We start from the raw sequence: 72,089 nt of genomic DNA, 5'->3' as shown, positions 1-72,089 counted from the left end.
GCCTGTCCTTAACTTGTTCGGTGCCTCAAAAATATTTAAGAAGAAGGAAATAAAATAGTACATTTTAAGCACAATAAAATGGTCTCAAAATGAATTTTATAGTATTTTCTGAAAATAATAAATAAGAGTAAAAAAGTATATAACATTACAATTGAGAGTCTTCCTCAATCACATGCTAATTACTTTTCTTATAAATTAATATAAAAAGAAGACTTTATTTATAGAAAAAAGAATGCAGTCCTGAGTTACATAAGAAGTATGTGCATGCATACAAAAGTCAGTCAAGCATTGTTTTTATAATATATGTATTAAATAAATACATATAATATATAATAATACATGTAATGTATACTATATAATATATATTGCATAATATATGCTATATAATGTACAATTTATGATGTATGACATATGATGTATGATGGGTGATATATAATATATGATATATATATATATAACAATATTTATCATGGATAATATAGAATAATACATAACATATTACAATATATGTATGTATAATTTATATAATTATATTTATGCATATGTTTAGACATATATCTACAAATTATTAAGATATGCAAATTATAAGTTATTTTCACTTTATAACCTTAATGTTTTTTGAAGAAGATAAAATCAAGAGAGTTAGAAGAGGATAACCATTAATGTTATTAAGATACTAGTACACATTCCAAAAAGGTAAATAATTGCATCTTGTAGCAAATATCTATCAGTAATGGAATAATATTTAAAATCACAGATGTAAGACAGTATCACAAACATCAGGAATATTAGTTTACTTAAAACTGAAGTGTGTGTGAATGTATTTTTGTGTGTTTGTGTATGAAGCACAGGAATGTTTGATTCATCTTTGAGAGTCCTTATGCCTGTGTTTGTGTGAAAGCCAGAGGAGAATATTAGATGTCCTTCTTTATCAGAGTCCAGAATATTCTCTTGCAACAAGGAATTTCATTGAACCTAGATCTCTTGTTTTTTTTCTGCTGTCCTGAATAACTATTATCCTTTGATCCACAGGTCTGAGCAACAAAGCACTGTGTTGACAGCTTCCTGGACCAATACCTAATTTTAGTTAGGGTGTTGGAAATACAACCTCACATTTGAATGCTTGTAGAAAAAACAGTCTTGCCTAGTGACCATTTCCTCAGTACCATGATAGAAGGAGGAAAGGAGGAGAAGGAGTCAACATAAAACAAAAGAAGTTACAGTAGTAAAATGTAAATCCTCTGTTCCACTTGAAACATAAAAGAAATGGAACAAAGGATGAGGTTTACTGCCATTAGTTATAGATGGAATATATATTTAAAGACTCATATTGCCAGGGACAAATCATATTTTAACCTTTCATTAAAATGATTTATAACCTTAAGTACTCCCATACTCCTGTTTAATGAAAATACCAATCAAATCTCAGCAAACTTTCTATAACTTAGCCTGATTTATTGAGGTTTTTTTTTAACATCATTATTTGTCATTATTATAATCTCAGACAAATGACAGTTCCTGTCTGCAAATTTTCTACAACCTCTATTTCCATTTAATTTTAGTTTTACAAGCTGCTTTCACATTACAGACAAAACATTTGTCTTTAAACAAAAATAATGAAAGTTTAAAAGTTTAAAAAAGAAAATATATTAACTTATTAACTTTATAACATATGATAAAGTTAAATATTTATGATATATACATATATCATATTAATTAAGTTATATATAAATTCTTGCTTTTTATAAATAACTATAATTTTAATACCTATGCCTAATTATAATTCTATTTTACTACCTTGGAACTTTAAGTTGACATATTATTAATTGAAAACTCTTCATAGAAGAAATGGCTTAAGCACAGGGCTTTCATGAGTCTCCATCGGGTACCCTGGGTATATGTTATGACTGTTAGCTTTGTGGTTTGTGGGATTTGTAACAGTGGGAGCAGGTATGTCTCTGACTCTTTTGTCTGCCTTTGGCAATCATTTTCTCCTGTTGGCCAGCCTCAAAATGAGAGCATGTGTCTTGTCTGGTTTTACCTTGCTTTGTCGTGGTTAGCTTTAGTAACATAGAGGCTAATTCATTTCTGAAATGGGAAGGGAAAGTGGGAGAGAGCTGGAAGGAATTGAGGATAGATTGATTGCATGAGAGAAAGCTCTATTTTCAATTTTAAGAAAGAAGTAATGACTTACCTGGTAAATTTCTTACTATGCAATCATGTATTGCTAAGCATGAATTCCCAGTGTCCATATAAAAAAGCTCAGAGTTATTCTTGCTGTAAATGTTATATGAAGAGTTGTTAAGGTCTGTTAAAAATTGCACAGTTTAAGAGGCTTAGAATAATTTGCTAATTTAGTGCATTACATATATTCCAGGGCAAGTTGAAACTACTTTTGATGTGACAAGTTCTTTGAGAATACTTTTGTTCTATTCAGTAGCTAATATCCACAATCTGATTCGTGAAGATAATAATCCCATTTATTTAAAAGATTTGTGGTTTAGTTTATTGAAATACTTTAAGTATTAGAGATAGTGTTTACAACTTAGTCAATTAAAGACGGTATTTAAACAAATTATAGAAATAGACATGTTCCTGGTTGTCTTGATGTCAACTTGATAGAACTTAAATTGAGAAAATGCCTCCACAAGACTACCTATAAGCAAGTTTGTAACATATTTTCTTAATTAATGATTGATATGGGCAAGGTTAGCATAAAGAGGGTAGTGCCATACTTTAGAAAGTGTTCAGAGCTTTATGAGAAAGCAGAATGAGCAAGCCATGAGGATTCAGTCAGTAAGCACCCTTCCTCTATGAATTCTGACTCAGTGCCTTGACTTCCTTCCCTGACCTCCCTCTCTGATGGAGAATGACTTGAATACTGTAAGATAAATAAACCCTTTACTCCTCAACTCTTTCTGGTCCTTATGTATTAACATCACATCAAAATAAACCTAACAAAATACAGACCTAACATTTAATATTACTTGCTTGTCCAACTGCAAACTTCGAGTGAACACGTGTATTGCAATAATCATGGTTTAAATGCCAAAGGAATATCTCTTTTTCAGACAGATATACTATTGAATAAAATAATCACAGATGAAGACTATTTGTGTGTTGTTTTTTTATTTAATGGCTACAGAAACACCTCCCTTTATGATAATAGTTATGAATTAAGCAGGCAAGCTGAGTTATCACTACCTAAGGAAAGTGATGAATGATATATGGAAGTTATATTATATCTATATATGGCTAACATCCAGGCAAAATCAAAACAACAGATCTAGAAAATAAACTGATGAGTCAAAAGAGTAAGTTTAGGATTCATTTAATGACCAAACAAAGGCCTAAGCATTGCCATTTGTAACTTATATTACTAATATGGGGTAGTTTCTATATTGTTATTTGAAGATACCATAAGTTTTGAATATAGGACTTGGATGATTTTAACTGAAATTCATATGAGAACTAGCTCTTACAGTACTGGAAGTTGTTATGCATAATATTGACCTAGAAAACAATCAATAGTCTTACCTAAGTGTGACATCCTTGAAATAGAATCACAAAATATTACAAATGGTTCAATAGTGGCCCTGATATTTTGTGGCTAAACAACAGCTGTCTAATTGTATTTAATCCATATGAAGGAATTCATAACTGGTACTGTAAACCACAACTACCCATGACAGGTAAGGCCATAGAAACTATAGAAAAATCTGTTTTTTACTTCCCTATACCAGTACAATTTTTAGCTTCATTTTAAGAATATATCTATAGGGCTTCCAAAGAGTGTAGCTCCCACCACTCATTAAAAAAGTTTCTTTTTTAAGCAGATGAAACCTTTATAGCAAAACACAATGGGTTAAAATGTAGAAAAAAAATCTGATGTTTTGTCTGCAGACCCAATTATTATGTCTTCAACATAAAACCTATACCTAAAACTCAGGAACATAAAAATAAAAAAAAGTGTAGACAGACTCGAAGAGCTAGAGGGCAGCATCTCAACAAGATGGTACCATAAAGAAGATAGGAAACATTACAACATCAGTTTTTATGCTAGTAAGGAAGGAGGAAACCTCAAAAGGCACAAACTTTAGATAAAGAACTACAGAAAACGAATGACTACTGAGACAGAGAAAATCCGTTTTCTTAAGGAATGACCTACCTAATTAGTAAACCATTCAAAAGTGGTCAACCCCAAAAACATATACATCCTATTATCCTAATGACACTGAATAATCTTAGCATATTGTATTATTGTTTATATGAATGTATGAATGTAATGAAAAGAATAAAATAAAACCATTACAAACAATAGAGATAATCATGGACATTGTAGGTAAAGGAAGAAAAGTGATATAGATAGGTAGATAGATAGATAGATAGATAGATAGATAGATAGATAGATAGATAGATATTGATATATATGCATACATGAAAATTTATTAGTTTTTATATGCTAAAAATAATAAAAAAAATACTTTCCAATGGGATATTCTATAACTTTCAAAATAATTGTCAGAGTAAAACACATGTACGTATATTTGGAAAATACAATAATAAAAGTGTAAGAATGTACTTTACTGTAGAATACTTTTAAATTTAATACTTTTAAGGGTGTATAATACTTTGAAATGAGTAATGTTAAAAAGGTAGAACTTGACTAATTTCTATTTCATGTGTTTCTCTCATTCAGAAAACCTGTGTAAAAGAAGACGTTTCAGTTCCAAATTTAAGCAAGAATGTTCTGAAATCTATTTTATATTAGCATAACATTTTTACCCTCCTTTCTTTTTCCTTCCTGATAGACAATATCTTTGACTATAATAAATATTGTATTTTAAAAGTAAGAACATAATTGGAACTTGTAAGATTATCCATTGCAATGCTTTCTATGGTTTAATGGTTTAAATAATTTATAGTTGAGGTAATTCCCCATAGTTGAATTTGTCTATTGCATGTTAATATATTTATGCATTTATTTATTCTTTGAGACTCACATACAATATAATCTTTGCCCTCTAAAAATTCTTTGATTTCTATACCCACTTTTCTAGCTAAAAATTAGAATCCAATTTGAGCCAATTTATTTCACTTTGATAATTTAAAACCCTGTATTACTTTGTTACTGTTTTTTATTTTCCTTGAAATTAAGTGGCGTGTTTTACATCTGGTGCTGAGATATTTTCTTTCAACCATAAGTTTAAAATATTTTACAATGTATATCATAAAGTATATTGTGCAAATCTATATTCTCATTGAGTTCAGTATACAGTTGATGAGAACTTCAGAATGATAGGTAGATTTTATATGCATATACATATATATATACATATATGTATAAGACTTTATATAATTTATATATAATGATTTAACAAAGCATATCTATAATGTATAATTTATATTTGTTATTATTTATTATCACACAAAATATATAATATATGTAATTTATATATATGCTTTGTTAGAACATAATCCACTGGTTGAAAACAAATTGTAAAGCACCATGTAATCATGTACACAGAGAGACATGCACACGGAGATAGACATCGACACAAACAAAAACACACATTCACACAGATTATTCTTTTTTAATTAATTACTTTATTTATTTATGTTACATCTTAACACCAGTTTCCTTTCCCTAGCTCTCATTCCATGCCCCTTACCCCACCTCTCATTGCTGCAATTCACTCCACCTCTGTTTCTCTTTAGAAAAGGGTAACAGATACAGATATCAATGGATATCAATCAGCCCTGGCTTATCAAGTATTAAGAATAAGAGTATCTTATTTTACTAAGGTTAGTGGAGGCAGCTTATTTAGGAAAAAAGGTCATCACAAAGCTAAGCAACAGTCAGAGAACTGCTGCATCAGCTGTTAGAAATCCCACATGAAGACCAAACTACACAACTGTTACATATGAGAAGAGGGCTTAGGACAGCCCCATGCGTGCTTCTAGGTTGGTGGTTCAGTCTTTGTGAGCACTTATGGGGGATTGGGTTAACTGATTTTGTAGATTTTTTTTTTGTGGTGTCCTTGATCTCTCTGCTTCCTAAAATACTGCATCACCATCTTTGGTATCAATTCTGCAAATTTTGCCTAATGTTTGGCTTTAGGCCTAGAGAGACACTATTCACAGTGTGGCTATTTTATTGTTTTTATTTAGCTTTCTTTTATTTTTTCTGACCTTATAATCTTTACAGTTCAATTTATCCTGGAACTAACATGTATCCAAGCCACTCTTGCTAACATTTATGGGGTATAATCCAGGGAGTATACTAATGGGTGTTTAGCTGAAGGATTGATGACCATTTGATTTTCTAGTTTATGTTTCTTTGCGGACTCTTACTGCCATATTTTCTACCCCAAATGTAACAGCTGTATTGTCCCATGTGAACATCAGATTTGCTTCTCAGCTCAGGAAAACTTATAGAACTCTATTAGATTTTCACTTTTTCCATTAGTAAATGTTCCCCTAGGCATAAGACAAGGTTTCACAAGCTTATTCCTATTCCTATTCCTTCACCAGGAATCCTAGTACTGTGCTGCCTGCTATTTGATGGTAGTTGTTGTTCTCCACGTTTTCAATGCCCACAGAAGAATGGGAAAAAAGAACCTTTCTAAAAACCTGTAAAATTATGTTCCATAATTACAGAAATCCACATTTTTTGAAAGAAGTTGAATTCTGAACTAAAATACATTATATATTCATTAAGTATTGAACTTAGTGAATAAATAATTATTTTCACTACATCATTAGTTTATATTCATATTGTAAATCATATATTTTAACAAACAAACCTATCAATAAATTATTAAAAGTTAAATTAATAAAATTAAATCAAATTTAAGTAAATCTCTATATGTTTAACTGACTTTATTCACTTACTCAAAGTTGACTATTATTATATGTCTTATGTTTGTTGCTTGAGTCTGAAGTTTTTCAAACATAAATAATTCTTCTGTACTCTGACATAGAGAAATGTTTTTCCAACACAAGAGAACTTCACCACTTTTACTTTTAGGTAAACCAAAGTATAGGAAGCTGAGTTTTTTAGTGAAACAGCTATCTGTGGGCATACACTTTTGTTCAGTTATTACAAGTTTGACAGTTGCTTCTGGAGTGAAGGATTGTGTTTGACATGTTGTCTAGGTGCTCCCAAGACCCACAGATATTAATGGTGGTTTTGGAGAACGGAGAATCTTGTACTGAGCTCATCTAACTTAAGGGTTTCTTTTGTTCTCTAAGGTTGGGAATCATGTTTGGGCAGAGTATTTTTAAGTGAGGCCTAAAGTTTCAGATTCCAGAAACAAAGAAAAAAAAAATGACAGCAGAGTTTCCATTCTTTTGAAAACATAGGGAAACCACAAGAGAAGACGAGAGCTCAGGGTATAGAAGCAACAATAGAAAAATAAACAGCTCTAAGGACTTTTGCTATCCATAGAGCTCGGTTAGTTTTAACTCAAGGTTCTTCATCATGTATAAGAATTCGCTGACAAAATGTACTGTACTTCTCATTTTTTTCTATAACCGCTCTGATGACATGTGGACAGAGCCGGGAAAGTTTTAAAATAGTTTGCTATAGAAATTTAAATACAATATGCTCAGAATCCATGAAAACTGATTTAACCTCATTGAACTCAGTTTTATGTTCTTGATCTCAGCAACTTTCAGGTTTTTTTTTTTTTCTTGTTCTAATTACAATATAGACAAGAATCATAAGTTCGTTGTGAAATGATAATTAAAATGTTCCAACTTTATCAAAGTAAAAAACACCACATTTCCTCCAAAAGCAGTTTGTCATGAAAATGATGTGGCCTGTTCCATAGACAAAGGCAATACTTAAGTGCAGAGAAGCACATGTTTCCCATTTGGGACAATACTATGTTATTTATTATTTTTCTCTGGATTTTGAAAAAAGGATGGTAGTCACATAAGCCAAATGGACAAATTCAGAAATCAAAAAATTCACAGATGCCACATTGATCCTTATAGCCCAGTTTCACATTGTGTAAATGATAATTAGAATACTATAAACACAGCCAAGACAAACCTTGTTTTCAAGAAATATGTTGTAGGTTTAGGGGGAAAACCGCAACTCATCATTAGCTGAAAAAAATGTGATTTTTTTCAATATTTCTTAATATTTTTACTTTTTGAATGCTTTATCACCATAAGTAACAGAACCATCAAAGTAATATTATTTGTTGGAAATCTACTTATGAATCAATTAAGGGAACTCTGCCTGTATTTAATTGTATCTTCTCGTATGATAACACTGTGCTCAGAGTTTTCTTGTATGTCATGACAGAGGTGAGTTTCTAGGTACAGTGGCATGTGGCTATACTCCCTGTGCTCTTCACAGTGAAACAAAAGGATTATGACTTTGATAGTGTCATGAGCCAAATAATAATATATTATCAGAAGAGAGAGAGAAAGGAGAAAGAGAAGAAAGAGGAGGAGGAAGAGAAAAGAAGAAAAATATCAGGATGAAAGGGAGGATAGAAAAGATGAATTTAAGCTAAAAACAAATGAACAAAGAACAAATAATATACATACATAAGTATATATTTGTAGTATATATTCATATAGATATGTACACATGTATATTTATACTAACACATATGTAGGTTTTCTTAAATACACACACACACACACACACACACATTGCTTTGGCATTTTTTTTCTGAAAGCCATCGGACTAACTGTTTTGCTGATCATATTTCCTCCAATATTAGTACTTCATGGGCTTTGTTTGTGTAGCAGAGAGGAATTCTTCAAGCATAGTCTTACGATGTGATAATTTCTGATAATCCAAAAGCAAAAATAATCTTCATTGTGGTATAACATAATATGATGAAGTCTGGCCCGTAGGGTGTTTTCTTCTATGATATCTACATACTATAAAAGATGTGGGTTTCTAGACATGGGTTCTATGTAACAATACATATATCTATTATAGAAATGATTACTTGTGGAACATGATAGACCTTATTCTGATTGCATCATAATAGTGACTCATAATTAACATGCATGAAAACCTATTGAGATAAGTATTGTCACCACCTCACCTTCCCTCATATGACAGGCATGAGTAGAGGGGAGACTGTGCAGAGTCTAAAACTCTTACCTAATATGTCTTTTATTCCTTTACAATGTAATACAACTTGTTGCATAAATATTACAAGCTCCAAAAATATTAGTGAATATATATATATATATATATATATATATATATATATCCTTAAATGTAGTATTATAAATATTTTCATGGAGGTGCCACATTTTAGAATGTAAAAATGCTTTTATTCCATCAACAAAGATAAAAGAAACCTAGCCATTCTCTTGGGGAACACATATTTTCATTTAAATATGGTTTAATTTCATTTTAATATCCACCTAAAAAATGAATGAATGTATGTGTTGGACCAGTAATTTGCTTTCTAAATGGCTGCTTAGCATTTCCAACAACTTTAGCATTGAACAGAGTACTCCAAATGCTTCACAGAATTCTATTACTGAAAGGCTTTTAGAGTGCAGTGAGGTTACTTGTGCTTCTTTCATTTTGCACTTCTGAGAAAGAAAGATAAATAATTCTTAGCTATGTTCTGCAGGCAGCTCACAAGAAGTAAATAAAAGATTCTGCACATTCACAGAATTTTTGAGTTTTTCTGACCCCCAGAGCTCCTTTATGCTCTTGGGATTTCCACATCTTGTAGATACATATTTATTCTGTGTTTTTCTCTGTGGATTCCAATGGTACCAACAAATCTTTCAGGCCTTAGACAAAGAATTGTATAGATCCTAAAAACATTTATACATCTTTTATAGATCCTTTTAAAAACTGCTACTTCTGATTTGATATTTATGTGACTTATATTGATTTTTTTAATTGTATCATCCCATATATTTGTGTGGGTGTGTACACAGTGTGTGTGTGTGTGTGTGTGTGTGTGTGTGTGTGCGTGCATGAAGTGTTTCTGCATGCCATGCCACAGTGCATGTGTGGAGTTCAGCCAGCAATTTTGTGAAATCAGGTGTCTCCTTTTACCTTTGTATAGTTTGAGAAAAGGAATCAAATCACAGATTTTTTGCATTGTCCCACTGAGACATCTTGTCAGTTTCAATATGTATTGAGTTTTGACCTAATATTGTATGTTTATATTTACCATTTCTTTGGCAAACTCTTTCTTTTCTCCTTTACTGAGAAAATCTCTGACAAAATCTGTATCATAATGAATCATGAATCTGAGACACTGTTACATATAGTTACTTTTTGCTTTATTTTCTTGGTCCTGTATTTGTTTTGTGTCATTCAAATGAAGTTTCCAGTGAAGGAATATTTAGTTCTTATTCACTTACTTTTCAGAGAATTGTGCTATGCTTATAATGCCTTGGGAAGACACCCCATACAGTATGACCACATACGATGATGAGCATATGGTTTGTTAATTATATCCTGTATGTGATGATATTTTACTCAGAGAATTCACAGAATGATTACTTATTGTAATCATTTTCTGGATTCACGAATCCAGATTAGTGAAGTATGGAATGTAGTTTTCTGTAGGAATATAGTTTTTTATATGGCTATGGACTAGGAACTTGCAGAAATATAATCATGGTTGGCAAAGAAATTAAGAATTCAGAAAACTAGGTACTTGGTTGTGTGTTCATTAGAAATTTTTATTTCCAATAAAACACATTTAGCAAAAGAATCTGGCTATGTCAAGTAAGATCCTTAAACACACACACACACACACACACACAATTTGTAACTCATTAGAAATTTATTAATAGATTCTAGAGATTGATATCAAAGTTGAAAATACAGACTTATGTATTTCAGATTTGATGTCACAGAAATAGAATCTCCAAAGAGAAGAGTTATTCTCCTAAAAAATAAACCAGTGGGCCAACGTGGTTATATTGAGGAATACTAATATTTTTGATACTATGAAGAAAAAGAGTAAACTGTCAAGATAAGAAGAGAAGAAACATGGGTAAGAGAATATAAAAGAGTAAGGAAACAAATTTCATAAAAGCAAATGAAATCTCACTCTGAAGCATGAGTGTAAAGAGTAAGTCGGGCATGTCTAGTGGTAGATTTATCCATCTTAGGAAAGGCCAAAGCAGTCTTCAAATAATATTTCAACTTTTTACCTAATTTTAGTGCTGCTAAATTTGTCATGAAATGAGCATCTTGTCTTTAAATCAGCTACATTGGAAGTTGATGGTTTTGAAAAGCCTTATAAATTCTAATATGCTAGTCTCACTTACTAACAATATTGCAAGTCATCACGATGCACAGTGCCTCTTTCTTTAACATAGGTAGATTGTAGTGACTTGGTATTCATGATTCTTAAAGCCAGGTCATTTTGAGACTAGTAGAATATAGATCCCTTTTTCCAAGGCCCACATAGCAAGAGCTCAATTACATTCCAAACTGAGCCACAAGAATGAACTTAACATATTCCATATAATATGTACTAGAGTTAATCTAGAGTTAACACAATAATAGAGTTAACACAAGAAATCCCCCAAATTATCTAATTATCTATCTATCTATCTATCTATCTACCTGTCTTCTATTTATCATTCTATTCATTTATTCCACTCTTTCCTTCTATGTTTCTTTCAATCTCCATTTTATCAATGAATTACTCCAGTTCAAGTTGAGCACTGTTTGCTTGCTCTCTAAAAATAACTAAATATTACACTTTTAAATTCTGAAATAGAAATGTCAGAATGACATTGTAGAAAGAAATAGTATGGTTTCCTATGTGTTAGCTTTCTCTATAAAATCTTGCAATGTCTATGCTTCTCCAGATCTCAGCTCAGTGAGCCATGACCCTGCAGCACATAAGAACAAGCAGAAACTGTGTATTAAAGACTATTCTCATTCCTCCATGGGCAGTTTTGACTGGAGCAAACATCAGAAAAGTTTTCACATCATCAGTAAACATCTCTATGAAGAGCTTTTCCAGGGTTTGAAGCACAGGTTCCAATACTTTCTGTCAGGATCTGTAACCCATATTGTTACTTAAGCTGATTAAGCCTTACATATCCAGGTCTGCATCTCTGTTCTAGCTAACGGAGTGCAGCATTTACTTGACTTACCAAGTGAGTTCTTCGTTAGAACTTTTATTTATACTTTTTTCTACACTGTAACAAAAATAATCTATATATTCACAGTGGGTGTGTCTGGGGAATACTCATCATCTGCTTATTACTCAGTTAATAAAAGGCCATGCCTGACCACATGCTGAAATTCATAGTGGCAACCTCTGATGTTTTAATGCTTCTCTGAATCTTTGTCATAATGGGATAAAAACATATTTTAAATGATACAAATAAGTCAGTGATGACACAGCATGGAAGATATTTCTCATGTACAATATGTGATATAACTATGCCTAAGTCTTTAAAACAATAAAAATACCTGGAGCATAATAGATATTCTCATAGATATAGAGGATAAATAACATATAAAAGATATTACACATAAGAATTTCTAGGATTCTTGTAAAAAGCTCCCAGAAAGGGATCATATGTAATAAATTTAAGTGCAATGCCAAACTTTTCTTTATACATTTATGACTCACATTAAGATTTTAAAGGCAAGCAAATAAATTTAAAATAGAAATAATGAAAGATTTGAATCTTATAATCCTGTATATTTCATTAGGCATATAAAAAATTAAAATTTCAGTCATTGAAAGCTTTGAACTCTGTAATAATGTTCATCTCATTGCATTTGTTTCAGACTTTGGAAGTGAGAATTTTACACTCAGGCTCCACAATGATGCGTGTTTTATGATGGAAAAATATTTGATGCACAGTTGGTGGATCAAATCCTGTGATGGTCAACATGTTTAAAGAGAGGCTCAGTGCTACTATTCATGGATCATATAATGGGTAGACAGAGGAAGGAGGAAGGTAGTAAACTTGCAAATTAAAATTTATGCAAATAATAGCTTCTCATAGGAGAAATTCTAGGGTCTCAAGTAGCTGTCTCTTATATTCTTCTTATATTCTTATATTCTTCTTATATTCTTATATTCTTCTCTATTTTTTTCTGCTCTGACTTTTTCCCTTCCATGTTTGCTCTGAAAGATAAAATGTATTTTTCTGTGCGATATTTGTGGTTTTGCCTCATTATATTCTTTATATATTTGTTGATGTGTTTATAAAAAGACAAAGAGAAGAGGGGAATATGTTCTATGCATGTGTGGTGAGGAATCAGAGAAAGGGGTGCCTCTGCAGGCCCATGTTGAGGCATCCCATCCCCCTGAAGGACTAGCCACATGACAGTATAGTGTAGAATAGAGTTTATTCAGGGCACGGGGAAAAGTATTGAAAGGCTAGCGGAGGCAGAGTAGGAAAGAGAGCATGTGCGTGAGCGCAAGAGAGACAGAGACAGAGACAGAGAGAGACAGAGACAGAGAAGAGTAGCAGAGGAATAGAGAAACAGAGGCCAGCCATGAGCATATGGAGAGAGGTGGAGGAAGAGACCAGAGGACAGAGCAGGGGCAAGAAGTCAAGAGAGAGCAAGAGAGAGAAGAAGGGGCAAGCTGCCCCTTTTAGAGTAAGTCAGGAATAGCTGTCTGTTGTCAGATAACTGTGGGGTACAGCTTAGACAGAATGGTAACATTTATGAATTATTGTTATTTTCTTTTCATTTTTGTCTGTATCACCCCTGTTACAATTATCATAGGTAGAATACTCTTTAATTAAATATTTATGCTATATTTTTTAGAAAATAATGTTGGTCAGAACAAAACAGCCTACAGTAGAAAGTCAATAAACTTAAAAAAATTAAATATGCTGATAATATATATTGTTTTCATAAATTGTTCTGACATGTTTTATCCCCATCTTACTAGTCCCGTTAATAACAAATTAAAAAAAAAACAGATTTACAAATTAGATCTGTGATATTTACATGTGTCAATTTTACTTCTCTCCAAATAAAATATTAGTGGTTATGTCTTTGTGAAGACATGGAGATAGATTAGAAAATCATACAACTCTCTATATTTCATTGGTGTTGCTATATCATCAATATATTGTTACGAAGGAAAATAAAAATTAGCAAACTATCATCTTGAATAATTGTTAATGTTACACCTACAATGTTTATTCTTTGTTTCAAAGAGGGTATTCCCCTGTTGGGCCTTGGACAAGGTAACTCCATGTAACCTGTTACCTTCAGGACACAGGTAGAGGGCATGATTAACAAGCCTCTACCTCCAGAGATTTAAATATTAATGAATTATCAAAAGGCCAGGGGCGTTGCTAATTAAGTTATTCCCTTCCCTTTTTCCTTCCCTATAAAATGAGACTCCCCTGGCCTTTGGCGGGGGAAGCGTGTACCACCTACGTCCATTAATCATGTCATGAACAATAAAGCTTTGGAAAACGGGACTCCACATGTCGCATGGTCTCTCTGCCTGATTCCCAGCTTTTGGAACCCTGGAACCTTGCCAATGCAGCCACCGGCCGCCCACAGACAGCTGCGTGAATGTGGGACCCTCCACTGGTGATGTGGGAAGCCCGCCCAGGACCCTGATGCCAGACCGCCTTGGGACCCTGCCGCCGGACTCCCTCCCCCCCCCCTGCCCGCGAGATTTCTTCCCAACATTCCCCCATTCACTTAACCACGCCCTCCTCACCCCTCTAGGATCCCCTACATTGGGGCAACAAGCCTCCACAGAGTAGGGAATTGTGGGAACCACTAGAAAGATGAATCCTGTTATAACTCTTTATAACTCTGAACTTACATTCTCTTTTTATTTTCTTTCCCCACTCTCTTTTTTTTGTGTGAATTTAAGCATTTCATTATTTAATTTAATTAATTAAGTACTTGATTATTTAACATTCATTATATAATTTGTTTTATAGCATACTAAAACTTATTACTTATTATTTTAATAGAATAAAGACAATGAAATTTGCTATTTATTGGACCAGAAACATGACTTTATTTAGGCCTTCAAGGAGCTCAAACTTAAACACTAATTCTATAAGTGGAATTGTAATTTGGTTCTCTCTCTTCATGAATATGACTGCAATTTATATATTTATTTTTTGATGGTTCCTAGATTATTGTCCTAAAATTTTCTTTATATATTACTGCTATATTAAATAAAAGTCTGATGTTTGAAAAGTTAGTAGAAATTATTTTACTAAAGATTTTACTATTGTAATAGGATAACCAGTTATGAAATCGTATATATATATATGATTTATATATATATATATGTGTGTGTGTGTATATATATACACATATATATGATTTCATAACTATATATGTGTATATATATACATATATACATGTATATATATGTATATATATTTGTATATATACATATATATGTATATACACACACACACACACATATATATATATATATATATATATATATATATATATATATACACATTAGGATACTTTTTGTTTGTTTTAAGTTTTGAGACATGGTTTCTCTGAAACTTGCTCTGTAGACCGTTTTGGTCTCAAATTCAGAGAGCCACGGGGCTCTGATTCATGAATGCTGAGATAAATGTGTATGCCACCATGTGTTTTTAAACTGAGATTTTCTTTTTGCCTCTTAAATCTCATCTAATCCAAGAAAGTTTCTACAACTCTACTTTCCAAATTAGCATTAGTCCAGGCCATTTTCAGTATACATTCTATTTTCATATATGGCTAAACTGATATTAACTATTTGGCTATATATAATATGAGTCTACATATGTGAAATCATGAAAAATATTACACAAAATTTAAATTTAATTTTAATTTAAAATATTAAAACAAAAACAGATTTGAAGCTCTATCAGATATTTTTCCATTGATCTCTGCAAACACCTAAGAAGACAGCTTAAAGAAGGAACTGATTTTCTCATAGTTTAGGAGACATTAGTCCTTGTGAATGTGATACACCATGAAAGCCAGGAGAGAAGAGGAAAGGAAGGAAGGGAGAAACGATAAACACAGAAAAGATCTAAGACAACTCAAAGCTCCAAATGTATGTCCCCAGTTACCCTGCTTCTCTAATGAGATCCCACTTCCCACCTATCCCTATACCCCAGTACTTCTGTCTTATGGTGAACCCATCAAAGGGCTAATCCATTCATCAGAGCTGGACTCATGATCTGAAATTCTCTTGAAATTCCACCAGAAACATTCCATAGGTGACCTTCCACCTAAGTACTTTTTAAAACAAGACAGTATATTCAGTGATTCGCAATTTCAAAATTTATACAAAAGTTTACATTTCATACTAAATACGCCAAATACAGAACTAATATGAAGAAAAAGCAGAACTAAAAAGCACATTTAGTAAACGTGTATGTGCATGTGTGTAAGTGTATGTTTGTGAGAAAACCAGAAAGGAACACTCAAATAGCTTCACATGGCTTCTTGAATGCCAAGTCATCTTTCAGGTTGACAATATTATAAACTCTCCTTTAAATGTTATCCATGCTAGATCTTTTCATCCACCTCATCATTATAATCTTAATAACACTAGTTAATACTCACAGCGTGTTCCACATTCAAACTGCTTTATAAGTGATAACTGACATCAATTAATCAGTTGTTATCAACTGATTTGTTAAATTAATCCCATTCTTGAAACTTCTTTTATATTGAACTAATTAAGAAGGTGTTCAAACAGAATCTCAGGCCATATCTAACCGTATCCCTGTGCACATATTGTGTCTCATTAAAAGACTGAAAAATCTTTTTTTATACTATATTCTAAATTAGTACAGTAAAAATGACCTTCAGTTAGCTCCCAATTTATTCAGTTGCTCATTTTCTTTTCTGGTTTTGATTTTTTTCAAGTGTTCCCCATTAATACATTCTTCTGTCTTTTGGGCTAAAGGGCTCTCATGTGAGCTAAATAGTCCATTTGTCTTTCTTTTTACACAAAATATTGTAATTTTTCTATTTTTACTAGCAAAATTTGCATTATTTGACTGTGTTTTTCAGAACACTTTGCTCACAAATCTGTGGCACAATTTGACAAATTAAATAAAGTTTAAACATACTAAAACTACTATTTAATCTAAGTAGAAATTGATAAAAAATAATATTATATGTTATATACATAACTTCTAGTATGAAAAGTTTGTTCTCAAGGAGAGTTTATTCTTTAAATCCAGATTAAGTTAGGACTCTTTCTTTCTGCACTTCTCTACAACAAAGTATCCACATCAAAGGGGTGAAAGAAAAAAATAATAGACCAATGGTTTTTGTGTATGTATGTATGAGTGTGTGTACAGCATATGCATATATGTATGCATATATTCATGTATACACATGAATATCTGTATGTTTATAAATGCATGTTTGCATGCATATATGTATTGCATACCCATATATGTATTCATATGTGCTTGTACATACATGTATATGTATGTGTGTGTTTATGCATGTGTATATTATTGTTTTCTTGGCTTTGAATATTTTTAGAGTGACTATATAAAGAGCCACACTGAGATATTGTATTTAAAGCAAAGTTTACTGTCTTTCAATTCAGCTACCACCACCACCATCACCACCACCACCATCATCACCCTCACTAAGTCGTAGCAGGGCTGACATGCCCCTAGCAGGCCTGAAGGAGAATCTCTTCACTCCTCTCTACTAAGTCAATGCAATGGCCAGCAGATGTTGGTATTCTCTAACCTGCCATCACATTTGTTGTAATATCTATCCATGTCCTTGCCTATATTCCCTCTCCTTTAATTTAAGAATGTCTTTAATCAACCCAGAAGGATATATTTTAGGGCAAAAATAAAACATGAAAAAATATATCACATTAACAGATAACTTAAATAATTAATCTTTTTTGTTTTTTTGTTTTTGTTTTTATTAATTGGATATTTTATTCATTTACATTCCAGATGTCATCTCCCTTCTTCATTTCCTTTCACTAGAGTCCCCTGTCCTATACCCTCTCTTCCTTTTTGCTTTTATACTACTTTAATTACATGCATGGATTAAGGTCAGTTCTAGGTTGAGGAACTAGCAATACGATAGATGCAAATAGTTAAAGAAAAAGCAAGACAATAAACTCAAATAGTAAAAGAACAAGCAAAACATTAAACCCAATTACATGAACACTCCCATGATTACTGTTTCTAAAGGCTTATCAGGATGACCAAATTATCTGAGCCTACTTCCCTGTCTTTGGCCAAAATCATTTTTATGTCTGAAGCCTACTTACTTGTTCTAGCTTAAAATTTAAATTCCTATGTGAAATTACTTCTTTGTTCTAGCCTAAGATTTAGATTCCTACCGGAAATTAATTCTTTCTAATGTCAGATTCCTGCCAAGCAGCCCATTTCCTTGTCCTTAGCCCATGTCAGATTCTTACCAAGCAGCCCCAAAGGCTCTTTGCCTCTCCCACTTTTTTATTTTATTAATAAGAGTTAGCCTGTCTTGGGTCATTCTGACAAGAATGCCTTCCTTACCCATCATGTAATATACAGTATCCAAAGCAATGAACTTATGTCTTAGGTTAGTAAGGCTCTGTGTAGAATCTTACCTGTCCTTGGCTTTCCGCCCTGTCAATTTAATAACCCTGTCTGGGGGTCTGTTTTCATATCCAAGCCATGTACTTTGGCTGCCAACATGTTTATGTTGCTAAAGACAAGCTTTAACACAATGGGCAGGAATAAAAGTATTCCCAAGACAAAAAGGGTTAGCATGATCAAGATATATATGCCATTTTGAAGCTTTACCAAAATAAAAATACAGACCTCAGGCCATGGGTATTTTATCAGCAGTACCTACTGCATCCAAGCTCGGCAGAGCAGCATTCTTCAAATTCATAAGCTCACTATGTAACCTTAAAACAACCAGAGAGGTGTTAGAGCTATTCCAAAGATACCACAAGTGTTTTTAAACTTCTTCCTAATTATAATGACTACAGCTGTAAATTTTAGAACTAACATGAATCCAAAGGTATTTGTCAAGACACTTGAGATGGCTCTTAAAATTTAAATTCTGAACCTCCTTCCAGTACTTTGAATAGAATAAAGAGAATCAATCTGTTCTTCCATATACCTATATAAATCCTCTTGTGTATTCAACACATTAGTAACATTTTTCTGCTAAATAATTAACAAAACTAAGAAGTTAAGAATTAATCTTTAAAATATCAATCATACTTAAAAAGTAACATTTTTTTAAACAATTAACAAAACTAAGAAGTTAAGAATTAATCTTTAAAATATCAATCATACTTAAAAATCTTACAGCCTTCAATATAAATTGGGAACACTGACATAAAAAAAAAAATAACACATTTGCTTTCAATGCACTAGGACTCTATTTTAAGTATATTATATTGGTATAAATTCTCCTTGCTACTACTTATAAAGAACTAAATTAAGACAAACAATATCTAACAGAAGATTATAATGTAAGAGCTATTTCAGGGTCTATTCCTTGTACTTCATCACCCCTCTTTAGCCTATAGAACCTTCACACACAAGGCAATAGAAGTAAAGATATTATTTTACTGACTTCACTCACATGACTTTGAGACATATATAAAGCTTACAAATATGTTCATTATCAATGTTTATTCTTTTATAATTTTACTCTTTTCTACATAATTTTGTGTTTAACCTTTCTCTAATCCTGGGATTGAAAGCCTTCATAATTTGAAATTCTTCCATTCTTCCATATTTCCCAGGTCATTGCATGTAAACTTGACTAGAGAGAAAAAACATGATAATACTGACAATTAATTTTAAATCAAACAGATATTAACAATGATCATATTATATGTAAATGGTAGCATAGATATTTGGACTTATGTGTACTTACCAAAGTCTGATTCTTTTTTTCTCAGAAAAATTACTTGTGGTGCCAGTTGGTCTCATGTGTACTGTGTTGTGCAAGAAAATAGGTCTGTGCAGAAAAAAAAAAAACTCAACCTTGAAAGGGCTACCCATCATTCCTCCTGCCATCCTGGGGCTGTGGTACCACACACTGTATTGCATGCTCTGCTCTTTGAAGCTGGGAACCAGGCAGGAGTTGACTCAGAGTTGAAAAGAAAGAGAATAATTTTCTGTGTATATCTACTGGTCATGGATTTTCCTAGATTCTCTTCAAATGACTTATGACTGCTATTATTACATTAATATTTACCACACCGGAAAACTATGGTTTAAAATAAAATTATCACTATATTCAGAGAGAGAAACTTGAAATTATTCTATAAAGAATATGGTTCACAAGTCATAAACTAGGAACAGTGTTTTGAGAACAATATTTAAAATCTATTTCTCTCTCTCTCTCTCTCTCTCTCTCTCCCTCTCTCTCTTTCTCTCTCTCTCTTCCTCCCTCCCTTCCTCCATCCCCCCTCCTCTCTTCCTACCTTTCTTTTTCCTTCTTTTCTTTTTTCTTTAAAAGGGAAATCTTTACCAAATACAAATTCCTAGCATTCAGCTCTATTCAGCTCTTGATATCTGATGGTACCCTCTTCATAAGCAGACAAGTACTGAACAAACTAGAATTTGTTTATCTGAAATGAAGCTCAGCCTCTGTCTAGGAACACCCTTATCTTGTGCATGATGTTATGCAAATTGCTTAACTTCCAAATTTCAATGGCTGCATAACAATCCTGCCTTGCTGTGTTGTTCTGACAGTGGGATGAGAATGTACGTACATGAAAAAGCAAAGTCTAACAGTTTGGCACCTAACAAGCAGTCCTGGAAGCATGTGAGCCAGTTCATTATATCTGCACATGCCTCCGGGAAACAAGATTGCAAGCCACAGTTAGAAGTCTCTTCCTACCTTTAATGGGGCTCAGATTAAGTCTCAGGGAAAAAAAAAAAAAAGAAAGAGAGAGAGAAAAGAAAAAAACATCCATTTAACAACCCTGGTGCTTTCAGCCTGTTGTGCTTGAAGTACATTAAAAAGCACCTGTTTGGCTCCTACTAAAAGTCAGGACTAATACATGACAAACCGTGTAGCCAGGATCCATCAGGAGTGCTGCGTTAGACAAGGTTTTATGTTTGCTCTCGGAATGTGGGTAGGCTGTGCAAACATACCCCAAACTGAGCAACAGGCAAAAGTAATGGGAAGCTGAAAACAAGATGCAAAATGAAGAATGAAGCATTTCTGACAGGGATAATGGAACCCAGAAATTACAGCTGAAGAGGTTTTATTCTTATTGTTCAACACCCCCTCCCCAAATACAATTATTAATAACTTGGGCCATTCTTTGTATAGAATTTGCATAACCCATGGGCCTAACTGTTACGTTATAGAAATCTAGGATCCATATTGGTCATAGTTGGGGGAGGGTGTTCTAGTTTTTGTGTGTGTGCGATATAATCGCACATGTGTTTGAATGTACATCTCCAAACACACATACATATGGAGACCAGAGGTTAACATCAGGCATCCTGCTCTAACACATTTTGGTAACCTGAGACAAATACTATGATCAGCACAGCACCAAGGGTGTACCTAACTCGGGCAGCAAGGGAATGGAGACAGACAAACCACATGCAGACAGACACAGAGAAGCTGGGATGTTGTCCTATATCAGCAAACAAAAGATCGGTGTAGTTATTATATACAGCTGACTAGGGACGTATGGTTATTTCATATAGCTGAATATGAGGCAAGTTTAGCTTATCTTGGTAGCAGTCTCTACTAGGGAGACCATCTTCAGGCTGAACTATCTAGATGAAGAAGATGCAATGAATACATATAGTTCCTGTATACACTGTCAATATTCCCGCTTGGACCTTATGAAGAAATTGCTACCCCTCTGAGGCTTACCTGCAGAAGGCTTTTTCACTACCATGGGGCTGAAATATTGGGGTCCTTGACATTACCATGGCCATGTCAAACAAGATACATTCTATCACTAGTTCACCCACTCCATAGAGCAGAGTCTCTTGCTGAACCTGAGGCAAGGTTAGTGAGCAACAAACTCTATTAACCTCCCTGCCTCTGCCCTCCACAGGGACAGGACATCCACAATTGGCTTTTTGCATGATGGATGGGATTTAACCGCAGCTCCTTATGGTTGTGTTTCTAGTGCTTTCTCCTCTTCATCTATCTCCCCAATCCCTTATTCTAGTGCTCTTAAAACACAAGTGTAATTTTAAAAATAAACATTAAAAACATTTGCGCTTTTTATTTGCTCTTCATAGTTTAATCATGAGATCTCGACTCTAAGTTCAGGATCCTTATATAAAAAGGAGATATTATACATTTGATTTTACAACAAAGAAATTTGTAGTATTTTTGTACTTTAAATCATTAGAATTCTTTTCTGCAATTTTTCTATTTAAAATAACTTCTAAATGCAAAACCTTCATAATATGTCCTTTTATGTAAAGAAATGGAACTATTAAATGTAAGTATAAACTTTTGGTGTTGTTTTAAATAACAGTAAAAGAAAGCCTAGCACACATACACAATTTGTAGCCAAATCTGAAAGAAAGTGATTTTCGACTGGGTACCTGGGGAATAAATAGTAATTGTGCAAATCACAGTGTGTTTAAATGTTCCTGGTAAGAATAGAAGTGCCTTTATCCACAATGCAGTCATCTGGAGCAGTCACTCTGCTTTTTCTCAGGCATCACCTGATCACGGAGGGAAGGGTGTCAGCAGGGGGATGCTTTGAATTCTAAGTGCAGTGCATACATAGAAAGACTTCTCAGCCACCCAAAGGAAAGGATTCTTACTCAAGTAGTGTGTTTTGCAATTAACCCTTCATATCTGTGAATCAAAATTTACATGTTAAAATTCTTACTAAAAGTTACTACAGTTAACAGTAAAACCGGTCACTAAAAAGGGTTCTGTTACTCTATGGAGAATGTAGTGACTTCAGTTAGTAAAGACATATTTCACATTTCAAAGGCAGATAAAACTTGGAAAGCTTATTACCATACCAATAAGGTAAGACACAAAGACAACATAAGTATCTGAGCAGAACGTTCCCATTAGCCTGATTCAATTATTCTATAATATGTACACATGTCAAAATATCACATTATACTGCTTAAGTTCATTATTTAGCAGCGTATTTGCAATTCAATGTTCAAATAATTCATAAATCAAGTAGATTCAATTTGTCCTCTTATAAATCATTACCTACTGTATTAAAGGTTGTATGTGTGTGTATGTGCATAAATTCAATCATTTCTTTAACGAAAGTCAAATGTTAGTATTAAACACAGAACTTCGAAATTGCATATTTCATGTTGTCCTTTAATTATCTACAGGAGTGCTGATGGCATGAACTTTGGGAGGGTATATATTTGTGATAACTCAGGCTACTTTAAGAAAATGCAAGGGCAACTCCTATGTAAAATATATTTGGACAGATAATGTTCTTCTTATCAAAAATCTAAACAGAAAAGAGAACAATACTTATACACTGAGAACACTCTTGATTCATGGAATTGTCTAAGCCTTATAAATTTAATGCATTTAACCCAAACACAAGTAGCTTCACTCAGGAACTTTGACATAAAAAATAATTCAGAAAAAAATGTACAAAATGAACACAAGATAGAATGTAAAGGAGGAAGATGGAGAATTATGGATGTATAAATCAAATTCAAATGTCATTGAACACAATCTGCCACACGTCACTTTATGAAAATTCAATAGTGGCATTGAAGTTCTTGAGAAAGAAACAATATTTTCACAAAAAAATACAAGTGATGAAGATGGCAATGATTCTAAAAATGCCAAAGAGGAGAAGGATTACACTATATTGAACTTAAAAGTCACAACAACTATTCTAATGGATGAAAGTTGTGATGAGAATTTTACCCCATGCAAATGACAGGGTATTTGGTTAGACTCTGTATATTGGTTCTAGTGCATGAGAGCTGTTGAGAATGAAGTAATACTTTCAGGAAATTTGGTCATGCTCTTTACAGGTTCCAGTGTTTGAAAGCTGCTGAGATGAAATATTATACTCCTGTGTGCTTTGGAAGGAGGGAGGCAGGTATTTCAGGGGCTTCCATGTTGAACTTCTTCATAACAAAGTACATTAACTCTAGTTTGGCTGCCACTGACTGCCTTGGTTCTCTATCTGGAATTCAGTGTGCTGGGCTGCTCTTCAAGTAAATACTTGAATGACTTTAAAATTAATTTTCTTCCTTATTAAAGAAATAAAATGAATTCATTTTGAGAATTTAAGTGAATTAAAGTTTGATGTTAATTTTTTGTGCTAACCTCATAAGTAGCACCTGTAATAAAGCTATTTAGTGCTATCATGCTATTTGTGACACTCAGACAAACTTGCTAATATTTAAAAAGACAAACATACCAAATCATTTGCTAAATATTAATGAATTTTCTAAATATAAGACATTTTTGTCAAGTACAGTACAAATTAAGCTACTAAAAATGTTACCCAATATGTAATTTATTGATTTATATAATGTTTACTTTATCATTTTTAAAGCTTCTTAGTATTGGCATGGAACATTTTTTTAATCTAATAATTGCCTGGCTTGTGTTAAAATGATTATTTAAAGAGGCAGGAGGTATTTTTTAAAATAATAACATTATATTTTATGAATATGCATTCTTACTCGATTGCATAATTCTAGATTCTTTCACAAAACCAGGTGTCTAAAGGTGTGTCAATTTGTTTCTGTGTCTTTAATTGATTTATTAATCAATCTGTTTGTTTTTATTACAGTATCATTAGGTTTTTATTACTATTGCTTTTTAGTACAGTGTGAAATCAAGTATGGTGATATTTCTAGTTCTTTCATTTTAATGGAATGTTTTAGTTATCCTGTTTTGTTTTGTTTTGTTTTTTCCATATGAAGATTTTTGGGATTTTTGATAGAGATTGTATTGACTCTGTAGATAGCATTTGGTAAGATGGCCATTTTTGCTATGATACTTCTACCAATCAATGAGCATGGGAGATCTTCCTAGCACCTGATATCTTCTTCACTGTCTTTATCCAAACACTTGAAATTCTTGCCATATATGTCTTTTCCTTGCTTAGACTTATCCCAAGAAATTTTGTATTATTTGTGACTATTGTGAAGGCTGTTTTTTCCCTGATTTCATTTTTAGCTCAATTAACATATGTATAAAAAATAGCAACTGATTTTTTTTAGGTTATTCTTGTATCCAACAACTTCATGGAAGATTTTGATTAGTTCTCCACTGATTGAATTTTGAGGTTACTTATATTTGCTATCATATCATCTGGAAAAAGATATAGAGACCCAAAGCCAAATATTAGGCAGAGCTCAGAATTCTGCTGAAGAGGAATGGAAAGTCCCAGAGGAATCAAGGACACCACAAGAAAACTCACAAAATCATAGTTACTCACAGAGACTGAATCACCAACCAGATAATATGCATGGGATGGAACTAGGCCATCATCAAATGTGTAAACGTTGTGTACCTTGGTCTTTGGTGGGACTCCTAACACTGAAATGAGTCTGTCTTAAACCCCTTTTCCTACTTTTGGACTCTTTTCTTCCTATTGGATTACCTTCACCAACCTTAATACAATGGAATGTACCTAGTCTTATTGCAACTTGATACCTCTTGTTTTCTTAACTTCCCTACAAGGCCTGCCACTTCCTGAAAAAAAAAAAAAAAAAAGGAGGAGTTCATTGAGAGTTTGCAGGGAGTCTGAGAGGGAAAATAGAGGAAAAAGTCTGGTTGGGATGTAACAATATATGAAAGAAAAATAAATTAAAAATAAACAAATAAGATTCTTTTTTGGTATTTTCACAACTACTAATGAAAACCAGAATAAACTGTTCACCACTATCATAATCATCATCATAATTATTATGATCATAATTATCATAATCATTATCAATAAATATTAGAAGTAATAGGAAACATCTGAGAAGGGTCATCACAAAAATCTGATTGTTATGCTTTAATTTCTTTAATTAAAGATTTTTTAAATTTTTACAATATATTGTATATTAGATTGCAATAATAATACTATGAAATATTTTTATTTACCCATATTCAAAGTTTTTCTAATTTCCCATAATCATTAGAGATTTATTTTATTTAAAATGAATTAAATCTTTGTGAGAAAACAAGGATATAAGTCAAAGACCTATTGCTTATCTTATTCACAGTAAAATCTTATTTGTATAGATAAACTACATACTCAAGCAATATTAACACTGTAAGATTGAGAGGGTTTTCTCTATGGAACCCTTACTATGAAAATCATCATCATTGTCTTCATTATCATTATCAAACTATAAATCAATTTTAACAGCACAATATGCACTAGTGTATATATAATAACCATATACTATTGGACTTCCATTAGAAGATGTATGACCTGTTTAGAATGTGACTCAGGATAAAATAAAAAATCATCAGAAACAACAAAGAAACAGTAATGTTGAGGAAAGTTGGAAAAAGATTGGAGTGAAGGCAGGAAGATCTAACTTGGGCACAGTGTCTCCAGTTTAACATTTGAAGGGAACCCAGTTTTCATCGTTTTATGCTTTCATATGTGACATTGGTAAATGGCTATTTAATGCCATCACAGCATTTCTGACTACCCAGATGCCATATAAATCCAATTAACTTTAATAATTTTTAGGTCTTCCATGACCATATGCCATGTCTAGGGAATTGTTGTATAAACTTCTTGTCAGATGTGAAAACAGAGCTTTGAAACAGAAATGTTTGACTCAAAATTACTGTATGCATGGTGTGATAGAATCACCCACATGAAGAAAGAGGGAAGGCCTATTTCCTTTAGTATGTGGTCTCAGGTTGTGAATGGCACAATTACATGAATCATCAGAACCTAAACTTGCATCATGCCACTTTTACATGCTCTTCTATAGAACACCATGTGTGAGGCATTAGGAATGTATGTACCAATGCGGGCATAGTACTCATTTAAAATCTTGTCTTGCCACACTTGCGCAATAGTTGACTGATTATATCTGCCAAGACAGAGCAATCAGCCCTTAATAATTCTGCATCACTAGGTCTGTCAGATAATTTTGGGCCAGAAGGCTGAAGATTGGATGCTCCAACATTTCCTAGTATAGGGACTGTCCAGGCATTCAGCAGTCTTTATAAATTGGCTAAGTTTCAGAAGCTATGCTTTGTGCTTCCCATAATTTTAGTTAAATCAATCATTCTGGATTTCTGACAGGGTTGAAGACTTCTAGTCTCATAGCCAATTTCGGCTATTTACTTTGAGAGAAAAAATTTGAGAGGATGGTTTTCAGCTGCCATTCATTCTAAAGCCAAGAAAAAAAAAAAAAAAAAAGCCAGGTTCAGAACTAAGTCTTTTAGTTAGGAGAGATGACAGAGGTTCTGGTTAGTCAACAGAATGATGAACTGGGAATTAGGTCTACCTTGTACCTTACTGACACAAATTGGTATATTTATGCTCTAATTGTATTTTGAGAGAAAAGTTTTATTTTAACAGGAAGTGTGTTATGTAGGAAGAGCTAAGAAGAGGAAGAGGAAGTAGAGGAGAAGGAGGAGAAGGAGAGGAGGAGGAGGAGAAGGAGAGGAGGAGCTGGAGAAGAGAGAGAAAAGAGAAAGAGAGAGAGAGAGAGAGAGAGAGAGAGAGAGAGAGAGAGAGAGAGAGAGAGATTGATTCACGTGTTTCCCCCAGTCAAAGATAGTTGGTATATCTAGGTTGGGTATTGGGTTACACTTCTGATTATGTGGGCATCTTGTTATTGAGCATTACCAAACTTACAAAGTCTTTGATCAACATTAAAAAAATTGTATAGAAACAAAAAGGAGGAGGGGTGATGGAATAGGTGTTTTCTAGGGAGGGAAAATGGGGAAAGGGCATGGCATCTGAAATGTAAACAAAAATATCCAATAAAAACAAAAAAAGCAAACCAAAAGATAAATAAATAAAATAAAATGCTGTCTTGAGTTGGAGTGTTCTTAACCACTGCTATAGAAAATCTATCTTTTATTAGACAATCGACTTAACTTACCTCAGCAATTCATCAAATTTGAGGATATTACATGAATATAACATTGAATGCATTTGTCAGACAGAGAAAACATGTGAAAAGAGTTCTGTGGGCTATATACGTTACACATGCTGGCATGTGTTAGTGACACATTAGTGTGTCTGTTGTTGGCATCCTTGTTCAGCTCCTTGTTAGCTGGTCATATTAATGAGACTTTTGGGTGTAGCTACTGAAATTACTAGGAAGCATACACTCACAGTAAACTTATCCTCCAGTGTCTGCTGCTGAACTTGAAGCGCAATAGTTTAGGTAAACTTGCCAGCAATGCAGATACCACATATTGGATCTCTCATAGACACCACTGTACCCAACTTCTTATATGTGTTATGAAGCTTGTAGTTAGCCATTTTTTATCTGCTGAGCCATTGTGCTAGACTTACTTCTATTTTCTTAAACAAGACTGTGGATCCTTTTATCCCTCATTGATATTATCATAACCAAAACCTGAAAATCAAATTTTAGTCTTTGATTATTTTAGAAATAATCATTATTCCATCTTTGAATGAATGAACTCACACACATATGTGTATTTATGTAAATATATATATATATATATATATATATATATATATATATATATGTGTGTGTGTGTGTGTGTGTGTGTGTGTGTGTGTGTGTGTATGTTTGTGTGTTATTAAATTGAAATACAATACATATTAAGGCTATATATTGCACACTAAAATGAAGTGATAATTTCTCATTTCTTTGGAAACTCAGGTATGTCATATGATGTTTTGATGAGGTAGACTAGAGAAAGGATATTTTGCTCATCCAGACAGACATAAAAAGATGTTTTGCCAATAAGCACAAACAGTTAAAAAAGAAGCAAGGCATTAAACCCAGTTACATGAACACTCCCGTGATTACTGTTTCTAACGGCTTATCAGGATGACCAAAGTATCTGAGTCTACTTCCTTATCCTAGTCCAAGGGCATTTTTATGTCTGAAGCCTAATTCCTTGTTCTAACCTAAGATTTAGATTTTCTGTCTGGAATTACTTCTTTGTTCTGACCTAATATTTAGGTTCCTGCCTGAGAATACTTCTTTGTTGTAGCCTACAATTTAGACTCCTACCTGAAATTACTTCTTTGTTCTAGTCTAATGTCAGATTCCTGCTTGAAGCCTACTTCCTTGTCCTTGGCCAATGTCATATTCCTGCCAATCATCCCATTTCCTTGTCTTTGGCCCATGTCAGATTCTTGCCAAGCAGCTTCAAAGGCTCTCCACATACCCCCCCCCCCCCATTTTAATTTCTTTAACAAGACTGAGCCTATCTTAGGTCATTCTGACAAGAATGCCTTCCTTACCCATCGAGGAATATGCAATAGCAAAGGCAATGCACTTCTGTCTTAGGTTGGTAAGGCTCTGTGCAGAATCTTACCAGTCCTTGGCTTGCCAGCCTGTTAATATAGTAACTCTGTCTGGGGGTCCATTTTCAGGTTTAAGCAATGTACTTTGGCTGCCAACATATGGATATTGTTATAGATAAGCTTTAACACAATGGGCAGGAATAAAAGTATTCCCAGGACAAAAAAGGCTAACCTGATCAAGCTATATGTGTCATTCCTGAGGTTTGTCTGAAATGGAAATACTGACCTCAGACTGTGGATATTTTTTTTAGCATTATTTGCAGCATCAAAGGTCAACAGAGCAGCATTCTTTAAATTCATAATCTCATTATGCAAAGTTAATACACCCAGAGAGGTGTTAGGATTGTGCCAAATATCCTACAGGTGTCTTTAAACTTTTTTCTAATTATAATGACAATCATTGTGAATTTCAAATGTAACACTACTTCAATATTTTTCATGACACTTGGGATGGCTTCTAACTCTTGAACCCTGAACCTCTTTCAGATAATTTGAATGGGTTACAAAGCATCATTCATTGTTCCAGATACCTAAATAAATCCTTTTGTATACTCAATACATTAGTAAATTTTTTTTTGCTAGATGGTTAACAAAAATAGGTGTCTTAACTCCATGTGTCAATGCTATTGCAAAAGAAGGGGTGCTAGAAATTAATGGAATTAAAGCTGTTATGCCAGCACTAATCAAGCCTTCTACCCTCTTGCTTCTGCTTAAAGCCTAACTCACTTCTTCCAGTACTTTCAAGCTTTTTTCAGAGAGTCAAAGTTTTCTAATACTCAGTGCAGTGAGTATTAGAAAGCTGGTTGATAGACCCCCATAACAGACATGCCAGGTTTCAACACACTAACATAATTGGAAATTATACAGTCAATGTAATTTACAATAAGTGCTGTAGAAGAGGCAAAACTGATTTAAGTTTGACAACTAAAAGAGCCTTAAAACATGCACTAACCCTTGTTTGAAATCCAGATCCTGTCCCAACATTATCTCTTGTTGTCCTAACATCATAGCAAGCTACAGCTAGCTTCCAAATATGTCTCTGAGAAAGTCTAGATCCAGTCTTCCAAAAGTAGACTGTTGTTTCCCATATTGGATTGATTTCTAGACCAGTACGTGTTTGAATTCTAACAGCTGGGCACTTTAAGAAGAAACCAAGAGACATAATTTTTCTTTTCGATTCTCTATCCCACAAGGTCTAAAACTTGAGGCAAGGCAGCTTGTCCCATCTGGGATATAGTCAGGGAAAGATGGGTCAGGAACATATGTCCAATACAGCTTCCCAGTCACCCTTGTCAGGGCACTCAGCAACCTCACAGGTAGTCATCATTCTTTGTCTCAACAATAGTATGTCTCACCTATCTTTTTAAAGTTCCATGGGCTTCTTCCACAATGCCTTGTCCTTGAAGATTATACAAAATTCATGTAATAAATTGTTGACAAAAAGTCTCAACTGTTCAAGTACAGTTGCCAGACCCATTATCTATTTTTTTAAATTGGATATTTTATTTACCTTTCAATGTTATCTCCTTTCCCATTTGCCCCCCAAAACCCCTTATCCGATCCCCCCTCCTCCTATTTCTATGAGGGTGTGCTCCCACCATCTGCCCATTCCCGCCTCCCTGCTCTCAAATTCCACAACACTAGGAAATTCAAACTTTCAGGCACCAAGGCCCTCCATTTCCATTGATACCTAAAAGGCCACCCTTAACTACTTATACAGGTGGAGCAATGAGTCCCTCCCTTTGTGTTCTCAGGCTGGAGGTTGTAGAATGGCTACTCCAGCTTGTTTCTTAGGGTCATTGGCTTGAAAAACTATTTTCCAGCCTTTTACTCTAAGGTAGTGTCTGTCTTTGTCACTGAGGTGGGTTTCATGCAGCAAAATGCTGGGATCTGTTTACATATCCAGTCCGTTAGCCTTTGTCTTTTTATTGGGGATCTGAGTCCATTGATGTTAAGAGATATTAAGGAGAAGAGATTGTTGTTTCCTATTATTTTTGTTATGAGTGGTGGCATTGTTTGTGTGGCTATCTTCTTTTGGATTTATTGGAAGAGGATTACTTTCTTGTTCTTTCTAGGGTATAATTTCCCTCCTTGTATTTGTGTTTATGGTATTGTTTGTTCCTCAACTATTTGCATCTATCATATATTTAGACCCTCAACCTAGAACTGACCTTATTACATGCATGTAGCAAAATTTTATAAAAGCATAAAGAGGGGGTACAGGATGGGGGTTTTAGGGAGGGAAAATAGGGAAAGGGAATGACATCTGTCTTGTAAATAAATAAAATACCCCCCCCCCAAAAGAGATGTTTTGCCAAAGCAGGCACATGAAAGGATGCATTATGCTTAGGAAGACTATCAGTAAGATTCCACAGACAGTGGGAGAAGGTTCTAGCATTGGTTTGCCTGGCTTTGCCTTTCTCTGCCTCACTAGACTTTGTGAACAACTCTCATATATTGATTAGCCTTGGATCACATTGCTGATCTTCGCTTACCATAAAGCATAAGTTGCCAATGGATTTCTTGTGATATTCTGGTTGCTTTGTCTCACTTCCATGAATTGGGAGTGATTTGCAGAGCCTCACAGTTTCTTGTGGACCGTACTGCTGTTGCTGATTCATGAGCGGTGACTGCTCAGGTGACTACACCTGCGGATTTGTGGTTTTGTTTTGCTAGAGGACCTGACTACTGAAAACTAAGATTGGAATCACTCAAAGAACTATTTCTAAGCAGTTCCACATCCCCCTTTACCCTATTAACTTTTTTTCCCCACTACCTCTGATGGGTGGTGAGCTAGGAGAAACATTGAAACATTTAAGAACCCTTATACAAGTAGGTTTTGAAAATCACAGCCAACACTAAAAAATCAATATAGCCAATGAAAATTATAAGCAAGAGACATGTTGCTTATAAGAGTTTAAAAGAGTTCAGTATCTATCTAGCATCACTACAAATGGCAGAAATTGTATTGTTTTTATTCTGCTTGGAGAATTAGTAATGTTTGTGTTTGGTCTAAGCTCTGTTTATATATATATGTATATATATATATATATATATACATATATATGATACATATATATAAATACATATATATATACATATATATATATAGTTTGTGTGTACATATGATACATATATACACACACATTTATCTTCAAAATATAGATTTTAACAACTTTAGTTTCGATAAAACTATGGTATCTTTCTTGTTTATCTGAGGTTGTAATTTTTCATTTTTAGTTTGTTGTTGTTATTTTTTAATATTAAAATGAGACGAAAAGTCATACAAGGCAAAGTCACCATGAAAAGTAAAGATGTCAAATATTAGAATGTACAGAGAGCATTTGTAGACCTAGTCAGGAAATACATGACATTTGTTTAGCTCTTCCTAGATAAAATGTCTGGAGGCATTCCTCAACAAACACTATGTTATTCTGAAGTTAGTATAAATGATGGACAAGGTAGTACTGAAAGGTAACTTGAGACAGTGAATGAAAAATAGTGTTTCAAGTTCACCATATTTTTCAAACTCTGCACACTCCAGGATCTTCTTTCCAAGTTAATATCTGTTTTATATTTAAATTAAGCCTAACGTGATTAGTAGTACTTACATTAGAGGCTCTTCCTGTGATGGCACTGCTAGCTCAGGAGAAAATTGAGTTAGAAAAAAAAAAGACGTCTGGTTTGACGAAGTACAGTTGCAAAATTACACGTCAGTGTCTGGATCAGCTTATGATTTGGAAAAAACTGGGAGCCAGTGTCATTAAACTATTTTCATTTAAGTTCTTCATACTGGAAATGTTAATGTATGCATAAAAACTGGAGCCATGAACTTACTATAAATCTTGATTTCAGCTTAGATTCTCTTGAAATCTCTCCGTGTGCCCAGCCTCTGATTCCATATACTGAAAACCACATTGCCATTTCTCAGAGGTAACAACCCCACCATTGCTCTGCCTGAGGACTTTATTAGATTTAAAGCTGAAAGCTCACAGTCAGCCGCTGCCAGTGAATCCCTTGAAAGCTAGAAATGTGGATTATCTTTTGTCTACATTTCTATTACAGAGACTGTTGTTAACCTTCCAGTCCCCACATGAACTCACTTGATAGTGTTGCCAGCCAGCAGCTGTATTTCCTAGAGCCTCCAGCAAAAGAAGAGTTGTATTTCCCATCTTGGGTAGACTGGGGGTTTCCTAAAAGAAAGGTAACCTGATGTTTTAACATTCTGTTTGCTCTTGCAAAGCACAGCATATCTGAATTAGGATGTTTCTTCTTAGAGATAAGCATGTGGATTAGCTTGCAAAATCATGATTGAAGTATTTCATATTAAAATCCCAAAAGAAAAAGAGCTGATGGCCAGGAACATTATCACTTCACAGAGTGAAAAACGAGTTACTAAAACAATAGAAATAATGAGATTTGAATGAATATGTTGAACACTTTTTATTGACCCTTTCTTTTCTGATTTTCCATTCCTTGAAGGTAAAAGAAAGTATGAGGAAAGTTTAACTACACTTATTATACTTATACAGCTTCATTTTTTTCCATATGTTTTATGGTATAAAATAGCAGTGGATGTTATGTGCCCTTAATTGTGTGGTTATGTCCATATAGTCAATGTGGAGTATTCATTTATCAGTTCTTTTTAGATGCCTATAAAGTATAAAGAACTTGGTTTTTCTCTGTGTAAGATATGAAGAAGCATATAGTTAGTGTATACACTAAACTGCTACTAGAAAGAAGTACAGAGATCAACAAAGTCTAACTTAAAGAACCAATGAGTTGGGGTTACTGACAGAAATAAGAATAAGCACTTATTTATAGGAGAAAAAGCAATTTAAAAAAAGTTGCATCACCAAAGCCCACAACAGCATAGATAGCACCTCACTAAAACTAGAGATACACAGTATACTACCTACTCTGTGTGCCGCTGAAGTTTGAAAGTTTTGTTTGATGGTAGTTCCAGTGGTCTCAACCTGCTCCAGGTATCTTAGCTGGCACCTGCATCTTCAAAATAACAACTGTTATTTTTTCTCTTCAGGAAGCACAGATTGTTTGAGCGCATATATCACCACTCATTATTTCTTATTCATGTTTAGGAGGGAAGGGCCTATTGAATTTGGTCAATGTCGGGGACTTCCTGAGGCATTTGAGTTGTTTATTTTGAAAACTTAGCTAGTCAGCTTCCCTGAACTGGAAACTAGTCAGCTTCCCTGAACTGAGCTGGACTGTTTTATCTCTCTTAAGAATATTCTGTTGTTTCTCCTCCCTTTTAACAGCTGATGTCTGAAGATATCTCCAAGAGAGACAGTTTTATCTCAGAAGGAATTGCTACACCATATGTATGCTCAAAGCCAATAAACATACTCACTTTCCTCTTTCTACCTTATTTCTACTTAGAGTGACATCCTGCTTAACAGCTAACATCTATAAATAGGCAAGATCTTTTCTTTCTTGTTGTAATACCCATAAGCAAAAATCAGGATGGCTGCACTTCACTCACAGTGAAATTATCTTGTCACCACGGCCTTAACAAGAACTTTAGAAGCAAATTTCCTATGCCTCCCAAGTCTCACTAAGTAAAGTAATACAGAAGTCATTTAATGATGTTTAATGCCTTATAAACTCCAAAATCCTTCCTTGTAATCATGTCAATAAAATGACTATAACAGTTTATAATAAGTAGAAGTAAAATTATAGTAAATAAAAATATTATTTCACATAGCCTCATTCTCCCAGACAAATAAATGCACAGAAACTACTTTTCATGCATAGTGCATATATAATAGATTTAAAAACTATGGGAAGAAAAACACAGAAGGTGAAAAGTGGGAAATACTCAAAATCTGTTAAGCAGTCACCTACATATGCAAGAAACCAAGGTTGATGAGACAGATTAACTTGTGAGTACAAATTTTCTTTCTCTCATTAAATGCAAACCATATTACTGACTTTTTAATCTTGTTCTGCCTTTTGATTCAATGTGCAAAATAGCAATAGTTGATATTTTTAAAAGATATGTCAGCTTTTATTTTTAAAAATGCTTATTACTCTTCCTTTGCCTATGCTATTCTCAAAATTTTTCTTGGCCATCTTGGCTGTTTTCCAGATCCATGACTGCAGAGATATCAAAAGTCTCTACAGTTCATTTCTTAATTGTAAAACACAAACTCATTGTATTTGATTAACAGTGTAACGCTTGTAACATAAATCATTGACAGGAATCTTTTAAGTTCAGCGAATTAAAAAGTACCTGGTTTGTTCTGTGACAATCATGAGAGTGGTGATTGCATTTATGACCACATAATTGTATCAATAACTTTTAAACCACATTTCATCAAGTGATTTTGAAAGATATTTATGTTTAAGATCCTCCATCATTCTTCACTAAAGAAAAAAAATATAAATTTCTCTTCAAAGAATGAATGAATTACTATAATGCATACAATAAAACATATGGTAAGATATCCCATTTATTTTACAAGAAGCAAATCAATGTGACATGTTTTTTTGAAAATTTGAATTAATGTGTTTAAAGATTGTAGAAATTATAAGAAATATTATTGGCTAATTTCATGACAAAATATTATTTGCATGTTTAAAATGTTATTTACTGAATAACTGATTTTCACTTTAGGGAAATAAGATAATCAAAATACATACACAAAAATTTAAAATATATAAAGATAGATTGCTCATAGAAATATTAATACTATATTTTATATATCATATGTTCATATAATATTTTATATATATAATTTAAACTTGCCTACTAAATTCATCTATAATAAATATGCCTTATACCATTAATTAAAATTAAGAAACTATTTTCTCCTTGTTTAATATTTAAAATAAGAAAGTAAAAGTAAAATTGCCTGTTTATGACAAATATAATGAATTTTTTTAATTTGTAAATTTTAAAATAATGAATTATAAAATTAAGGTAACTAAAAAGAGGTCACTACATTTTTTGTAAAGCCAATACAATGTGGTGTGATATTTATTCTGAAGGGGATATTCCTTCATACATAATTATATAGACTCTTTGTAATTATACAATTCATGTAAAACAATGGTTGTAAAAATTTATAGTTCATTAGAATCACCTGGAGGACTTGTTAAGCCACATTGTTTTTCAATAGGTCTGGGTGGGAGCCACAAAATTAGCATTTCTGTTAAGCTCTCAGACAATGTTCATGCTATGAGTCTCAGGAGCACATGTTCAGAACCACTGGAAAGTTGATCCTGTACAAGAGTATAGATGTTGATGTATTATTCAGTGTTTTCCAAAGAAGCAGAGTCACTAGAATAGACCTGATAAATAGATTGATGTTATTCATACAGATAGAAAGATAGATAGATAGATAGATAGATAGATAGATAGATAGATAGATGTTAGGAGATTCATTGTGAGGTATTGAATGAATTGATTATGGAGAGTATGAGGTAATGTGTTCTGTCAAAATAAGGGACATGCCAAAAATCTAATTGTGTGAACATTCCCAGAACACATGAAATCTCTAAAAGAGGAGCACTAATAACAACAGTGAGAAAAGATAATGCTGTATCTTAGAGATTAGAAATTTGTTTTGACTTCCCTCATGTCTTCTATCCTGTACTCTCAAGACTGAATAGTTCCATCACTTAATAGCAAAAGAGAAATTTTACCCTACTCACTATAGCCATACACAGAGTAATCCCTTTTAGAGTTATTTAAACACATAATCAGCTCTCTGTATTTTTATAGTTAAATAAGTTAACTATAACAGGTAACAACTATCTGTCATCATATCATAATTATAGAGAGTTTTGTTCAAAATAGCAACTTTAGTTATAATTTTATTTTAAGCTAAATAAGAAGTATGATCTACAGTTTTGAGAATTATTCCTTCCAAATTCAGTGTCTTGAACACGGGGTTCTCAGCGTGCTGCTTCTGTTATATGATGTCTGTAGGTCAATGGTATTATTGTAAGAACTAATTAGGTGACCCCAGCCTGGTTTTGCATGCTTTTGCTTCCTTGGCTCATGGTGTGTGGCAATTTGTTCTGTTGTACATTCCTCATAGGAGGTGCCACTTTTGCCAGACCTAAAGTGATAAGTCATTGTCACTGGACCATAATTTTGAAAACTAAGACCAGGAATAACTCAGTATACTATTTTATTATAACACATATTTTGCTATAGTAACATGAAAGTAATGTGGTAGTCGATATGATGCTGTTATATTTTAAATGCGCTATTTCTGATCTATTCACACACCTCAATTATTTAATGCTGTGTAACAATTTTAGACTAAGTTAATTTTCTATTGTGTGAAAAGACATTAAAAACAAAGCAACATGTTTTTTTTTTTAATTTATCAAGGTGTACAGCTTAGAATCCATGAATAAAACAGCAGGGCTCCTGGCAGCAGCAGGTAGGCAGGCATGACTGGTGAGCAGTACCTGATATCTAACATTAGGAAGAATAAACACGAGGTATAGGGAGAGCCTGGGAATGCCTTGAGTAATTTGAAACCTTTAGTCAATGTGCATCATGATGCTGAAAGTAATAGTAAAATATGTTTGCTTGCTCATTTATTTATAGCCATTTGTCAAATGGCATATTGTTAAATACATAGTGACATCTCTAGAATCAAAAAATAAACCAATAAATAAGCATGTCCACAAGTTTCTAAATACATAGAGACATTTCTAAGTATATGGTAAGTTAAAACAGGTAGCAGTGTAAAGAATGAGAAGTTTGGGGTTCTATTCGTTATTATTATTTTTACTATGCCTATGAGTAAATTGTATGACCCTTCTGTCTACATTTTCCATTTGTAAAATAAAAAAGTTATTCTCCAATGATATCTAAAGATTTTTACAAATTTAAAACATAATTGTTGGTTTTGCTCCTGAAAAAAGCTCTCATCTCACTTCAGTGCTCTGATACTGGTCATGCTCTGGTTTACTTATTTAGTAAAATAAATTAATTATGTTCCCTTTAATTGTGATAGCCATAACAAAAATCAATTGGAAGTCATTAAGAGATCATAATTACATTTAACCAGACTCTATTATAATTCAAACTTCATGTTAAGTAAATGGGGGCTTTTAATAAACTCTCTCCCATTAATTTTAGAAACATTTAGTAATTATAATGATCACAGTTGCAATTTCATATTTGTCACAGGACTACAGAAAAATACCATGCAAAATAGATAAATAGGAAGAACAGTAAGACAAATCTTTGAATATTTTCCATAAATTTGGACAGGGAGATGATAGATAGATAGATAGATAGATAGATAGATAGATAGATAGAGATAGATAGATAGATAGATAGACAGATACAGATAGATAGATAGATAGATAGATAGATAGATAGATAGATAGTAAAAATACAGAATTTTATACAATAAAACAATATTCAGATGAAGCAATAATTCACAGAAAATTATGCTCCCAAATTCACTTAATTGTTGGTGAACAATAACATTGATCTGTATGTGGAGAGGAAACTGATCCATAAGGAAACCAGATCATAAGCTATTTTCAGGTGACTAGCCATTTAAGGTGTATTTCATTAGGGTCTGACACTCAAGTCTAAATTAAATCCTTGGCTCATCAATCTGAGGCCAGCATAGTTTTGACCTATATGCAAAAGCCATTTGCTTATTTGTGTGTGAAGTAAAGTGTAAAAGTGCCATTTGCCAAAAGAACATAATAATCCCTTATATAAAAGAGAATGAATTTAGTATTATTTTGATCACTCCTGGAGACATTATATAATGATAGTGTATTAATATTATTGTGTAACTGGTATTGAAATATATCTTTTTGTGGAAGAAATAGATGCTTGTGTAAATTTAATTAACTCAAAACAAATAGCTTAAATTTTAAACCTGGGTACAGTTATAAACTTATAAGATTTGTTAAACCTACACTTAATTGAACAGTGAATGACTGCCATTATCTATTTAAGATAACAAGTCTACAAAGTCTACAAATATTAAATTAAGGAAGAAGTGCAATAGAAAAGTTATATCACAGCTTATTTTGAAAATAAATCTGATTTATATTCATTTCTGTTTTATGAATATATATATATATATATATATATTATCAACATGAACAAGTAATGTGTTGATTAAATAAGAAAACATGATTAGTCAATGAAAAATTCAACCTAAAATAAAAAAGAATGAGGGTATGTTCATGCATCAGGCTTAGTCTTACTGATAGGCAACTTAGAATTGACAAACATAGTAAAGACAAGCTGCATAAGAATGAAGAAAAAATGAAGACAGAAGATATAGTGGTTACACTACTATGAAAAGGAAAAAACAAAAAACAGTGACACCACAATGTTTACTTGTTTCTATAATCTACTTCTATAATTGAGTGATTCAGGGACATTCAAATTCTATATAACTTTCTTAAGGTGGTCTGCTTTAAAGACTAAAGGATTGTCTGATGACCATAGGGATCAAAATTATATATATATATATAATATATATATATATATGTGTGTGTGTGTGTATATATTATACATATATATATATGTATAATATATATATATACACATATATATGTGTGTATATACCATTCACTGAGAATACGTGAATAGCATGAATTTATTCCCACTACTAATTCAAGATGTAAAGAATACCTCAATTCATAATAATATTAATACAGTTTTCTTTAAAATTGATTTTAGCTAAATGGTCATACGTATCTACTCTCTGTATGTCATTAGTATTTTGTCTTTGAAAGAAAGACCTATATAAATAGTTTGGGGAACAGCAATATATAAACGGTGCTTGTAATTACAATCTTATTGACTTTTCTCTTACAAAAAAGAAAGAAAAAAGAAAGTAAGAAAGAATAAGCAAACAGTCTTTAATGAACTTTGAAACACATGTAGTATTTGAAACTTAATAGGTAACAATTTCAAGTACAATAAATATCCACACACGTCAGTAGGCAGATGGTACTGCAGTTGACTAGCATAAAATATCCCCTGACATCACCTGATAATAGTATTTTTATCAACATTTCATGTGTATAATTGTCCTATTTACATTGTCTAGTTAAAACTGGGTTCATATGGGTTATATACACAGCCTTAAACAGATGGTTGTACTAATAGAACATTCTAATTAATGAGTATAATACATATTATTTTCAGTCTACTTTGAGAAAATCAGTAATTTCTATAAAATTAAAATTCTTTGATTAAATTATATATATATATATATATATATATGGATATTTTATTTACATTTCAGATGTTATCCCCTTTTCCCATTTCCCCAACACCCAGGAACCCCCCCCCATCTAATCCACTCTCCTCCTGCCTCTATGAGGATGTGCTCCCACCCACGCCCCTACTCCTACCTCCCCATCCTCGAATTCTCCCACACTTGGCTTCTAGCCTTCATGGGACCAAGGATCTCTTCTCTCAGCTATGTCCTACAAGGCCATCCTCCCCTACATATATGGCTGGAGCCATGGGTCCCTCCCTATGTGCTCCCAGGCTGGTGGTTTAGACCCTGGGAGCTCTGGTTGGTTGGTATTGTTGCTTTCCTCATGGGGCCACAAACCCTTTCAGCTCTTTCAGTCTTCTAACTCCTCGATTGGGAACCCCATGATCAGATCAATGGTTAGCTGTGAGCATCTGTCTAGCTGTTGCCTTAGATTAAAATTAAAAAAAAATATTTCTATTTAATAGCAATAATAATAGCAATAGGAAATAACTCTGGATACTTGCTCATACATGTTTACTGCTGCTCTATTTTTAATAGTCAGGAATTGGAAGCAAACACATATATATCAACTAATAAATGAGAGAGAATATATGGTACATTTATCCATTAGAATATTATTCAGCTGTTAAGTTATAGTAACTGTTAAGTTTGCATGTAAATAGATTGATTTAGAAAAAATTATCTTACGGTAACTCAGACGCAAAGAAAAGTATTGTGTTTTCTTTACATGTAGGTATTAGCTTTAAACCTTTCTCTATGTGTGCTACAATCTGAATGATCAGAGGGACTAGGAGAATGATAGTATCACTCAAATAACAATAGAAGATAATGCTGTGGAAAGAAAATGGGAAAACTAGAATAGAATAATTAAGTATTGAGTGAGATGAGAGAGAAGGGTAAGAAATGGAATATGGATCACAAAACTAATACTAAATGCTCTTTGAAGAAAATATGTAGAAATCTACTACTGTTGAAAATATATATGAAAGAAATATATATGGAGTCACTGTATAATAGGCAAGACAATGTCTGAGGTAAATAATTAATGACATCAAGGAAAACTTACAGTGCCAGAAATAGGTTATATCTTGTTCAGTCTGTAGGCAAAGGTGTCCTGTGGAATCTTTAAAACACCACAGATTATTACCAAACATATTTCTTGCTCCTCACAACCTGATGGTAAAACCTTATTACTTGCAACAACACTTACTTATAACATGGAACTTAGAGAAGTCAAGCTGGCACCTACCAGAAGATTAACCCCTACTGATTATACTTCCTGGTTCTGGAGGGTACTTTGAATGCTACTAGAGGAAAGAGGTAATCATCAGTAACACCCAGATACAAACTTCAACATTGACAACAGCAACATGCATACAAAACAGTCTGGTGCTAAAGTGGAACTGATGTTATAGGAGTAACCAACTACTTTCTAATTCAATTTTTGAATTTAATTAGATCTCATATCTGATACTGCTAAAGTGGGAAAATGATAGGCCCTAGAAAAAAACCATTTCAACAAGCCTCTATGTCCAAAAAAAAAAAAAAATGTCATTTGGAGTTGGGATATGAGATTCACAGAGGTGGAAGAATGGACTTAGGAGAAATGGGAAATACATTATATAAAATTTCCAAATAATCAATAAAAACAATATGTTGAAAAAGCAGTAAAATAAAAGAACAAAATGTTTTAGGAAATCTATTTGCAAAATAAAGTTAAATCTTAAATAATGTTTAGTTGAAACCAGGAAAAAATATCTCACAAGAAAAGAAAAAAACAGAGACAAACGAACAAAACAATATAGATGTGAGAAATCATTCTAAAAGATACAAGAAAGATGCATATACAAACTCACAGATGCTGTGGCAGCATTCAGAAGACCTGCACATGTTCAAGCAAATGAGATACGATCATGGAGAAAAGGAAGTATATGCAGCCTTCCATACATAAGTAGGAACCTATTAGCAATTGATATTTGTTGACAAAGTTTTTCTGCCAATGAAGAGTTAATGAGTATATTTGACACACAAAATGGCAGTCTCTATGCCCAAAAGTAGTTGGCCAATACAAATAAACTATATTTTAGTTTTGTTTTGTGTGTGTGTGTGTGGTTCCTTTTTACAAAAGAAAGAGACACAGAGAAAAAATATAAAGTTCAGTGGGTAGGGAGAGCAGAAGGATCTGGAAAGAGGTGGGGAAATGGAAATATATTGAATGAAAAATAATAAAAATGAAGAAAATAATTCAAGACTGAACCCAATATAATGTGCCAACAACCATCATTAACAATATTCTGAAACCTGTGGACAAAGTTCTGGTGTCAGTGAAAGTGAACGTAAAAGTGAAGATACTCACAGCAATGTCCCCAAGTAGCTCTAGGTATATTGATTTACACAATCACTACCCTGCTTGCCTGAGTGGTGATACCACTTGTTTTATTTAATGAAATCATAACATCAGTACTACATAAGTCCTATCATTACTAAATCTCCCAATAGTTTCCCTTTCTTTCCCCACTTCCTCTGGATCAACCATAGCCTAACTGTATTTTAAACTACATGCAAAGATGGCGGGGCAATAATAAATGTTTAGTGAGGCATGTCCCATAGACATGAACCCATACCTAGCTCGCAGCAAATGAGATTACCCACCAGGGCAAGGTGAGAGGCAGATTAACTATTTGTATGTATAAGTCCATTCTTCAAATAGCCCTCGTCATAAAACCATTTTAATTACAGACAGAGACATGCTCTTTGTACCAAACAACCTTTCCTGATATGAACCTTTTAATTCCTCATACCACCTATCCTTTTTATAATGAATTAATAATTTATTACATATGACATTTTGACTCTTTTTTATTTTTTTTTAAATTTAGTCATTTTTTTACGGTCTAGACCTTATCCTCCTCCCGGTTCACCCTCTGAACGTTGCACATCCCATACATCCCCAGTCTCCACAAGGATGTTTCCACTCACCACCAGACCTCCTACTCCCTGGAGCCTCCAGTTTCATGAGGGTTAGGCACATATTCTCTGACTGAATCCAGACCCAGCAGTCCTCTGCAGCAAATGTTTTAGAGGCCTAACTAGTGTATGCTGCCTGGTTGGTGGCTCAGTGTCTGATCTCAGGGTTTCAGGTTAGTTGAAACTACTGAGCCGGTCAGTGGTGGCACATGCCTTTAATCCTAACACTTGGGAGGCAGAGGCAGGCGGATTTCTGAGTTGGAGGCCAGCCTGGTCTACAGAGTGAGTCCAGGACAGCTAGGGCTACACAGAGAAACCCTGTCTCAAAAAACAAAAAAAAAAAAAAAAAGAAAGAAAGAAAGAAAGAAAGAAAGAAAGAAAGAAAGAAAGAAAGAAAGAAAGAAGGAAAGAAGGAAAGAAGGAAAGAAGGAAAGAAAGAAAGAAACTACTGGTCTTCTTATAGGGTTTCCCTCTTCCTCAGCTTCTTCCAGCTTTTCCCTAATTTAAACTTTTTTTCCATCAGTTGCCTGTAAATACCTGCATCTGAATCTTTAAGCTGTTTGTTTGGTCTTTCTGAGAGACCTGTGAGATGAGAGACTCTCAGAACTCAAAGGGAGGGACTTTGGTTGAAATGCCCTACAATGGGAAGAGGGAATTTGTAGAGCCTGAGTGTGACTTTAGCTGTTTCTCTAGTGATATGACTACATGTCCCAAAATGCACAGGATTAATGCTCACATCTGGAGGATCGATAGAGGCAGAGACAGGAGAACAGGATTTTACCCATCGAAAGTGTATTGAGAAAAACAGAATCATCCACAGAGCTTACAGCCATGGTTCTATAGGTCTTGATCATGATTAACAATTAAATAGTGCTATGACTATAAACAACGTAACTAAAGAGCTTGTAGCACACGCTCTTTAGGTAATAATCATAGACACCACCAAAATTCAGTGCAAGTACTTGCCAAATGGGAAGGTGTCTCATGGGCCTTGTCACAGTAGAGTCCTATCAGTGAAACCCTCAAATACTGTTCCCTGCAGATACTACATGGCCAGCACTAATAATGTACATAATCTGGTTCAAGTGAGGGTAATTGAAAATATTAATATTGAAATTCATATCATGGTTTTTAAAAATGCACTTTTCCACCCAGATTGATAAATAAAATCAGTAAAATAACACTAAGTAACTATGTTTTTCTTTGGGTACACTGGGAGGTTAGTGACTTGAAAAATTTTAATTAAAGAGAGAATTGTTTTTAAAAATGAAATAAGATTTTATACAAGAGAAATTTTAAGAATTATGTGATTTAAATGATGATAATGCAAGCAGAGTTATATTGGTGCAAAGATAGAACAGTTTACAGAGACAAGAATTAGTGTTTTGATTTTTATAAAGAGGTCAATTTGAAATGACTGAAGCAGCTTTTTGTAAAATTATAAAATGTTTGATTTTGTAAAACTACAAACATTATTGATAGAATGTTACATAGGAAATTACCATGCATGCCCTTTGGGTAACAGTGATAACCAAATAAAGTGCTCTGCACTATGAAAGTAATGAGCATTATAAAACATAAAACATAGGGCTAGGCAGATGGCTCCATCAGAAGTGTGCTTTCTTTACTCTATGAGGATCTGAGTTCAAATTTTCAGCACCCACCAGACAAAACAAAAACAGAACTACTTAGACTATAAGAACTGGGTAGATATGGACATGAAGATACAGGGGCTGGTGTCTGTCTATCTAGAGTAGTCAAATCCATCCAGTTCAATTAGAGGTCCTATCTCAGAATATAAGGTATAGAAAAATTGTGGAAGATATTAAAGTTCAATTTGTAACATGTTCATGCACATGTAACCACATATATAAATATGTCCACAAAGACTAGAAAACATGGAACACTTAACAATATTTGAATAGATAACCAGGAAACATAAACATTTGTTCTTTAAAATATAAACTCATAATGTAATATACCACTAAAAGATTCAATAACAACATTGATCCCATTTTCTTTTATAGTTAAATACCTGAACAAAGTAGACTTAAGCACAAAAGGGTTTATTTAAATTATACTTTTAAGTTATAGTCTACCATAGTATGAAACAACTAGTCACATTCGTATCCACAGAAAAGTGGGAGAGTGAAGGATTGCATGATCCTTTGTTTGTTTGCTCTCTGTGAGATTTCTTCATATTTATACCTCCCAGAAGCTCATGTCTGGGGAGTAGGGACACTCACAATCACCAGTGCCTTCCCAAATCACTTAAGTTAATTGACACTATGTCGTAGACTTGTGCACAGGCCAACTCGAACAATCTGTCATCGACACTCCTTTCTCAGGTAATTGTATGTTGTGGCAAATAATATGTAATCTAATTATCCCAAATGTCTAATACTAGGAGCAATCATCTCAGATGCCATACAGACAAATGAAATCATTATGCGCCAATGATGGATTACATTAAATATAATGCAATCATTTTGGAAAACTGTTATGTTTGTTTCAAGAATAAAACCCAACTTAACCTTAAATTATTGCTCTTAAGTATTCATAGTAGATCTATCCCAGTTAACCAAGTCTGGAATAATGTTCCTTTAATGATTGGTATTTAAAGGGTAGCTTATCTTTACTATATTATAATAAATTAGGAAAAAATGGCATATTTCTGACACATACAACATCTGAAACTTTTTAGGAGGAATTAACCTCTGATTGAGCAATACCAAACTTATAAAGCCTAGGATTAACATTTTTTAAAAAATGTATAAATGCAAAAAGGAAAAGGGGGCATGGGATAGGGGTTTTCTAAGGGGGAGAATGGGGAAAGGGGGTGGCATCTGAAGTGTAAATAAAATATCTAATAAAATAAATAAATAAATAAATAAATAAAAGAAAGAGAAAGTACAGTAGTAGTTATGTGAAATGGAAGAAGCAAATGACTGTTTCATTCTTATATAACAGGACTGCTTATTCTAGACTTGTTTATCTTTAAGGAGTTGGACACTCTGTCTCTGTCTCTGTGTGTGTGTCCAAGTGTGTGTATGTACATTTGTGTGTGTATATTTGTGAGTATATGATTCCAAGTAAATAATGAAATAACAAATAACTATTTGGGTTCAGATCTGTTTTTGTTTTTATTTTTCTGTGTTGGGTTTGCTTAAACAGTTTTTCACTTCTTTTCTTAAAAATTGTATTAAGCTTTCTTCTTCCAGATGTGGCTGACAGATGGTCTATGAATTTCCAAATGAGAGTCAAAGAAGTACTTTTAATTTTAAAACATACCATTTGTATTCTTTTGTGATTGGCTTACCTCACAGGATGGTATTTTCTAGTTCCATCAATTTTGCCTAAGAATTTCATGAATTTATTGTTTTTAATAGCCAAGTAAATGCACCACATTTCTGTATCCATTCCTCTGTTGAAGGACATCTAGGTCTTTTTTCCAGCTTCTGACTATTATAAATAAGGGCTGCTATGAGCATAGTGGAACATATGTCCTAGTGTTATGTTAGAGCATCTTTTGGGTATATGCCCCAGAGTGGTATCACTAGATCCACAGGTAATATTATATCCAATTTTCAGAGGAACTGCCAAACTGATTTCCAGAGTGTTTGTACAAGTTGACAATCCCACCAACAATGGAGGAGTGTTCCTCTTTCTCCACATTCTCGACAGCATCTACTGTCATCTGAGTTTTTAATCTTAGCCATTCCGACTGGTGTGAGGGAGAATCTCGGGTTGTTTTGATTTGCATTTTCCTGATAATTAAAGATGTGAAACATTTCTTTAGGTGCTTCATGGCCATTTGATATTCCTCAGTTGAAAATTCTTTGTTAGCTCTGTACCCCATTTTTAATAGGGTTATTTGATTGTGTGAAGTCTAATTTCTTGAGTTCTTTGTATATTTTGAATATTAGCCCTCTATCATATGTAAGATTGGTAAAGATCTTTTCCCAATCTGTTGATGGCAATTTTGTCCCATTGACAGTGTCCCTTGCCATACAGAATCTTTGTAATTTTAAGAGGCCCCATTTGTCAGTTCTTGATATTACAGCATAAGCCATTGGTGTCCTGTTCAGGAACTTTTTCCCTGTGCCCATGTGTTAGAGGCTGTAACCCACTTGCTATTCTATTAGTTTCAGTGCGTCTGGTTTTATATGTAGGTCCTTGATTCGCTTGAACTTGAGTTTTGTACAAGGAGATAAGAATGGATCGATTTGCATTTTCCCACATGCTGACCTCCAGTTCAATTAGCAAAACTGTCGGAAAGCTGTCTTTTTTCCTCTGTATGGTTATAGCTCCTTTGTCAAAGATCAAGAGACTTTAGGTACTTAGGTTCATTTCTAGGTCATGCTCATGGCAAGGTGGCCATTTTTACTATATTAATCTGCCAGTCCATGAACATGGAAGATTGTTCCATCTTCTGAGATCTTCTTCAATTTCTTTCTTCCAGGATTTGAAGTTCTTGTCATACAGATCTGTTGCTTGCTTGGTTAGATTTACATTAAGGTATTTTGTATTATTTGTGATTATTGTGAAGGGTGTCATTTCCATAATTTCTTTCTCAGCCTGTTTATCCTTTAAGTAGAGGAAGGCTACTGATTTGTTTGAGTTGATTTTATAACCAGTCACTTTGCTGAAGTTGGTTATCAAGGTTAGGAGTTCTCTTGTGGAAGTTTTGGTGTCACTGAATGCCCCAGTGAGGGGGAATTTGAGAAAGGAGGGGTGGGAGCAGGTGGATAGGTGAGGGCATACCCTTATAGAAATAGGGTAATGAGGATGGGTAAAGGGGTTTCTGGAGATGGGGAATGAAGAAAGGGACTACCATATGAAATGTAGATAAATAAAGTACCCAATAACAAAAAGAAAAAGAAAAGAAAAACAAACAAACAAACAAACAAACAAAAAACAGATAATGGAATTGGCTATGACAGTCAGACATTTGAGACTTTTTAGCAGCAATTTAACATTATCCATATTATGGTGTTTCCTTACAATTGTCAAGTACAAAAGACTTTTGAATGGAACATTAAAACACTATCTTCATAAAATAAAAAAGGAAGATATGCTCCTGTATACCACAAATATATTTAAATCATGTTTTTTTATTTTTTATTTAATTTTTTTTAAAAAAATTGGTTGTCAAGGAACATTCTGCTGTCTATGGTGCTCTACCACTAGGCATACTTATGTATAGGTGAAAGGGAAAGATCCACTTACTGGCATAAGGCATGATCTCAATCAGATATTAAATATGGGAAAAGGGCATATTTTTGGTTTTTTTTTTTTTTTTGGTTTTTTTTTTTTTTTTTTCAGGAAGCTGAAGGAGCATGGTTGCCACCAGAGCAATGAGTGAGACATACTACATACTAATGCCAGGGCAAAGGATGATGCTGACCTGTGAAATTGCTGAGTGCCCTGAAAATGGTGACTGGAAAGCTGTATTGGATATAAGTTCCCGACCCACCATTGCTTACCTATACCCTTGATGGGACAAGATGCCTTGCCTCAAGTTCTTAGACATTATGGAACAGAGAATAAAAAAAGAGAAGTTATAATGCCTCTTGTTTTGTTATTAAATGTGACCAGTTATTCAAACTTAATAATGGACAGGTCTAGAAATCAATCCAATATTGGAAATAACAGTCTTCATTTAGAAGTCTGGTTCTGGACATTTTCAGAGACATATATGGAAACTAGTTGCTGTTCTCTATGATATTCTGTTAGCAAGAGATAAAGTTGGGGCAGGATCTAGATTTCAAACAGGTGTTAGCACATGTGGTAAGGCTCTTTTAATTGTCAAGTCAAAAAAACTTTTGTTTCTTCTACAGAATTTAATGTAAGTTGCATTGATTTTACAGCATGTAATTGTGTTTGTGTTTTGAAATCTGGCATGTCAGTTATGGAGATCTATCAGCCAGCTTTTGTTTTAGTACTCTGAGTATCACAGAACCTTGATATTCTAAAAATAGCTTGCAAGTACTGGAAGAAATGAGTCAGGACTTAAGCAGAAGAAATAGAGTAGTGTGTTTGATTATTGCTAGTATAACAGCTTTAATTACATTGTTATACCACTGCTTCTGCAATTGCTCTGACACAAGAAGTTAGGAAAGCTACTTTTGTTAATCATTTAGCAAAAAAATGTTACTAATGTGTTAAATATACCAGAGGATTTAGATGGGCATTTGGAAGAACTGATTGATGCTCTTATCCTATTCAAATTACTGGAAGAAAGTTCAGAATTTCAGAGTAAGGAGGCATCTTGGGTGTCATGCCAAACACCATGGGATTCATGTTAGTTCTACAATTTACAGTAGTAGTCATTATAATTAGGAAGAAGTTTAATAGCACTTGCAGGGTATTTGGCATAATTCTAACACCTCTCAAGATGTTTTAACGATATACAAGGAGCTTATGAATATCAAGAAGCTGATCTACTAAGCATTGATATGGTAGATACTGTAGATAAAATTACCCGTTGCCTCAGGTCAGTATTTATATTTTGATCAAGTTTCAAAAAATTGCATATATAGCTTGATCATGCTAGCCCTTTTTGTCCTAGAAATACTTTTACTCCTACCATCGAGTTAAAGCTTGTCTTGAGCAAGATCAACATGTTGGCAGCCAAAGTACATGGCTTAGACCTGAAAATGGACCCCCAGACAAGCCGATAATCCAAAGAAAGGAAAAATTCTGCAGAGGGCCTTACCAACCTAAGACAGAATTGTATTGCATTTGATAATGGATATTCCATGATGGGTAAGGAAGGCATTCTTGGCAGAAGGAGCTAAGACAGGCTTAGTCTCGTTAATGAAATAAGTAAGGGGGAAGGCAGAGAGCCTTTGGGGCTGCTTGGCAAGAATCTGGCATGGGCCAAGGACAAGGAAATGAGCTGCTTGGCAAGAATATGACATTGGCTAAGGACAAGGAAGTAGGCTTCAGGTAGGAATCTGACATTAGGCTAGAACAAAGAAGTAATCTCAGGCAGAATATTGGGCTACAACAAAGAAGTAATTTCAGACAGAAATGTAAATTTTAGGCTAGAACAAGGAAGTAGACTTCAGACATGAAAAATGACTTTGGGCTAGGACAGGGAAGTAGGCTCAGATACTTTAATCATCCTGATAAGCCCTTAGAATCAGTAATCACTGGAGTGTTCTTGTAATTAGGCTTAATGCCTTGTTTTTTCTTTGACTATTTGTGTTTATCTTCTTGCTTGTTCCTTGACTATTTGTATCTATTGTATTGCTAGACCCTCAAACTAGAACTGACCTTAATACATGCATGTAATTAAAATGGTATAAAAGTATAAAGAAGGAAGGCGGATGGGATAGGTGGTTCTATGGGAGGAAAATGGGGAAAGGGGATGACATCTGTATTGTAAATAAATAAAATATCCAGTAAAAAAATTAATAAAAAAAGAAAACAGACATTCTACATACACACTAAACACACATGCACATAAACACAAAAGTATTATGTACATGTTTTTATGTATATGTAGAGTTTATGATTTATAAATATTTATATAAGTATTATATATAATTTCTAAATATGTTAGTATATAAATCATCAACATGAATGAATAACTAATTTACTGAATCTTTTGTTACTTAAGATAATTAATATTGTTATCCATAATAAAGGGATGAAGAGACAGAGAGGTTGATAACTTTTTTAGTTAAATTGAGATAGTGCATAGGCTTAGTAATAAAAATCTGTAAGACACAAATTATCATTTTAAAAATAGTATAATTTTACAAATATTTTTACTATTTAATATGATAGTTAACTATTTTATGTTATATAAATATATACATACATAGTTAAAATTCATAAAATATTTCTTCTAGACACATTAAAAATTATGACATCTGAAGTTTTATTTTTATATGCATTTCTATGATGTAGACATGTTGATTGAGCATACGCTCATTTGTTCCATATTTTGAGTATGTTCATTACCTGTCATGTATATATAAATTATTAGATATTTTCCTACTATATCTCACATGCAGTTGGTGTAAGTCAGTTTCTAAAAATTAGTAGCAATCAACATGATCTGAAATAAGAAAAATATACTGAAATATGTAAATAAATTTATCAGTCTGTGCTTTCTGTCCCCATACTGAATAAACTACAGTAAAACATTTTTTATCATAAGAACCTTATTATTAACAATGTTTGCATCTTTGTGAGTATTGCTATACCAGCAGGAAATATTCCAAACCATGGTGTAACACATAGAAAACCTTCATCAATATATTCAGAATAATATGGTGCTATTGTTTAAATGATTACATGTTAGTAATACATTTAAAACATTGCATGCCTTTTGGAGATTAGTTCTATAATTTCTAGTTCTAAAATTAAATGAAATGGAAAAATAATATGGGATAGGTACACATCATGGTAGTTTGAATACACCCTAGACGGATGCTTGAACTAAATAAAAAAATTATCCTTATGGAAACATAGAAGAAGGGTAAATCTATAGTAAAGGAATACTACAGATGAAAGTGTTTCTAGGTTGTATGCAAGAAGAAACAGATTCAGTCTTTCAGACATTAGAGAATATATTAAAAGAAGAAGAGAACAGGAGCAAGAAAAAAAACTAGAGATTCACCATAAAGTTACAAATAATCCTGTGATACATTGGCTCTTATTGTAGCAAGAAATACAGAGAATTAAAGAGTGAATAGTTTGGACATTTCACTTATAATCAAAGATACAACATTTTAGCAATGTTTTAGAGTATAAAAGAAACATGTTGACTTTTTCACTTAATTCAGTAAGAATGAGATGTTGTTTTCTATCTGCTGGGTATATTTTAAATCAACAGACTCAAACACAAAGTAGAGTGTATTCTATTTAAAAACTATAGTATTGTATTTTAATCATAGCATTCATTTTATATCAAACATGTAAGGCTATATTCAAAAGTGATTTAATGACCACACACATAATAAGTTATAAAGGACTGTATTCTGGAAATCCAAATAAAATGTATTATATGTGAAAATTAGAAATTCTTAGTTTATCAAAATGTATCAAGAATTTATTCTGAGTTAACTGATATATAGCAACATTATCAACTGTAAGTAAACTTAAATACCAATCACACACACACACACACACACACACACACACACACATGTACATATACATCCAGAATGAAGGTTATTAAAAAGTCTACTATAACATGGTTTAAAATATAATTTTCTTTATACATTAAACAACCTTATAAGGATTTTAACACATATACACATGATATTTGGATAACAAACTTAAATAGGGGAAAGAATAAGCACCTAAAGATACTTGTGATAAAGGTCTTTGATAGGTTCGCATTATCAACTTGGCTACAGTACTTTCTTTTATTGTCAAATATACTTAAATGCTACTATGAGGGTGCTTTTAAGACAGTACAAACATAAACATAATGTTTATAATAAAGTTTGAATAAAGATTGTTTTTCATACTACGATTTAGTCTCATCTATCAGCTGAAGTAACCCCTAAAACACACAGGCTCCTGGAGTTGAAAGGAGTTCTAACTCAGGCTACCTATGAACACAGACTAGAATATTAATATATCCTGCCAGTCAGGCTACCCATTAGTCTTGTAGAGTTTCCACTCCCCATAACTGATAGCATTAATTCCTAGTTATTTTTAAATTTCAATCTTCTTATGTATGTAAATATAAGTAATACATCTATAGGGTTCCTGCTTGCTGCTTGGCTACAGAAGATGGCCTCTTCCAATTCCATATCCCCAGTGCTGTGAGTCACAGCTAAGGTCATACCCGTCAATGCTTGGATGCCTACCTTATCCCAAGTTTCGGTGTAATCCTGGTGATTCCCCAATCTCCTTACTCCTTGAACCAATTGCAGATTTTCATTCATTTTCATGAACCTCTGTCCATCTCTCCTGCTCTTCCCTACACATGGTCCTGAGCCCCCCCATACCCCTCGCCATCCCCTCTCTCTCTTCCTCTCAGTTCCCTCTCTTCTTCTACATCTTATAACTATTTTATTCTTTCTTCTCAGTGATATCCAAGCTTCCTTGCTGGGCCTTCCTTCTTATTTAGCTTCTTTGAGTCTGTGTACTATAGCATGGTACCTGGATTTTATGGCTAATATTCACTTCTAAGTGAGTACATACCATGAATGTCATTTGGGGACTGGGTTACCTCACTCAGGAAGAAAGATAAAGAGTCCAAACAACCCACAAATCATTCAACCCCAAATTTATCCTGTCTACAAGAAATGAAGGTCAGGAGAAGAGAACAGAGATTGAGGCAATGGCCCAACTTGAGAACTATCCCAGGGGGAAGCACCAATGCCTAACACTATTAATGATACTCTGTTATGCTTGCAGACAGAAGCAAGTTGTCCCATAAAGGCTCCACCTATCAGTTGACTCAAACTTATGCAAATACCCATAGTTGGGCTGCACTGTCCGGCCTCATTGGGAAAGGAAATGCCTAGCTTCACAGAGACTTTAAGTGCCAGGATGGGAAGATACCCAGGAGAACCCCTACTCACTTAGAGGAGAAGGGGAGGGGTTCTGGGAGGAAAGTTTGTAAAAGGGGGTAACCAGGAGGGGGCAGTGAGCAGGATGTAAAGTAAATAAGTAAAAAAAAAATAATAATTAAAAAATAAAGTACAATGCATTTCATAAAATATATCTATAGGAACAACAAATGTTCTAATTACAGCAAACAATACTGCAAAGTCCCACAATATGATTGCATACATATATACATCTATAGATGTATATGTACATATATCTAACCATATGTAGCTCATATACATTTCATAGCCCTTGTATATCTGTGTGCTTTTGTTTTCTTTGGGAAATATACATACACATTCTCATAGAAACCATATTTTGTATTTAGTTCATCCATGATCACTTGTCTTCTGTTTCCCCCTACATCACTCTAGAAGTAAGATAATGAGGAGCAATTATCACATAGAGAAGAACATACTATTGTTATCGATGGTATCTATCAAAACAACTACAATTCTAAAAATGGATTTTGCCATCATTTAACATTGCTTCAGGCTAACTTAATCTCTCTCTTCTGCACACATAAATCTAAAGGACTAGAATGGTTTATACTTCTTTAGTTCTCGTTTCCTGGTCATCTACAGTATCTTCTGGTGGAGTTTAAACACATTTCGTAGATACAGGCAACAAATGCCCAAATTTCCTCTCACAAGTTTGGCTTCAACTTACTTCTGCTATAGATTTCTTAGTCACCTGCAAATTGGGATGTAGCCTTTAACAGTCAATGGCCATATGGTTAATATGGAGATACTAAGAGCATAGCCCAAACATTGATCCTACCAATTGTTATCAGTGCAGTTTCATGATGCTGCCAGCCATGTGTATCTCCTGAGAACATCTGTATTAAATATTACATGCCCTTTCTCCCCTTGAGTATCCTGACATTTCATTTCTGTGGTGCTTCAGTACACTACTTTCATAAAAATGCACATTACAGGTATTAATTTTAAAGGGAATAATGTATCTTAATATTAGAATTTCCTACTTTTGTCAAACTAAGCTTTCTCACCACCCAAAGATATAGTAAAGTCCATGTTTGTACTCACTCCAAATATGAGAGATGAGAGTATATTTTGGGGGTAATAATTCTGAATGAAATATAAGTCCTAATGCTCCCAAACACATATTCTCCATTAATTATTTAAAGGTTATGTTCTTGGTTCTCACCTGATGCTCACTGTTTGTGCTATTCCTGTGATTCCACTATTATCAATGCTTCAGAGTTTTGACTTTCAATGTTATGTGTAATTTTTTTTCCTTTGAGACAAATTATTGTAGTCCAGACTGGCTTCTTACTTAATAAACAGTGGAGGCCTCCATCTTTCAAATCTTGGAACCAAAGGTGTAAGCCCACTTTCCTAGCTTACATGACATGAGTTTTTAAATATTTTTCAGCAACAGTAAAAAGATCTGATACTGATCTATTTATCCAAGTGACTGTTTAATATTTTACAATATATGGCTATGATAAATACACAAAACAGATATAACAAAATATATCACTCAGATATATAAGTATACAGACAGCAGTGATATTTTGATATGTTAATTATTGTTTCATTGAATAAAGCTGTTATATCACACCTTAATTAACTCAAGAATTTAAATTAAAACAAAATTAAAGAATTTATTCAATACTATATACATGCCTTGAAAATAAAAGTAATTTCTTCATATCTATTATAAAAGTATTTTATACAAGTAGTTATAAAAACATGTGTTTAGAAGAATACACTGTTTACACAAACAATTTCTTAGTTAGAATGGTTATATTTCACGAAGTATAAATAGCAAAATTAAAATAATAAATTGAGAAACATGTTAGCAAACACATCTGGAAGATTCTGGCATTTTAGTGTCAAGGTACTAATACACTGTTCATTTATAACCAAGTGCACTGACGAGATTTGTTGCAAGTTATAAGGTCAGAGAGTTTATTATATAAATCAATCACCCAATCAAGAAGTATCGAGTTCCAAGAAGAAAGAAAGCAAGCACATAAAAGATGACCTTTCAGTAAATTTCACAATTATTCTAAGATGACTATTTTTCATGGACATGAAACCTCCTGCCGTTAGTAATAAACTATCATATACCTTAACCTGAGTTATCCTTAGAGGCTCAAAAGATGACCTACAATCAGATAAATATATAGATTAAATCTAAGTAGGACCAGACTACTCTGTGTACAGAGAAGGCACCTGAGAGGACATATCTCAAAGAAAAACAGCCTTATCTTTCCAGGATATTGGTAGAGAAAGGTTTATGACATGAGCTAAGGTCTAAAAGTGACATGTTGGATCTTCTAGGCAGCCACTTTTGTTAATGTGTCTCCAAAAAGGCATCAGAAAGTCAGCCTGGTATTTTTTTAATGGAAATCAATTTTTAATGACAAGTGATTTTATTATAATGACACTGAAAATCATTTTGTAAGTAATATGTAATCCTCAAAGATAACTTAAACAGAATCATGACAGAGAAACATGCGTAAGAAAAAGTGAAAGAAACCTCTTTTCAAAGGTGAAGAAACTTGGAGACATGACCTTTGCCAAAAAGTTTATAAGTTTTGAACTTCATTTATAGAATTCAGATTTATTTTCACTAAATACTTATGTGACTAAGTTTATTTTTATTCTTACCCAATCTCACTCTCTCTTTCTCCTCTCTTTCTCCTCTCTTTCTCCCTCTGTGTGCATGTGTGCATGCATGTGTGTGTGTGCATGTTGCTAAAAGATGAAAGTCATTATTTGTGATGATTTAATAAATAATACTTTGAACATGCACACAAAAAATTAAATCCTGGAGCAGTGACATTAGTAAAGCAATTCTATCTTCTCACAAAGTTTTTGTTAATCTTGAAGAGAGTAAATCTAAGTCTCAGTGGGTTTCTAGTGGAACAAATATGTACTAAAAATACTCTTCTAATTGACACAGAAAACATCCATGCAAAGCCTTCAGCTAATATGGAGGCCAAATAACAACTTCTAGAACAAAACAAAAAAAATTATTCCGAAAAATTGTTCTAGCATTTAATATTACATATTAATTTTAGAAAAGTTTGTAAATATGAGTTATTATGTTTCTTATTCAAATTAAATCTTCCTGAATTATGAAAATTTTCTAATTCTTCTTTTGTTAATATATTATATGTGTGTGGCTGTGAGTGGTTATGTACAAATGTGTACAGGTCTTGCATTGTCCAGAAGGAGAAATTGTATTTCTTGGATCTGGAGTTACAGGCAGCTATGACCTGCCTTATATACTGCGAGCTTAATTCAGATAAAGGGCAAGAACACTGGGTAATTTTAAATGCAAGCCTGTCTTTCCAGAGATAGAATTCTAGCCATTTTAGAAAAGTTGAAAAAAAACTTATAGAGCTATCCAACATGATTATACAACAGGATGTGTGTTTAGATGATTTTTAACCAATGGTAAACTAATTTAAGGTTTGTAAGACAGTCTAAAAGTTAAGTATTGTTATTGAGTGGGTATAAGGCATTAAATTCATTATATTTCAACTTGTGATGGAAATTTGGAGACATAATTACCCTGTAAGTTGAGACATTTTTACTTGTATTCCTTTTCTCTGGTGTAAATTATAATTTGAATTCTGCTCACAAATTGTGATTACTTCAAATAATCCAAGGAGGCCTGAGATGTTTGAAACTGGTGCCTTAAATACAAATAAAAGTGAGTCAATCTAATGAAGAATATAAAGCTAGGCATGATGACATAGAGCTAGTACATCGTCATTTGTACTGAAGCACAAAAGCAAAATGAATTTGGTGCAGTAATTGACCCATAATCCCTTCAAAGTTATGGAAGGCTTGAGGCAAAACCCAGGAACTCTTTTAAATGCTCTCATTACCTTAAAGTCTTTTCTTTTAAAGACACATGTAACATTTGTCAGTGGGGTTGTAAATAAGAGAATGAATGATTTTTCAATGTTTACTGGACAACTGCATTGAATTGATATGAGCTTTTGAAACACAATATACCACAGTGGTCTACTGATCATATTAGGGCCTAAAGGAGAAAAAAAAATAACTGGAGGTTCATGGTGATTTTCCGAACTTGCTTTTTGATTAGATTCTTAGTTTTGAAATACACAATTGTCTATGCTATGAGTCTCACTCTGAAACTGAAGATGACTCCCATTTTGATACTATCTTCTGTACAATGAGAACTATTATGGCAAGGAAGAGCATATGAGACTCACTAAAGAGTACTCCTGTCTATAAAAATGCTAAAATTACATTTCTACAGGAATTTTACAGATGCATATTATTGACATGTATAGGAAAGACCATAGTGGTGATATTTTCTAACTTTTCAACCTGTTTCTCTATGACCTAAGCAGAACATGGATCATAAAGTAGAATAGTCAATTTTTTAAAAGGTGTATTTTAATGAGTTAGTTTGAAGCTTCCGTACAATATATGGTTTTGTTGTATAGAGAACTCATTATGCCTCTTGATACCTAGTGTGTAGTTAGTGCTATCTGAATGCTTTTAACTTAAACTTAATAACAACTGTCAAAATGAGTCATGTTCCTTCAAAACATATCTATTTCACTGCCCAAGGGTTATGAAAATTCACTATCCCTATCACAATTTAGTAAAAAAAAAAAATCTGTTTTGAATTTTCTTTCCAAAATTCAGCCTGCCGGTACAATTGATTATCTGACAAACTTGAAGTATCAACTAGTCATTGACTATTTATAAGACACATGAATGTCAGATGTTCTAGGACCTACTGAATCTGAGAATCTTACATGATTCCATTTGTTGAAAGTGCTTTTAAATATTCTTTATAAAAATTAGCATAAATGCTTGTGTCTGGGCTTTAAGGGAGAACACTCTAATGCAGGATATGCTACATTTTCAATCGAAAAATTATAGCTATTCATTTTCCACTAATTTAACTGTAATAGTCTAGCATGCTTTCTTAATTATTCAAAAGGCTGACATACTAAATGTTGGATGAAATAAAAGAAATTGTATAACATGTCTGATATACCATGGAATTTGTGCAGCTCTGTTACAACATGATACAGCAGCCTTAGAGGCAGGAAACAGTTAATTTGTATCTTTGGTCAGTCACTGAACAGATTCCATGTATCAGTGTAATGCTATGCCACTGTGGATAGGTGCACTGTACTTGAGAAATATAGCTTATCTGATGACAAAATAAAACAAATATATTGTAAAAATCATGAGTTTGATGATGTTTCAGAAAAGAATCTGAGTAGAGTATTTAATCAAACAAAAGCTCTGTTGTACACCCAGATACACACATCAAATAGCTCTATCCACCAAATACAAGCCATATATGTTGATTCAGAAAGATCAAAAGAACAGGTACTGAAACATAAACAAGTTACTGAAGAAGGATATGTAGCATTTAATTTTTTTTTCTGTTTTAACACCTCTCAGCAGACTCACACTTCCGCTAAGTCACAGATAATTATTCATGCTAAATGAATACTATCCAAAAGTGAACAAGAAGAGATAGGAATAGAAAGGGAAATAGCTATGAATGCATACCTCTCTGGAAGCACAATAATAAAGGTATTTGGCCTTAGTGAAAGAGTTTCTAAAATGTGATCTCGGAGGGGGACTTTTGAAACAATCAATTGGCGGAAAGATTGACCCACTTCATGATTATCAACATGGTGAACAAATTGTCCATGTCAGCAAAAATGAAAACAACAGTAGTCTCAGTCATATGGCTTTCCACTCACCAATGCATTTTGAGTAATAGCCACAGATATGTGAATGACCATTCTGGAAACAATAAGAACTAACAATACTCTACTGAAACCACGTACTTCACATACCTGGATCATGCATTGCTTTGGTTTTCTACAGTCATGATGCTAAACAAGAATTACTTCTCAAAACTGAACACATTTCACCACTATTGCAATGCAATGCAAAAAAAATTCTTACAAATCATGGAAGTTGGGGATCTCAGACTGTCTCCAGAATCAAGAAATAAATGACACAGAGTGTTAATTGCACCTAGAAAACTAAAAACAGCATCATTCAGAGGTTAGTCTTCTCCACCATAGGGATAACTTTAAAGACATGATAGTTGTCACAACTAAAATGTTATGTTATATTTTCTTATCTTATGTTATGTCACTGATATATTAGTCAAGAGGAAGAAATAAAAGCAAATTTTCTTATTATTCTTTTCTCTTCACCCACTCATATATTGTTCTTACAATATCTACAGTGTTAGTCTTCAAAACAATGTTGTTTTTGTTCTAAAAGGATTTTCCACAATTAGACAATTTTTAGATAGAAAGTGTAATGTTACTTCTTTTCATTAGACCCTTCCTTCCAACAAACCAATAGGTAAAGTGATGGGAGAACAGTGGTACCAATTGTATTCACCACTCAACTATCAGAGGATATTTTGCATACATAATGTGGGGTAAGAAGGAATATATCTGTATTTCAAGAGAGCCAACACGTTTCTATACAGCACTCTAATAGCCATAAATGACAAGAAATTGAAAACCATGAAGCGAAATCCAGTCTGCACTGCTATTGGCCAATACTATCTTAAAATTTTCATATGTATAGCACCATGCTCTTAGAATAAGAGAGTTTGGCATAGACAGAAGAAGAATGCAATTATAAACTATGAAAGCATGTGACAGAAAACAAGGACATGGCTAAAAAATTTCCTCAAGCTATATTTGCACACAGATCTCCTCAGTCTTCCACTTTCTTATTCATTTATTACCTAAAATAATATGCTGGAAAGACATTACACTACATCTTAGTCATTGAACAACAGACTATCAAAGAGGTATAGGATTCAACTAGGAAAGGAATGAAAATTATTCCAAGTTTTAAAAATTATTTTGTATCATCATTTGAAATATTAGCATAGATTAATTGCACAGAGAGGAATGATATTGTGGTAGGCAGAGTCATGGCTTTGTTAATAGGTATAGACCCTGAGATTGATGTAAGACCAAGAATGGTGTAGTAGATATATGTGACCATAGACTGAAGAAAGGGTAGACTCTAGATATTTTGAAATATATTATCATTATGAGATCGGCATAATTTTATAGAGTACACCTTCTTAGCATTTACTTGATCAATAGGTCACAAGGGAGATTCTAAGGAAACCCTGGGAGGCAGAGATTGAGCAACAGTCATTTACTTGCTGAAATACATACTGTGTATATGCTAAACTAACTTTGTGTAGAGTTGTCAAAAAATGTCATTCTTTTTTTCTTTTCTGGAACATATTTTTTGGGTCAGCTCTTTGTCCAGCCTGTACAGAACACTCATGCTAGCAACATTCTGCTATCCAACATTAGTATGAGCCTCAATCTATCCTCAAAGGTTTAGCTTGTGTGTTTGCAGACTCTGCTGCTTTCTATGTATTTCTTCATTTCTTTTTTTTTTTAACAGTTGCTTAGCCTTTATGCTTCAGCATCAGATGAGAATACAATAGCAACAACAAGACTAAATAAATAGCTGCTAAAACTATAAAGGATTTCACTCCTGTGGAACAAATAATTACATATTATTACGTTGAGACTGATTGAACTTTGATTGATATACACAATAATTTAGAAAGCTAATGTTAGGAATTTCCAAGTTACCAATCTCATTTATGTTTTATGCCATTGAAAATATGGTACACAAATGTTCACTTTATCAAGCTCTAGTAGTTAACTGTCTAGCAAACTAGACGGGTAAAATATCAGATAGGTAAATCAGGAAAAAGCAGACATACTGACTCCTGGGCTAATGAGTTCTTAAAGGTCCCTCTTGGATTTGATGCAATCAACATTAGTGTTCTTGTCACTTTCCATTACTATTGACCTATTGACTTTCTGAATATCATTGTCTTCAACTTATAAGGTCATCGGAAGGCAGGAGGTTTTGTATAATGTTGAAGGCATTGCTATGTGAAAGTATGTCAGTCCATCGATCATGCAATGCTTACTTAATTAAAAATGCTAAAATGCTCTATTTTAAGGTTAACTCATAAGGCCCAGACATGTATATAGTACTTTAAAAGAAAAATATTCAAATTAGATGATGTTGTTACGCAAATATACATGCAGAAAGCAAGGAGGCATGTTTTGCATGCCCAGCTTTTGTCCTTTACCTTTTGTTCTAACTGGTACCCCAACCTATGGAAAAGTGACAATGACTCTCAAGGAAGATTTTTTCCATTAGTTTTATGTCTCTGGAAACACCTTCCAAAAGAACCTAGAGATGTGTTTGTATGGTACTTAAATTATAGCAAGTTGACAAGGAAGAAGAAACCTCATATACACTGAAAATGATGAGCATCCAGAGAAAGAAAAATCTCAGTGTTTAGCTCCAAGAACCTTATCCATTCATAATGAAGTAATGATGAATAATTAAAATTAATGAAGATTGTTTGCTCATGAAAAATTTTGATCAGTATGTATGACTTATGACACTTCAGACTTAAAAAAAAATCTTTTATTCAAAAAAATTTCCCTAGGTCTCAAATATATATTCTGTAGTGTCACGTTCATAGGAAAATTATGAAACTCAAATGTGTGAGGAGGTCACTCTGAATGAACATCAGTGACAGAGAGAGAAAGTAGGAAAGAGATAATCTAGAAAAAAAATGGAATCAGGCATGGCTTGATGATGATTCTATTAGTATTGGAAGTGTAGGGAATTAAAGATTGGTAGCAATACCATGTCTGTAGTGACAGGAGAATGATTTTGGAGGTGATAGGTGATTTTTGGAAAAAAAATAAAAGAAAATAATGAATTCTTAGTGTTCATATGAGAAATAACAATAAGTTAAATTAACAAAGCATAGCAGAGCATAGTGTATTTTTAAAACACAAATTAGAAGGTTGAGAGATGGGAAAACACTTGAGAGAACTGTCTGTTCTTGTAGGAGATCCAGGCTTCATTCCCAGCACCCATATTGGATAGCACCCTCTTATGGTTTCTTCATTGGCATATATGTGGTCCTAATACATAAATTAAGGCATTTATACACATAAAAAATAAAAGATATCTGTAATAAAACATAGGTTTTTGAAGCTCAAAAGAGTGTTTTGAAGATACATACACACATGTGCATGTAAGCACACACACACATGCATGCGCGAGCACACACACACACACACACACACACACACATGCGTGCGCGAGCACACACACACACACATGCACAGCAAGCATTATTTGTATCATATGCACAAAAGTAAAAGTTCATGTACATGCAAGGTTCATAGAAGTGTTCATGGTTTTTAGATAAGTTTGAATCTTATCTTATAATAATGGAACAAACACGAATGTATGTTGTGTTCCTTTCAGGAATGTGTTTATTGAAATAAAAACAAATCCTGAAAAATGTGATGGAAAACATGATGAATATGAAAAGAGAAAGATTCAAACTCACGAGATTGTGAATCAACTACTTCTAAATGTTTTTTAAGCAGCCAGCATATCTGAAGGATTTGGAGATTTCAAGTAAGAGACCAAATTATTATTCATTCAATGACATGATATAAAACTGATAGGAAGAATCTTCACAAAAATTCCTACCTCAAGAAATTTCCCAGAGAATAAACTACCGAGTCAAGAAGTAGAGAGCTAATGTAAGAACTGCTATGGAAATTGTTTCAAAAAGATGGATAAAACTGGGGGGGGGGCAAGAGTAGTCATGACTAAAAGTTCTGTAATGTATTATTGCTGAAGATACCATTAAATTTAGTTTATCAAAAGAAAAGAGATTATATATGATTGAATCTTAAAGGGCAAGTATTGTCTGTCAAAAGAATTGGTTGTCTATAAAAGCAACAGAGCACATAGGATTCAACTCCCCAGGAGGGCGAGGTGCCCCTCTAGTTAGCCACTTCTGTTACATCTAGTACCTGCTTAATGAGTATATCTGAGGATTGGTATTATCTAGACCTGGGAATTATTTCTACTGTTAATGTACTTTACTGGAATCACAGCATGGCAATAGCTCACTGTGGTAATTTGAATGAGAACAACCTGCATGGACTCATAGACTTGATTAGTTGGTAGCAAGGGAATGACACTGTTTGAGAGCAGTATTTGACAGGAGGTATGGCTCTGTTGGAGGAAGTGTTTCACTATAGATAAGCGTTGAGGTTTATAAAGCTCATTTCAAGCCCATCATGTCTCTCTTCCTGATGTCTGAGGATACAGATATAGAACCCTCAGCTACTTCTCCAGCATCAAGTCTGCCTGTAAAATACCTTGATCTTTGCTATGATGGCAATGGACTAAACCTCTGAAACTCTAACCAAGCTCCAGTTAAATGTTTTCTTTCTTAATAGTTGTCATGATAATGATGTTTCTTCACAGTAAAATAAAACTGACTCAAACATATTTGGTTCCTGGAAGCTGGGAATTTCTGTGACAAGCCTGATCCTGCTAGATGCTGTTGGGATGCAGACCCTGAGACTTAGGATAGGGAAAACAGTTGAAATCTTTAAGCATGGCATAATGGACCATATTAGTAGTAACATGGAAGACCTGGCTTAGGGCAATTTGAACTGTAGAACATTCAGATGGGAAAATATTAGTACATTCCCTAAAGATTATGATTGTGATGTTTTGGCAAGGAATATGGATGACTTTTGACCTTGTCCTAAAAATTTGGCAGTGGGTATATTAAAGAGTTTTGGATTAATGGCTCTCCCAAAAGAGATTTTAGGACATCCCAGGATTGACTTTGTGGTTACTATTGATCACTCTTGTACAGATGTAGAATGAAAAGGAACAAGCTGATAAAGCTAAAATATAAAATGTACAAGTTTGAGGAATGAAACCAAGTGTTCAGTGCTCAAAGAGATTTTTAAAAATTAACAAAAAGTCTGAGGCTAAATGGAAAAAAAAATAAGGAGTGATGCCCTCAGGGCAAGATCTTACACAGCTAAGTTTCCAAATTATAAAGGTAATTTTAAAAACATTTTAAGCAGTGAAGGAAAAACAACAGAAACTGCTGAAACCAATGTAATTAAAAAAACAAAACAAAATACAGAATAACTTCCAGCACCATCAAGCAGCTGAACTTGACAATTTTAGCCAATTGGTTCTGGCTTTGGAGTTTGGAGTGAAGAATAAAGAAATCCCATTCAATCTCACAAAGGGAAGCTACTGAGTACAAGAATATTCCAGAGATGTCCCTGTGTGAAGGCCCATGAAAATATAAAAGTGAAGACAGGAGTTCATTTAGACCCCAAGATGTTGAAGATGCTAGAGCCACAAGATACCTGTCAAGTAAAGCTGCCAACACCATATGGAAAGACGTATGTTGCTGTCAACATAGATGAAAGTAGATGGAGATCTGACCAGTGCTATGACATCACAAGTGACAATGCAGGGTTTGGCGGTTGCCCTTGTGTAGTTTCTTCTTACTGTGGTCCAATATTTCATCACTGTGGTGATGAAATTTTCGTCTCTTTGGATTGAGAATGTATACCATTTTTGTTGAAATTATGAGATATACTGTTGCGGCCCTCTCCACTCCATGCTTGGCGGCCATTGTTTCTCAGCCCAAGTTGCCTCTCTAGTCTGCAGGTCAGGGTCTAGCAAGAGAGAGAGAGAGGGAGAGAGAGAGAGAGAGAGAGAGAGAGAGAGAGAGAGAGAGAGAGAGAGAGAGAGAGAGGATAAAGGGGAAGAGACATGAAGAATGGAGAAAAGACAGAGGTTCTGATCAAGTCTCAAGTCTCGTTTATTGTGTCTCTCTCTCCTGTATTGTATCTCTCATTGTCTCCTGTATTCTTCTCTATTGAAGGGAAATCTGTGGTATTTATAGGCTTTTGCGACCTGCCTTGTAGGTATGTAGATATCACGTGCCTTGCAGGTGTGGATATGACGTAAGCCTTACAGGCGTGGATAGCATGGATAGCACGTGTACCATGCGCCTTGCAGGCTTGGATACCACGTGCGCCTTACAGGCACGTATGGCGTGGATAGCACGTGGATAGCACGTGAACCACATGCCTTGTAGGTATGGATATCACGTGTGCCTTGTAACTGGGGGCAGTAAACAGCAAAACAAAATATGTTGGATATCAGAGTGTGCTTCAGCTGTTGTAGGCTGTTGAAAAACAAGTCTCACATCAGGGTATACGGGTCAAGATTGCTGCAAAGCTGATAGCTGCTTTCTGCTAAAAGTCAGTTCCCAACAATATACTTCTGTGATTTTTACTTTACAGGCGTTATAGTTAAGAAATTGCCTTGTATCTCAGAAAAGACGTTAGACTTTTAAACAGTGTTGGGACAGTATTAGATTATAAGGACCTTTGATGTTTGACTAAATATATTTTGCTTTATGCTATCTATGGCTACAAGCCTATGGTGTCCTGGATGTAAACTGTTGTTGCTTGAGTAAGAAAGGCCCTCATACTGTCATAGATTTGAACACTTGGTCACCAGGCAGTTGCACTATTTGAAAGCATTAGATGTTGCCTTGTTGAAAAATGTGTAACTTTAGAGTTGGAATTTTCAGTTTCCAAAAGGCATTTTCCAGCCCATAGTCTTTCTTCCTGTTGCGTGCAAACAGATGTAGAATTCTCAGCTCCTTCTCCAGTACCATGACTGCCTTCAGGCTGCCATACTATCTACCTTGATGTCCATGGACTAAACCTCTGAAACCATGAACAAGATAAAATTTTATCTCTTTTTTAAATTTTTTATTGGTTATTTTCTTTATTTACATTTCAAATTTTACACCCTTTCCCGGTTCCCCCACCCCAAACCCTCCTATCCCATCCTCCCTCCCTTGCTTCTTTGAGGGTGTTCCCCAACCCGATCCCACCTCCCCACCCTCAAATTTCCTTCCACCGGAACATCGAGCCTTCACAGGACCTAGGGCCTCTCCACACATTGATGCCTTACAAGGCCATCCTCTGCTACATATGCAGCTGGAGCCATGGGTCCCTCCATGTGTACTCCTTGGTTGGTAGTTTAGTCCTTGGGAGCTCTGGGGGGTGTGGTTGTATAATATTATTGTTCTTCCAATGGGGTAGTAAATCTCTTCAGCTCCTTTAGTCCTTTCTCTAACTCCATTGAGGACCCCATTAGAAAACCCGTGCTCAGCCGAATGGTTGGCTGTGAGCATTCCCTCTGTATTTGTCAGGCTCTGGCAGAGCCTCTCAGGTGACAGCTAATTTAAACTTAAAAATATTTTTTGCTTTAAGAATTACCATGGCCCTGGTGTCTCTTCACAGCAATAGAACACTGACTAAGATTTTATGAAGAAATACATGAAACACTATCAAAGTAAGTTTTTTCAAAAAACTTAGAAGTATCATGCTTATTATTCAAAAGTTATTTACTAAACCTAACTCAATTTTTCATGTATAATCAGATCCATTTAAAACGTAAAGCCCCTGTGATACGATCTATGCTAAAGTATTTCTTCAGAAAGGGAAACAAGCTAAGTGTATAAACAGATACCTAATTGAACTGTGAAATTTTCCTCTTGTTATTGTGCTCAATTTACTTTGTTGAATTTTAATGTTAGAAGATTATAAACACACAGCCATAGGAAAATGCCCTGCATTACAAATGTATATACAGAATATCATGAATGTTAATTACTATATTCACACCAAACACTCCAGTCAGGGAAACATTTGACTTTTTGTATTTATAGCTATTTCTAATAAAAATGTGTTAATGAGCTACAGGTACTTACTGTGATACTAAGAGGTAAAACACTTCCTTTGCTAGTGTTGCTATTCAGTTCATAAAAGAATAAAAAGGAAGGATCTATAAATTCTTCTTTGTTAACATCTCAAGGACACTTGCAGCTTATCTGTCAATAGAAAATGTGGTCTACAGGCACAGAAGCTGCTGTATATATATTGCAAAATATGATGAAGGATTTTTGTTTTTTGATACTGCAAATGTGAAAATTAAACTGCCAGAAAATGTATGGAACTTGAAGAATATGCATTCTACCTTTATTTGACAAGAGAAATTTGTCAAAGTCTCAATTGTACTTATTAACCACAAGGGCTCCTGAGAAACACATTTTATCTCTCCTTTTTAAAATGACATTATAAACCTGGTTTCCTATTTAGCAATATATTCAAACACAAGAAGATGTAAATTTCTTATTTACTAATTAAGATGTGATTCCAAAAACTAATCTTGATTTATAACAAATTTTACTACTTTTGAATAGTTGAAAGCAAGCCTGGCCCAAGTGTTTGACACCAATGATGCTTCATTCTAGACAATGAATATTAACTGGAAAGAATAGACTTGCTGATAGGAACAGGAGATATTTTCTAACAGAAAACGGGTACTACTGGATTCATATATATTAGATAATTACACTTATCATTAGCTTTTTCTGTTGATGCCAGACTGAATGGTACTCCACAGAAAATACATATTGAAATATAGCTTGTTTTTATAGCTAGGTCACATTTATTTGGTGGCAAAAATTGAATATGTAATATAAAAATTTTCAGAATGTAATTAGATAACATCTTTTTGTAGCTTGAAGTACACAGTTTTGCTTTGTAACTTCACACATATCATCAACTTATTTCTGCAATTTTTCATCTTTTAGAAAGTACTACCCAAAAGAAGAAGAAATACCAAGTTATAAAGGACCAAAAGTTATTCCTGATACAATGGTCATCATTTTATCTCAAAGTAGAAGATTCATTGATGAGTCCAAAAAATTGTTATGTGTTACATAGGTAGGTAGATAGATAAAAACATAACATAAATAGAGATAGATTATAAATGATGGGTGATAGATGTGAGAGCAACATGAGAAAGACCAACATATAGAGAGAAAATTAGAGTTAACTAGAAATTGCTCCTGAAACTTCAACTTCATTAACAATATATAACTGCAGTATTGCCTCTAAACTTTCTTCTGCTGTAGTGCCTAGAACTGTTACACATTTGGAGATAAATACTTTCTCTTAGACCTAAAACGAGGACTTCATCAAATTCAATTGAAGAAATATGACCACAGAATACAGTTAACTTTACAAACTTATTTCCAGGTACTGGATTTGACTTGGTCTTTTAAAGGGAAAAATCTATTGTGATTTACGTAGTATGTGCTGCAGATCACAGGCAAGCACAGCCTAGCACAAAGAAGCAATGGTAGAAAGATATACTTCCTGCCTTCTCCTTCCACTGACAGAAAGTGACTTCTATTTTTCCCTGTCTCAATGCTCAGACCTTCCTAGATTTGTCCTGTATTGGATAAACCATCTCTTAATTTTATTTTGGTAACCAAGATTTTTCCTACTGTTCTAAACTCCAGACAAAAGATATATATAAACAGACAATGGCAGTAGATTTCAGATGTGTCAGAAAAATGCTTTTAATATTTAGGTATTTTTTAAAAAAATTATATGTTGAACATTGATTGTTGACTATGTTGTGTTGAAGTACACTATTTGCATTTTAGCAAACATCATTTATCAGTAGTTTGGTTCTTTGCTTCTTTGCTCAAAATAGCACACTCATTAAAACAAATTTAAATCACTCTATTTATCTCTTACCACAAAGCTAAAAAAATCTTTCCTACTGACTAATTTCCCCCATCCTCCTACACCACCCCCCACTGAAAAAAAAAAAAAAAAAACCCACAATTTTTTTTTTAATTCTCTGCCCCACAGGCAATTTTCTTTATTTCCAATTTTTTTAATTTCCAATTCTTTCTTGCTTGAGACACCTGTCAGTTTATTTAACAGTTTTTATTGTCAGTTTAACAGAAAAACCCTTAGGCTATAGCTTGACAAAAAGACACAGGGGTATTGACATCCAGGTAGGCTCCAGCTGTCCCCACCTCCCCTGTCCTCTTGTTCACAACAAAGAATGGTTGAAGTGTTTGCTCTAATGATGCTTTAACATTTATTTAAGTTTCATTTAATGTCAAGCCTTTAAGACATAGAAGATACAGGTCCTCCCTCCAAGGAGCTTCTATTCCAAGATATTCAAAGAAGACAATTGTGCCAGCTACTCTTTGAAGTGATTTTTCCCCCAAGTGTATGCCAATGTACATTGAAAGAAAATGGGGCCTGTTAAAGGAGAATTTATGATAAGCTGAACAGATTATTGTCTCTCTGTCTCTTGGAGACAGCCTTAAGCCTGCCACATAATTCATGATAAATCATCAAAGTAGTTCAAGTTTAACTACTTTACTTTATTATTCTTCATGTTTTTATAATTTGCAGTGTAAATGTTGATTTAGGGATAATATGAGATGTCTCAATTCAGTACAAGTCTACATGGGTAAATGGCTGTGCCTTTGGAAGTTGGAAAGATTTTAATATTCTTGCTTTTAGGACGAGAGCACAAAGATCAGATAAATGTTCATTGTTATTGGATTTGAAACTTACAAAGTAGAAGAGGTGTACCTATTCAATAATAAGTTGTAATCTACTATAGAAGTAATGGTAGCATACAGAAAATTGAACAGAAGAGCAGATTGACAAATAAAAGTTGTTTACTGTCGTGGTTCTCCAGTTATAATGGAATTATAGTTAGTTACTGATAATAGCTTTCTACATCGCCAAATATTAAGTTGTCAGGATAGTTAAAAGTCTTCTACAAGACATCCAAATTGTCAAATTATAGGGAAAAGTCTTGGGTTAAACTGTAAGAGACCACATGAAAGTATGAGATGGCACCCGAACAAATATATTCAGAAAGCAAAATAGTTTCCTTGGGGCATAGAACACTTACAGAGTCTACAAACACACATATAACTATTAATAATCACTAATCACTCTCATACTAAAAATCTTTTTCCATGAAAACAAGGAGAATAGTAATCAAACAGAAATAACATTTTTCCTTTACAGAGCCCTAGAATAATTTGTAAGATTGGCATACCATATACGCCACCAGCAAATAGGAAATTCAGCTCACTCTTAAGGTGTGACACACTCATAGAAATGACCCTGTTCTAGTGGGCCCTTATTTCCCCAAAACTGTTAAGTCTCCAGATTTGGATCATGATGTAACAACCTGATGTCAAGTTCTATTTAAGCAACTGGTAAAGGAATTTTAAGTTGTTAGTTTGGATCCTCCATTGTTTATTTTATTTCTTTAGCATTATATTTTCAATTATTGCAAAAGACATTGTCTTTTAATAAATTACACAAGCCTAAATCTCCATAATGTTTTGGATCATATGCAGGCACATGTTTTTTATTGAGATACTTACTTAATATTACCACACACAGTGTGCTACAGGGCTCTTTAAACATTCTTCCCATCATTTCACATGGTTGTTCACCACATACTTCCATTGTGTTCCAGTCTTTGCATATTTCTAATAGCTAACTGTCAAGGCATATAGCATGGCCCAGTATTGAAGTTGGTATTTTTCAGCTCACATACTGCACATTAAGGAAACTATCAGATCTCAAGCTGACATTATTTTAACTAGCAAGCTATGAAATGTCCATCTTTTATGTTGTACCCATGAACTTGATCAGCTAAAATCACTGAATTAATAGATCATAGGTAACATATTGAGAGATTTTCACTTTTATAAAAGAGGCTCTGTAGCTCCATGATCAAATAATTACTTAATACATTATATGTCTTATTGGGGGTTCTCTTGGAACATGGAGGCTTGATACAGATTCATGAAGTTGTAGATGATAATGCATCAATTAAATCAAACCAAACAGAACCAAAAATAATTTATCAGCTAACAACCTTTTAAGAATTTGAAATTTGAATTCAGATATAAGAAAGAAAAACTAATCCCCAATATTTTAGTTGTATATTTCTGCTAATAAATTAACTTATTTTCAGATTTATAAAACTAATTTGAGTTGCTGAATTTCAGTTAATAGTAAATTCACATTTTCCTTCAA

Source organism: Arvicanthis niloticus, chromosome 16, assembly GCF_011762505.2.
Source record: "Arvicanthis niloticus isolate mArvNil1 chromosome 16, mArvNil1.pat.X, whole genome shotgun sequence".
In the NCBI taxonomy this organism is placed as follows: Eukaryota; Metazoa; Chordata; class Mammalia; order Rodentia; family Muridae; genus Arvicanthis; species Arvicanthis niloticus.
This window is presented reverse-complemented; position numbering follows the sequence as displayed.